General features: G+C 33.8%; 3 protein-coding genes, 1 non-coding gene and 1 pseudogene across 4 annotated transcripts; 1 reads left to right on the forward strand and 4 right to left on the reverse strand.

The window, feature by feature from the left end:
* Positions 1-18401: 18401 nt before the first annotated feature.
* TRNAT-AGU lies at positions 18402-18475 on the reverse strand. Its single transcript has one exon. It is a non-coding gene; the product is annotated as a tRNA-Thr (tRNA).
* A 4183-nt stretch (positions 18476-22658) lies between these two features.
* LOC120206992 (laccase-17-like) lies at positions 22659-24945 on the forward strand. Its single transcript, XM_039206536.1, has 6 exons — positions 22659-22813; positions 22901-23052; positions 23149-23393; positions 23479-23607; positions 23692-24663; positions 24759-24945. The coding sequence occupies exons 1-6, from the start codon at positions 22703-22705 to the stop codon at positions 24887-24889; spliced, it is 1740 nt and encodes a 579-aa protein (XP_039062467.1). The 5' UTR covers positions 22659-22702; the 3' UTR covers positions 24890-24945.
* Positions 24946-30043: 5098 nt separating this feature from the next.
* Positions 30044-33937, reverse strand: LOC120206991 (apyrase 2-like). Its single transcript, XM_039206535.1, has 9 exons — positions 33287-33937; positions 32476-32604; positions 32329-32385; positions 32150-32242; positions 31423-31628; positions 31127-31218; positions 30669-30883; positions 30393-30582; positions 30044-30291 (listed from the first exon to the last, which is right to left on the reverse strand). Exons 1-9 carry the CDS (start codon positions 33602-33604, stop codon positions 30182-30184), a joined length of 1410 nt encoding a protein of 469 aa, XP_039062466.1. The 5' UTR covers positions 33605-33937; the 3' UTR covers positions 30044-30181.
* An 8038-nt stretch (positions 33938-41975) lies between these two features.
* On the reverse strand, positions 41976-43891 carry LOC120206994 (annotated as a pseudogene).
* Positions 43892-44079: 188 nt separating this feature from the next.
* LOC120206993 (transcription factor MYB114-like) lies at positions 44080-45289 on the reverse strand. Its single transcript, XM_039206537.1, has 3 exons — positions 45142-45289; positions 44745-44874; positions 44080-44618 (listed from the first exon to the last, which is right to left on the reverse strand). Exons 1-3 carry the CDS (start codon positions 45239-45241, stop codon positions 44126-44128), a joined length of 723 nt encoding a protein of 240 aa, XP_039062468.1. The 5' UTR covers positions 45242-45289; the 3' UTR covers positions 44080-44125.
* Between the last annotated feature and the right edge of the window lie 26800 nt (positions 45290-72089).

Here is a 72089-nt window from a genome sequence, read left to right on the forward strand (position 1 = left end):
CATGAAGATTAGAAAATAGGAAGTGTATGATGAACCTGATATTTTGGAAGTCCCAAACCAGTGAGTGAGGCCACTTTAGAACACTGCACATTGTTAGAAATTTTAACATTTATATATATTGAACTTATACAGAAAGGGCACACAAAATTCTCAGATATTGAAAATTAAAGTAATTTATAACTTGAAGAATTCAATTTAAAAATTCTCACAATGAACAAAAAAGACACCCATCTCCTTAAGAAGGCATAGCAGGCTTGGACCTTTATATATATTGCAATCATAATAAGTTTGCAGTAGCCAAAAAAACATTTGTTGGACAGATTTGAAGTATGCATGCCTCTAGGTTCTTGTGAAACATTTATATGCATAAACTCATCTATATCAAAGTCATCCAGAACTTCATCTTCTTCCATACAAATTGAAAGTTTTTCATTTTCAAAATAAGAATATTAATAATACAAAAAAAGAAGAAATTAAGGATTTACCTCAAATCAAACAAATTGAGTTCTTCACAATAGATAGCAGTAGATTTAAGTGAAGATCATGCAAGACAAACCACCTTTTATCGACAACCAAAACAACACAAATAAACCAATACTTCATTTGTCTCTTAAAATCAAAATCAAAATGAAATAAGACAACAATACAAAATAAGACAACAAACAAACTAAACCACTTTCTATCATGAACCCACAATTCTCTCCCCATACATACGTTCAAGCATCTCCTCCATCAAAGCCCTATGTTGATGCAATAAAATTATAGAAAATAACGCATCCTACTAATTGAGATTGAACACTTGATTGATTTATTATTGTCTTGTTTGACATAATAATAAGGAAAATGCCTAAGAGTTAGGAAGTAATTTGCAATGGATGAGAGGGTATTGCGAGGATTTAAATTAATACTACAGTGGTTTTGTCTTTGTCCCCCATATCCCTCTACTAAAATCAAAAGAAAATTCCCAAACAATATTTCTAGGCAAAATAAAATTAACACAGAAAACTCATCGTGCAAAGTAAAGGAAAAATTAAACAATTATTTTTTTTGGTAAGAAAATGATGGAACCGACAATGGTGATGGGAATAGATGATGTGGTACATATAATAATTAGGACATTGGGTGACTAGTATGTGTCATGTCATTAATTTAACGCATGTGGAAATGTCACGTCAACATCATGCATTAATTGTTAGTCAATTAAAGGTTTCCATCCAGAAGTGGTCATTTTAACCAAAAATTAAAATGTTTAAGGACTAAGTGCTCGCAAAAAAATTATGTGTCAAAATAACCATTTGGGAAAACATTAGGGGACTAATTTTTGCATTATGCCTTTAAAACTAAGCTTACATTTGTTTTAAAAAATAAATTATGTTTAACTAAAAAAACTATATAAATTAATTCATATCAGGAATAATTATGATTCCCCAAAGAATTAATTTTCATGGATTAGAAAATTAATAAATCGCTCTTGTTGAAAGTTTAACTCAAGGCCTCTTATTTACTAAATGGGAGCTCTAACTGTTGAGTTAATCGATCGACGGAATCGGCCAAGAGGGGGGTGAATTGGCAATTAAAAAATTTCGTGGAAGCTTTTGCAGAAAAATTGAAAGTAATTGTACAATGATTTACAGTGGTTCGACTTTCTCAAACAAAGTCTACGTCCACTACCTTAGCTATCCACACTAAGGATTTTCCAACAAATTCACTAATTTGTTCTTTCTTTTGAGGCCAAAGAGATAACCTTACAAAATCCCTCAAGAGTATACCCCAACTCTTGAGAACACTCTTTTTCCCAAAGAGAAGATTACAAATTTGCAAACTTACAAGAAAACCTCAAAAGGTAAGATGTTTGCACAATTCTAGAACAAGAAAAGAACACTCAAAGATAATTACAAATGAGCACAAATGGTGTTCTTGAAAGCAAAATGAATATTGAAAGGAAAATTGGCTTGATTTGTACACACTTGGTGTTTGATGCTTTCTCTCTTGGTTCTCTATATTTTCTTATTGATCAAGGGCTTCAGAACTTGTTTAAATACACCTTCAATCACTTCTGAACGTTGGGGATAATTAATGAAGATAATATAGCCGTTTTAGTGTGAAAACAATTAATAAAACAGCTTGGAGCGTGGGGGGAATCGGTTCCTCCTCATAGGGAATCGGTTCCCTAAGTGTAAAATTCAAATATTTCGACCGTTGAACAGGGGGGAATCGGTACCCCCTATGGGGGAATCGGTTCCCTCCGAGCATTCTGGAAATCTCGGAGCGAAACCATTCAGGGGGGAATCGGTTCCCTCTGAGCAATCTGGAATTTTTGGCTTTGAAATGGTTCGAAATACTTTGAAAGATTATTTTGAAATTGTTTTAAGATTAAAACTTAATTTTACACTTAAGTAAGGATTAAAAATGATTTTTGAAATATTTTGAGTAATGTTTTGATATTCGAATAATTATATCGAATATACTTAGAAAATCATTTTGGAAAATCTTAAAATTCATTTAACTTAATTTGTTATATCGAAACATCAAAATGTTTTCAACAATCTCCCCCTTTTTGATATAACAAAACATTTTAGTAATTTTAAGATTTTGAAATCAAGTTTTGAAATTACTCCCCCTTACTTTAACACTTCTTCCATTTATCATTTTAAAAACACACTTAAAACAACACTTCTCCCACTTTTTGTTAAATAAAAAAGATTCAAATAAATGTGAAAAATATTTAGCCAATTAAGCTGCTAAGATCACAATCAAGAGAACCGTTAGCCATTAGTTCCGTAATCAATATTCATAAATAATGTGATATGGCAAAATTGGTCATATTGCTAATAATGATGTAAATGATGCAATAATAAATAAATCACACCAAACATATAAGTTCAAACCATCCAAACAAATTCACAATCCTCAAATTCAAACATCCCAAAACATCAAAATGTTAAAACAATAAGTTTGGAAAACAAATTAAAACATAGAATCAAACATCCGTAGGAGGATCAGGAGGAGGAAAACGAGCTCGCATAGCGGCCATTTCGTTAGTGAGGTCATTAATACGTGCGTTGGTTGCTTCATTATTTGCACGCATTTCCCGAAGAATTTCTAATTGTTGAGCTCCCATTGTGGATAAATGAGACTCTATAGAAATAAAACGCGAATCCATGGTCGCATATTGGTAATCAAATGTTTCCATAAAAGATTGAAAATATGGAGGCATTTGAGTCGATTGTTGTGCTTGCTCTTCGGGCTGCTCCTCGGCCTGCTCAGGTTCAGCTTCAGCTTCATCGATGTCTCGCATTAGTTGCTCAAGCTCGAGATCTTCGTCAGCTTCGGGTGGAGCTCGTGAAGAACTAGCTCCCGGAGTAGTTGCAGAAGATCGAACCCATTCCCCAGTTTCCTTATCTTTAATCCATCCCTCTTTCGTTAAGGAAAGAAGGTTAATTTGTTTCTTAAGAGGAAAAACGGCATCTAGACTGACTCTAAGCTTGGCTTTAGAAAAGAGATTACTAAGGATACAACCGTAAACTAGTGAAGAATAGAGTTTCTTATTTGGCACTAGGTTAACGGTTTCAACGATCTCAGCAAAGATAATCTCGGAAAGGTTTATTTTTATGTTGTTTTCAAAACAATGCAACCACCAAAGGTCTAAAGCTCTAAGAGTAGAATAACGACCCCCGGATGGTCGAAACCACCAAGTGATCATGAGATGAAGAAAACGCTCATGGAGATCTAGAACACTTGCACTATCATTCCGTTTATATCGTGAGCCTAAAACTTGTTTTTCGTTTGATAAACCTTCATTATCCAAGCCTAAGGCATTGGCTATGTAATCCGGATCAAGATAGAAATATTGACCTAGGAGGTAAGAACGTACTCCTATGGTTTTGGTTTTGTCACGATTTTTGATACAAACGGCATTACAGTAGAAGATACGAACAAGTTGATGATAGACAATGGGTTCAAGTTCGAAAAGTTTATCAAATTTTCATTCGTGCAAGATAGGGAGATATTTAAAGTTAATATCAACCATAGTTTGAAGAGATAGGATACGTTCTTCCCTAATCTTATACGAGTCAAAATATTGGTAAAACCAATAACGATAATCTTTAGGACCCGGTTGATTGAAACAAGAATTTTGGATAGTCAAGTTAGGATCAAGATTTGGAATAGGATTTTGAGGAATAGGAGGAGGATTTGGTTGACGACTAGAACGACTAGATGAAGACCTAGCACGTTTAGGATTGGACATTGTTTAGGAATCGGAATAGAACTAATAACCTGCAATTTTAAAAACAAATGTATGCAATTCAATTAATCTCAAAACTCAATTGAGTCCTCAATATTTCAAGGTTCTCTAAATCAATCCTAATGGGCAAAGTTTTTGAAAAACTTTTGAAAAATATGGTTTTGAGAAACAATATATGTATAGTTTTCATAACAACAACATAATTTAATCAAAACACAATAATTTGAAAATTAACATTTTTTTTTAATTTCGAAAAATTAAAAATTTTGAAAAATTCTTGTGTTTTTGAAGAAATTAGTTGTAACATCTAGTTTTTAATCACTAAACAATCAATGCCCGATCACTATTTTAACCTAGAACTAATTAAAACTAATCCTATGTTCAAAATCAATGTAATAGAGAGTTTAGAAAAATTTACCTTGAAAGATGAAGATTGAGGGGATTTTGATGTTGTTTGCATGATTTTAATGATTCCAACAGGTTTAGAAGATGATATTTGAAGCAAATTCCGATTAATATCGTTGATTTGAGGTAAAAATAGAGATTTGAGAGATTTAGAGGTGAAGAACGGCGGAAGAAGAAGAAAAAGGAGGGTTTTGGGGTTTTTTGGGTGGTTCTGCCCGATTTAACAGAACCCCAGGGGGGTATCGATTCCCTGTGGGGGGAATCGGTTCCCCTTCAAAGGGGGAATCGGTTCCCTCATGGGGGGATCGATTCCCTCTGCACCAAAATGCTAAAATCTGACTTTTAAGCACATAAAATGCTAAATTAATCTTTTCTAGTGGTATAGGCAACTCATATATTGAAAAATAATTATGTTCAAACAATTAAATTAATCTTTAAACATTATTTGAACATAAAATTAATTTTCACTAAGAATCATAAACTCCCCCTAACTAATAGCAAGAATGCAATCAAAATTTTTTATTATAAGCATTTTTCAGTATTTATTAAAAGTGCTAAATTATTTTAAACACTAAGTGAAGATAGGTTAGTTAAACCTAATTCTCTTCTAAGTGTCCAAAACCTTTCCTTGTCTAAGGGTTTTGTAAAGATATCCGCTAATTGATGCAAAGTATCAACATATTCTAAAACTATATCTTCCTTAGTGACATTGTCTCTTATGAAGTGATGTCTTATTTCAATGTGCTTAGTTCTAGAGTGTTGGATGGGATTTTTAGTGAGACAAATAGCACTAGTATTGTCACACTTGATAGGAATGGTACCTACTTCAATTCCATAATCAAAAAGTTGTTGTTTCATCCATAAAACTTGTGCACAACAACTACCGGCTGAAATGTATTCCGCTTCAGTGGTAGATAATGCAACACAATTTTGTTTCTTTGAAAACCAAGAAATCAGCATATTTCCAAGGAATTGGCAAGTACTGGAGGTGCTTTTCCTATCTATTTTGCATCCTCCATAATCCGCATCAGAAAAGGCATGCAAGCTAAAGCTAGAGTCTCTAGGATACCAAAGTCCTAAACTAGGAGTGTCCTTAAGGTATCTAAAGATTCTCTTAACAGCTAGTAAATGTGATTCTTTAGAACATGATTGAAACCTAGCACACAAGTAAACACTAAACGTAATATCCGATCTACTTGCGGTTAGATAAAGCAAAGAGCCAATCATTGACCTATATAATTTAACATCTACACATTTACCTCCTTCATCTAAGTCAAGCTTTGTTGAAGAGCTCATTGGAGTGTTATGAGGTTTCCCATTTTCCAGTCCAAACTTCTTGAGCATATCTTTGACGTACTTAGCTTGATTAATGAAGATGCCATCTTTTCTTTGCTTGATTTGGAGTCCCAAGAAAAATGAGAGCTCCCCCATCATGCTCATCTCAAACTCACTTTGCATTAGCTTAGAAAATTCTTGGTAAAGAACATCATTAGTAGAACCAAATATTATATCATCAACGTAAATTTGAACTACTAATAAATCTTTACCTTTTCTCTTTAAAAACAATGTAGTGTCAACCTTTCCTTTTAAAAAAACCTTTTTCAATTAAAAAATTTGACAATCTTTCATACCAAGCTCTAGGAGCTTGTTTTAAACCATAAAGAGCTTTTGTCAATTTTAAAACATGATCCGAAAAATTTGAATCTTCAAAACCTGGAGGTTGTTCCACGTACACTTCTTCTTTTATAAAACCATTTAAAAATGCACTTTTAACATCCATTTGATATAATTTAAATTCATTGAAACATGCAAATGCTAATAACATTCTAATTGCTTCCATCCTAGCTACGGGAGCGTATGTTTCATCATAGTCTATGTCCTCTTCTTGAGTATAGCCTTGAGCAACAAGTCTAGCCTTGTTCCTCACTATATTACCACTTTCATCAAGTTTATTTCTAAAAACCCATCTAGTACCTACAGTAGATTTATTACTAGGCCTTTCAACTAATGTCCATACTTTACTTCTCTCAAATTGATTTAATTCTTCTTGCATAGCCATAATCCAATGTTCATCTTTTAATGCTTCTTTGATGTTCTTAGGCTCTATGCATGAAATAAATGCAACATAATTACATATATTTCTAAGAGAAGATCGAGTAGTTACCCCTTTTGATGGATCACCTATAATTTCACCATCCTTGACATAGTTATACTCTCTTGGAAAAGATACTTCCATTTCTTCACTGGTTGAATTCTCGAGGGGATCATGAGTTTCCTCATCTTTTGTTTCTTCCTTTGATGATGATTCTCCAACGTCATGTCTAACGTCATTTGCTTGTACAATACCTACATCATCATTAACAGAAGAATCCTTCCTCGGAAGGGGATTATCATCGAAAACAACATGTATATAATCTTCTACAACTAAAGTTCTTTTATTAAATACACGATAAGCTTTAGAATTTAAGGAATAACCCAGAAAAATTCCTTCATCACTTTTAGCATCAAATTTGCCAAGGTTTTCTTTACCGTTGTTTAAAACAAAACATTTACATCCAAAAGGATGAAAATAGCTAATGTTAGGCTTTTTATTTTTGAGAATTTCATATGGAGTTTTCTTTAAAATTGGCCTAATCATTACTCGATTTACAACATAACAAGCGGTATTTGTGGCTTCTGCCCAAAAATATTTTGGCAAATTATTTTCACAAAGCATGGTTCTAGCCATTTCTTCTAAAGTTCGATTTTTCCTCTCAACAACTCCATTTTGTTGAGGAGTTCTAGGTCCTGAAAAATTATGGCTAATACCATTAGAATTACAAAACTCAATAAATCCAAGATTTTCAAATTCAGTTCCATGATCACTTCTAACACTAGTGATAGAGTAACCTTTTTCATTTTGGATTATTTTTGAAAATGTGATGAAATTTTCTAATGCTTCATCTTTAGTACTTAAGAATAGAACCCAAGTGTATCTAGAATAGTCATCTACCAAGACAAATGCATATTGTTTTCCTCCCAAGCTAGTATTTCTAGTTGGCCCAAAAAGATCTAAATGGATCAATTGTAATACTCTACTAGTTGATACATCATTAATAGATTTAAAAGAAACTCGCTTTTGTTTTCCTTTAGCACATGCATCACAGATTTTATCATTATCAAATTTAAGCTTAGGCAACCCTCTTACTAAGTCTCCTTGAATTAACCGTTGCAAAACACTCATACTAGCATGACCTAGTCTCCTATGCCATAACCAACTATCATGCTCATCCTTAGCAACTAGGCATAAATTAGTCATATCAATAGAATCTAAATGCACCATGTAAATGTTTCCTATTCTATGACCAACAAGCATAATCCGATTAGATGCAATGTCAATGACTTTACAACCATTAATTTCAAATAAGACATTGAATCCTTTATCGCATAATTGACTAATACTCAATAGATTATGCTTTAATCCATTCACATATAAAACATTCTTAATTTGTATAGAAGAGGTATTACCTATTGTACCAATACCTTCAATGTAACCGTTTGAATTGTCTCCAAAAGTCACTTCTCCTCCATTTTTGGCGTTAAGCTCAATGAACCGGCTTTTGTCTCCGGTCATATGTCTTGAGCATCCACTATCAAGGTACCATGAATTTGAATTTGTTTCCCGTGCCTTGTAGCAATGCTCCTTTCCCTACAAACATAGATTAATTTTTGATTTTTGGTACCCAAATTCTTTTGGGTCCATATTCATTAGTTTCCAAAATCCTAGTCCCCTTAGGTATCCATTTGTGTAGGATATTTTTATCTTTAGTAGTAATGAGTTCTTTAGGAACCCACATACTTCTAATGATTTTTTCATTAGAGGTTCTTTGGGGACCTCTATGATTGTAGTTTCTAAAACTTTTTCTAACAAAGTTGGATTTTGAATTTCCACCTTTTTCAAAATGTTTTGTTCCAAATTTATCAAAAGAAGTTTTAAGATCATCAATTTTCTTTTGATGATCATCATTGATCTTTGAAAGTAAATTTTGCAAATCTAAATTCTAGTTTGATTTGCAAATATTTGATTTTACTTTCAAGATCGTTGTTGGTTTTGGATATGAGTTTGTTTTCATTTTTCAATTTTGAAACATCATTTTTATATTTTAAAAACAATTTCTCATAATCCGAAGCCAACCCATTGTACTCCTCAAATAACTCATCATAAGATAAATCATCAAAATCGGATGAGTTAGAGGTTACCTTAGAATCTTCCCCGAATTCCATCAAGCACAAGTTTGCTACTTCTTGTTCCTCTTCATCGGAACTTTCTTCATCGCTCCATGTAGCCACATGAGCCTTGTGCTTATTCTTTGATTGACCCTTTTTCTTCAATTGTGGGTAATCATATTTGACATGCCCCGGCTTTTTGTATTCATAGCAAATGATTGGGTCCTTCTCTTTTGGTTCATTTTTTAGGCCTTCGTTTCGTTTGAATTTTCTTCCTTGGTAAGGTCTCATCATTTTTCTGAACCGTTTGGCAAACAATGCCATTTCCTCGTCATCATCATCATTATTAGAATCACTCTCATCTTTTGTGGATTTGAGAGCAACTCCAATATTTTTCTTCTTCTCCTTTTCCTTTGGTGTCTCTTCAACTTTATCAAGGTCCACCTCATCTTCAAGCATCATCTCATGAGTGAGGAGTGAACCGATAAGTTCTTCAAGAGTTAAGGACGATAGGTCCTTAGACTCGATGATTGCCGTCTTCTTTGATTGCCATGATTTTGGGAGGGAGTAGACTAACTTCCTCACATGTTTTTCATTTGAGATGATCTCTCCATATGATTTGAGACCATTGACAATCGTTGAAAATCTATCCGTCATAGCTTTGATGTCTTCATTTGGTTTCATCCTGAAATTTTCATAGCTATGCGTTAGAATACTAATTTTGATTTCTTTACCTCATCTGTACCTTCATGTGTGACTTGAAGCTTGTCCCATATTTCTTTGGCGGTTGTACACGATGAAACTCTTCCGTATTCATCTGGTCCAAGAGCACAAAAAATAATATGGATGGCTTTGGAGTTGAGCTGGAACATTCTTGTCTCTCCTTCACTCCACAACCTTGGATGAGTGAGAGGTTTGATGTATCCTTCTTCTACAGCATTCCATGCTCCCATGTCACTTGCTTGAATGAATTACATCATTCTATTCTTCCAATAGGCATAGTTAGCTCCATTGAAGAAAGGAGGCTTGTTGACGGGCATCGAATCGAGACCGGAGTCGAAGTTTGAAGCGGAGGCCATTGATGACTTTAATAATCGATATAACTCTTCTCGAATCGACTCAAGAGGCGATTAAACCTTCAAATGAGTTAGGCTCTGATACCAATTGTTGAGTTAATCGATCGACGGAATCGGCCAAGAGGGGGGTGAATTGGCAATTAAAAAAATTCGTGGAAGCTTTTGCAGAAAAATTGAAAGTAATTGCACAGCGATTTACAGTGGTTCGACTTTCTCAAACAAAGTCTACGTCCACTACCTTAGCTATCCACACTAAGGATTTTCCAACAAATTCACTAATTTGTTCTTTCTTTTGAGGCCAAAGAGATAACCTTACAAAATCCCTCAAGAGTATACCCCAACTCTTGAGAACACTCTTTTTCCCAAAGAGAAGATTACAAATTTGCAAACTTACAAGAAAACCTCACAAGGTAAGATGTTTGCACAATTCTAGAACAAGAAAAGAACACTCAAAGATAATTACAAATGAGCACAAATGGTGTTCTTGAAAGCAAAATGAATATTGAAAGGAAAATTGGCTTGATTTGCACACACTTGGTGTTTGATGCTTTCTCTCTTGTTTCTCTATATTTTCTTATTTATCAAGGGCTTCAGAGCTTGTTTAAATACACCTTCAATCACTTCTGAATGTTGGGGATAATTAATGAAGATAATATAGCCGTTTTAGTGTGAAAACAATTAATAAAACAGCTTGGAGCGTGGGGGGAATCGGTTCCTCCTCATAGGGAATCAGTTCCCTAAGTGTAAAATTCAAATATTTCGACCGTTGAACAGGGGGAATCGGTACCCCCTATGGGGGAATCGGTTCCCTCCGAGCATTCTGGAAATCTCGGAGCCAAACCATTCAAGGGGGGAATCGGTACCCCCTTGGGGGGGAATCGGTTCCCTCTGAGCAATCTGGAATTTTTGGCTTTGAAATGGTTCGAAATACTTTGAAAGATTATTTTGAAATTGTTTTAAGATTAAAACTTAATTTTACACTTAAGTAAGGATTAAAAATGATTTTTGAAATATTTTGAGTAATGTTTTGATATTCGAATAATTATATCGAATATACTTAGAAAATCATTTTGGAAAATCTTAAAATTCATTTAACTTAATTTGTTATATCGAAACATCAAAATGTTTTCAACACTAACCAACTGAGCTACAAAAGCTAATTACAATAATATAATATATCATCTTAGGTGACATATATGTTTCACGTTATCATCTTGAGTGACGTTGATCATGTCACATCTTTGTCTTAGATGATGTGGTACTTACCATAATTATGACATTGGGTGACGTAGTATATATCATGTCAACGTATAATCTCTGAGACGATCAAGTCTAAAAAATTGTAATCATACGACGAGATCCTCGAATAGGCACCTAAGAACCTGCATACAGAAACACATTCCGTAGGTCAAGCTCACTAGCTTAGTGCCACAAAAATATCACTAATATACTACGTACATTAAATATATGGGCGTGCTACAAGTATGGTTATGAACATGGGAGTCCATTCAACAGACAATAAAAGAAAGTATCATGGTGTAGTTCGGGGTTACCGTAGCATCACAATACTCAAACCCATATTTGTTACTGAAGGCACCTTAAGTGAGATATGGGTAAAAAATCGTCAGCATCTCATGTACCTTAGGCTAGGCTCGTGTCACATAGATTTAGCACCTTGCCAGGCTAGTCTAATCCTCTAGAGTACTCAAAACATGTCTTGGTCACATAGCGTCAGTACAACGTTTAACTAGCATTTAAAGTTCCCTTGCACTAGTTTAGATATATCTGGATAATCCTTACTCTACTAAACAATCGACATACAAGGTGACTCGAGTATCCTCATTATTTATCGAGCATCAACAAGGCATTAGTCTTATGGAATCTTACCTCATTAATATCTTAAGTCATCATATAATTGTTAATGTTCTCACTTGCAAGCTTTTATTAATGAAACCCCATTATCTCTAACTCTTTCTCGTTTCCCTTGACCAAACAAGGCTTATAGCCCTTGTTCTCTCATGAGCATCTATATTCATTCATGTAGTATCGATATTGGGTTTAACTAGGGTATCGATACTACTCAAGTATTGGTACCATTTGAATAATCTGGAATTTGGGATAAACTTACAGTGTCGATACTCCTAATTATGGTATTTGTACCAAAATTACATTTGATGTTGAATAAATTATCCAATATCGATACTCTTACCCAAAGTATCGATACTCTTTTTTGGGTTATCGGTACTGTCCTGAGTACCAGTACCATTTTGGTATTCTGAATCCTATAAAAGTCCTCGAGTATCGATACTGGCCCCCGAGTATCAATACCCTATGAACAATGTCGATATTATATGTCACAACCTCATTTTGAAATAAAAATCTAATTTAATGAAACTAAGGGACCAAATTGGATAATTCTAAAAATTTTTGGGCCAAGTTTGAATATCTAGAAAGTTTTGGGACTAGCCTCATAATTTGCCCATAATCTAAAAATATCAATTAACGCAAAAATAAAATAAAAGAGTGGTTGGGAGGATTGAACCCATGACCTAGGTTATAAGAGGCCATCACCCTACCATCTAGGCTAGGCCACTATAGTGTCTAATTTATTAAAAAATATATATTAAGTTATCTAGCTGAGAATGAATTTCTCCGCAGTGTTCTTCAAATAAAAAACCCAAAACCCTTAAAGCTTTCATTGTTGACCTCTCACCGTCAAGAACTCCTCGGCCGTTCATAGTGTACACCCTACCACCATCGTGACGAGCGACATTCCCCGATAAAACTACGACCGCCAACTACTCTGAATACCTCGCAGATCATCGTAAAATTATATAAAATCGTTTGAGGAAACCTATTTTTGGTCACCAATTATCGTTGGTCACTGCCATAACCACTTGTACAGTTGGGAGCACCTATCCGTCGCGACCAAAACCCCTTTGAGAGCTCATCGTAAGACCCCACAAGTTGCGGTGGAGAACCATTTGAAGCTTCACCAAAATCCTCGTTGCCATCCCTATTTTCATAATTTTCGACCGATTTGGTGGACCTTTGCTTCACTGCCCTTCCCGTCGATTTCCCAAGGCTATTCTGACAAAAACCCAACCAGGGTAGTCGTCCGTTGATGCTTCTCTGTTCGTCCACCGTGGGTAAGTTTCGATATTATATATTCGATATTTGTTATAGTTTGTGACTGATTCTCAGCTGATCGGTGTTGTAAGTGTTGATTGGGTGATTTTGGAGTACTCGACAGCCGCCCTCGTCGCTGTCCCCACATACCACCACGTGCGCGTAGGGCTCCTCCTCGGCCTCAGAACCTCCTAGAACCAATTCGAGTCGACTCGAATCGATCTGAGTCAACTCGGACCAAACTGAGTCAATCTGAATCAGCTTGAGTCAACCCAAACCGGCTTGAGTCAACCCAAACAGCTTGAGTCAACCCGAACCGGTATGACCCGTTAAATTTGACTTGACTGTTGACCTGTCCGTTGACCGTTGACTTTGACCAAAATGTTATAATTTTTTAAAAGTTATAATTTATGTTTTTCGGCGTCATGAGTCCGTATTTGTAGTCCGTTTTGCCAAATTTGAACTCGGTAAGTTGTTTTCAGCGTTTTATCTTGTGATTCGATTTGTTTTTCCCGATTAAGATCCGCTTTTTATGTAATTTATTTTGTCATGCATCTGAGACATTATATGACAATGAATTAAAGTTTGAGGATGATTAAATGGATTTTAATTGGTTAATTGATATGGATCGTAAATCGAGGTAATACATTACTACCTTATGTATGCTTTATGGAACATGTTGGTATTGGTTAAATATGTGCAGTTAATATTTCTAAACTTGATCCGAATGCGATGTAAAGTAATTAAATTGAATAAGACTCATATTACACGTATAAGATACTAGAAAATCGATAATAAATAATTTCAGGTTTAGTGATTAACTGATGAAACAATCAACCCCAGAATCTTTAAATTCTAATTATTTTGTTAAAAATTTCAATACAAATCACATGGTTAAGAAATTACGAAATTACCCCAATGAGGTAAAAATGGTCTGGACTGACCCTGATAGTAAAAGTACCCTGAGAATTCGTATTTAATCCAATAAACTATTGATGCACCTATTAAATTCATGATATGTTCGGAAAGTCACTGATAATCAAAGCTTAACATTTGAGATTGTACAAGACCTAGAATTATTGATTTAACAGTAAAAACCTAAAGGTTAAAACATCAGAATTACTATTTATGTTTGAATTATTTGAAAATTTGAATTAAATGGAAAGACTGGATTGAAGGAAATGACCAAAATACCCCTAAAATATAAAATGACCCAAAGTACATTCAAGCCCTGTAATGACTGAATACCCTCAAGCTCTGAAATGAATAAATCACCCTCGAATACCAAAATGACCTAGAATTTCTAATTCCTGAGTGAAACTCGGAGGCTAATTATCGAAAGTACTTTACACGTCTGAATTACTCGAAATGACTATATTATATGACAAAGTTGAACTGAATGGAAGTATTGTACATATCTGAATCATTGAAACGATCGAATTACTTTGGAAACTCTTAAATAACTATGATAAACTTGAATACTAAATGACCTAAGTACCCTCTATGACCTAGAATTAAGTGTATGTCTTGGATAAGTCTGGAAATGTTGATGAACTTATATGTTATACCGTCCATAAGGGTTAGAAACCTCGAATTAAGCACATTGACATTTCTTGATACCGTTGCAGTACAAAAATGAAATAAATATCATTGGATTACCTGTTCATCTCCCTAAGATCCATTCAACAATGATTCTAAAGGTGGTCAGTTCAACAAGATAATCGATATTAAGAAGTGAATAATGGTGAAGTACCTCGGTCTGAATGATTAGCAAGTATCACAGTCTTAGGATTGGATAGTTTAATTGGACTCGAAATCCTAAATAATATGAATTGTTGTTTCACTCTCATTGGGTTAAATTACTAAGAATTCTTCAAGAAACCAAAATGTCTAAAATGCCAATGATATCCTGAATAATGGAATCACTCCCGTCATATATGAAATCTCAAGTAACTTTGATGTAAAAGATTTTGAATATTGTCCTGATTACTTAGTGGCTCCAAAAAATATATGAATACTATATGATCTTGTTAAATCACTTCTCGAATGGTTGATGAATCTGTTAGCTGTCAAACCCTCTTTTTATATAGATCTTATTTATGATCAATTTACAAAAGTTTCGTGGTTCCATGCCAGATAAATACCAAGTACCTCCAGGGAATAACTGGATCCTCTAGTGAGTTCCTATGTGCTATATGATTTCTTTTATCTTTCCTGAAATGTGATTTACTAAAGTTATTGTTTTACCTAATCTTTTGACTATTCAATATTTTGATTTACTTTTTATGAACTATGGCTACCTATATGTGCTCTATGGTTACATATTTTCACTGGAAAATATAATCGTTTTTGATTTATTCATCATGGAATCTATTGCTTACTATTTGAACTATTTTATTGGGACATTATCTAGGTAGCATTTTGGAGTATGGAGGTTCAGCTCTGATCAAGCTAGTAATTCCTTATGGACCTAAGGTATTCCTTGGGTAGGCTCTAAGGCCCTAAATCACTTCTTTAGTATGGAGACTGTATTTTGGTGTACGGATGGAGGGCATTCATGTGATTTAAATTACTACATTGTCATTTTTACAACATTCTATTGGATTATGATTTTGATATTAAAGTTACTGCTTAATCTAATTTCTATTGGATATTATATGGGTAGGATTCTTGAGTATGGAGGTTCAGCTCTGATCAAGCTGGTAATTCCTTACGAACCTAATAAGACCCTTGGGTAGGCCCATAGGCCCCAAGGTACTCCTTAGGGTGGCTCCTTTATTGTGTGCTTAGGGTAAGTCCTTATAGATGCAGTTATGGGAAACTGCATATAGGTGTTCGGTTGGAGAGTATTCTTCTGGTTTTAAAATATATTTTAAACTACTAATGTTTTTAAAGGATCTGTACACATTTCTCCGTTTTGTTGGAACACACTTGACTCCCCAATTTAATCTTATAAATATGTCTCTTTGAATACTTCCTTCAGACCGTAAATCCCTGTTTGTAACTGAAGACTAATGGAATCTGAAATCATCGATAGAATCTGATGATGTCTGTCCCACTAAGGAAAGTTATGCTTTACCATATACCCAATAACCTATTGCATTCATCTGGTAGCTCTGTATTACTGAGCTTTCCAAATTTCACTATGTTAATTACCATTTCAGGTGAAAGAGGTTGATCATGTGCTTTTACCAACATCAGTAGAGAAGTTCAACCGGCGTTGCTTGCGGAGTACAATGCATGTGATTAGGGGCATGTAGGTTGTATTCTTTTTTTATATTGGAGTTTGAAACTTGTTTTATTATTGGATATTGTTGAATTTGACTTTTAATATATAAATGATATTATGAACTTGTATTTTATCTATAAATTATTTTATAGTTTTAAATGGACAAATGAAAATTTTAAATTTCCCAGGATTTTCAGTTTGGGTCGCTCTGATGACCCTAATGTGGCACCTCAGATCAGATCGGATCACTCGCATTGGTCTGAGCGTGTTACACATAAAAATCTCCCCATTTAAGCCTATTAGACAAACCATATCAATATTGTTCCTGCAGTACCGATACTCTAAACCTAGAAAGTCTTGTTTTTCACTAGTGTAAGTTCCCAAATCACTCCTAAGACCATCCCAAGGCTCCCAAATGATATTTAAAGCTTATGTAGGCCCAATGGATCATAAGAGGTTATTTCTTTATGCATGAACAACATCAATGATCCAATTTCATGCTATGATCCTAAATGCTTCATACACTCATTCAAACAACAAAATTATACATACTGATCTAGAAGTAGTATATGAGGGTTATAAGTATGTTACCTTTTAACTAGAAGTTGAATAAGCAACCTCAAGTTCACCCAAAGACCTATTTCCCATTTCCCTTTACTTTTGAGCTTTCCCCCACTTCTCTTATTGGCACACATAAAAGAATGAATCACTAAGCCATAAAGGGAACTGGGAAAGGTAGGAAACATGATTTCTAACCATTAGGGATGCTCTATAATCATTTTAAGCTCCCGAAACCTAAAACCCCTACCTTGGTCACCATAGCCAAAATATGAAAAGGTGGTTTTGAAATGGAGCTCTAAGAATGAATATTACCTTTCTTACCTTAAGGATTTCGTGCTAAGATCAATGGTCTTCTAAGGTTTCACCTTTTCTCACAACAAGAAAAGAGAATGAATGAGTTTTTTAGAAGAAGATGATGACAAAGAAGAAATGAAGAAAAAGATGAAACTCGTCATTCACTTGAGCTTTTAAAATAGTTTAGAGGAATTTGTTATGATAGTCATTTCTCATTTATCCTCCAATCAGAAGTACCCTTTTTATCCCATAATGGGCTCAATCCAAGTCCAAATCAACACTTATTTTGACAAAGGATTCTTATAAGTCTGTTGGTTTCATTTAACTCTCTTTCGAGTTAGCCCGAAACTACTAGCCTGGGAATCGGGCATTACATTTTTTATTATCCTCTAAATGCCTTACTTGATATTCTGCACAGGGATATTCACGCCCCCCACATTCGTATAAATGCTTGATGTACTAACCTTGACCTCCTTATTATCCGAAAAGTAATTATTATTCATGATATTTTTAAAAAGTTATAATTCCAAAATTATACCTCATTGTTTATATGAATGTTCATTTTGTCTACAAGTCATTTTATGGCACAACTTAGCCCTTAACATTTTGTTTTTGTCAAAATAACCCTCGGAAAGCCTTAGGTGACTAACAATCAACTCATGTTGTTGATGAGATATATCTACATGTGCTTAATTGTTGATGTGGCAAATGACACGTGATTACCTTGGTTAATGTGGCTCATGTCACGCCATCATCTTGGGTGATTTGTTACATTTCACATTATCAGCTTGGGTGATATGATACATGCATGCCACGTTATCATCTTGGGTGACATGACATGTGCCATATTATCATCTTGGGTGACATGGATCTTGTCATCTTCGGTGATGTGGCACAAATATTGTTATGACCTTGGGTGATGTGGTAAGTGTCATGTCAGTAATTTAACATATGTTGGAATGCCATATCAACAACAAGTGTTAACAGTTAGTCAACTAACGATTTCCATCAAGACATTGTCATGTTGACCAAAAAAATGTAATGTTTAAGCGCTAAAGTCCTTACCAAAAAAGAATATGTGCCAAAATGATCATTTGGGAAAATGTTGGGAGGATAATTTTTGCATTATGCCTTGAAAATTAAGAGTGTATTTGTTTTAAAAAGTAAACTATGTATAACTTTAAAAACGTAATTCAATTTATATTTTAATTAACTTATTTTTTTATTGAAAATTATTAAAGATAATATATCCAATTGCTCTTGATGAGAGTTGAACTCAAGACCTCCCACTTACTAAATGGGTGCTCTAACCAACTGAGCTACAAGAGCTAGCTATGCTAATATAGTATATTACACAAATAAGAAAACTAGTTTCAAAAATATGACTTGGTAATTTATATTTTAACAGTTTTCAAATTTGAATTTATGATAATGTATGCAAAATAATTACTTTAAATTATTATTTTTATAATTAATGATAATTTTTTTAGTATGGGATAACATACATATTAATTATTTTAAATACATAATTTACATTTCATTTTTATAAAAATATGTGTCGGGTTGCTAAATAAACTCAAGGAGTTTACTTGTTTAGGGTGATGGCAATATTGTTACTCATAATATAATACGATGCTGGTAGTCTAGCGTTTCTTGATCTAATTATTTATACAATAATAGTATTTTTTTGTGTAATTTGGTATTGCTAATCGTCGACTCATTCTTTTCTTCAATCCCCTTTTTATTTAGAAATACATGTATAAGAATGCATAGTTAGGGTAGTCAACCCAACTTTTATACAGACTTACACTATAGGTGTAACTTGTCACTCAATACTCGAACAAAAATTAAAGCACGAGAGGTTGTATTAATTGATGATACACGAAACTGAAAACAAAAGTGAAAAAGAAAAATAATTTCATCATAAACTTAGTAGTTAAAAGTAAATTAAAATTAAGTATTAAATATTTAACATTTATTTGCATGATATATGATTAAAAGAATAAAATAAAGAGATTAAACAATTATTACTCATGATATTTTTAAAAAGTTATAATTTTAAAATTATTCCGCAATATTTTTTTGCACAACTTATCCCGCAATATTTTAATTTTTTACCAAAATAATTCATGCTAGAAGGAAATTCTTAAGTGACTAACAATGAACACATACTGCTGATGAGGCATTTCCACATGTGCTTCATTGTTTATGTGGCACATGTTACATGATTACCTTGATTGAAGTGACTCATGACACGTCATCATCTTGATTGATGTATTACATGTCACCTCATTAACTTGAATGACGTGATACATACATGTCACATTATCAACTTGGGTGACATGATATGTGTCACATTATTATATTAAGTGATGTGACACATATTACGTTATGACTTTGGGTGATGCGGTATGTGTCATGTTAATAATTTAACATATATGAAAATATCAAATCAACAACATGTGTTGATAGTTAGTTAGTTAACGGTTTCCACCCAAAAGTAATCATTTTGATCAAAAATTGAAATTTTAAAGGTTAAAATGCTCCCAAAAGAATAATCTGTATCAAAATGATCATTTGAACAAACGTTAGGGGTTAATTTTTACACTATAGTGCACATTTGTTTTAAAAAATAAATTATGTTTAATTTAAAAAATATAATTCAATTTATAATTTAATTAATTCTTATTTTTATTAAAAAAATATTAAAAATAATATAAATAAATATAATTAAAAGTAATTTATCAAGTGTAAAAATTCAATTCAAGGTTAATTATGATTACTTGAAGACTTGAAAAGGATGAGAAAATTATCATAGAGCTCTTGTTGAGAGTTGAACTTATGATCTCTATGCGGGAGCTCTATCCAACTGAGCTACAAGAATTGATTATTAAATGGGTGCCTAAACCGAAAACAGCTGAAAATTGCTTCATGATACAAATATCATTAAATGATAGTTTAGTCTTTTTTTAGTCTAGAATATAAGCCATATATGCGATACAACCCTTTTGAATCAACTTCTTAGTTGTTAAGACCAAAATAACATTAGAGGTAACCCATTCACTATCCAATCATTACCATATCTAATTTGTTAAATATCTCAAATGTTTCCCTCTTGATGATACAATCAAGATTAACTCGATGTTTGATTAATCGGTATATACCCAGAATGGGATCTTACTCCTCGAAGGATAGTTCCATTAAGTCAACTAGAAAGATTTCACCTTGAAACTCTATGACGAGAAGTGGTAATAATCAACTACCACGAGAAGCTCTACGACCTCTAATACTCATATTGATCAAATAACTGAGTATCAAATATCTATAGTCATAGATTAAGTACAATCTCTAACTGAGGATCGGTATCAGAGTCTCAAAGTAAATCAAACATTTCAAAAAGAAAAAATTTCTCCCATGGTATTATTGCAAACTGTGCACGTTTAAGGTCTCAAATCAAGATTTCGAAACCAAGGTTGAGCATGGTAGACAGAGAAGACCATGAAATTCATTTTTGTAATGGGAAAGAATTCTAAGATTTAGTCGTTGAAAGTAGAAGATGAAGACAAGAGCATATATTACTTTAGGGAGCAGGATGCATTCATGATAAATGCACTGAAATCATAATGACAAATATGTACCAAAATTTGCAGTAAAGATTGTGGTTTTTTTATCCTGATGTATCAAAGAAGAAACTTATATAATATTACTATGGTGGGAGTGAGCATAGAGATTTAAGAGGCATCATGATCATATATATGAATACAACAAGAACTCAAGGCAAGTGTTGACCTTGAAAGAAAACCTTTTTCCCCTTATTATGTAATAAAGATACTGAATAGGGGTGCTTAATGAGCTAAAGCATCTAGAATTCGATTCGGTCAAAGCTTGACTCGGGTTGACTTGACTCGAGCTCGACTCGAGATCTTAAGGAGTTGAGTCGATTAAAGTATAACTCGACTCAATAAGTTCGTGAGAAACTCGTTAATGTTTTTTACAATTTTTATTTAAAAATATTTTCATTTAAAAAATTACTAATAGATAATAAAAAAGATGATAAATTACTAATATATTAATTTTCTAATAAATAATAAAAATACTAAATTATTAAGTAATAACTATTATTTTACTACACCCGAAATCAAACCCTATTTATTATTTTAATATATTTGTGAATTGTTGCTTTTGAGTTTAGACTTTAAATTGTTTCATACATTATTTTGATAATTTTTTATTATATTTATTAATTTATGTTTATATTAAACTCTATATAGTATTAGTAGATTTTACTTATAGTAAAAAACAAGGTAAAAATTTTGGTGAGTTTAATGAGCAACGAGCTTAACTAGCACGAGTCGAGCACTGTCCAACTTGCAATTGACTCGCTCGTTAAACACCCCTAATACTGAACATGAGAATAGAAGGGGCATGTTTGCACAACATAGATATTTTACATCGAAATCTATGAGTAATGACATTGATATTGGACCATTGCTTGAGAGAAAGTGATCAAAAGAGAAGTCTTCGTTTCAAAGACTAAAGATGTTTGCACGAATCAACTTACTTCAGTAGTTAAAAGAATCGTTGTTGTTCTTAGAGATCACAAGTTCGAGCACCAACGACTGTAAGAGTGATTGGGTATTCATTATCAAATGGTTGAGAATACTTAAAACAGATACTACTTTGTAATCACTAGGTCAATCAAGAGATTCTATTCAAACAAATTTCAGTGCATGTTAGAATATTATTAAATACAACTTTTAATTGCAGAAGTTTTTTCTAGTGGCTGGAGCTCTTGACCTTGCTTTAATCTTTGCCACTTTTGTGAGACAAAGTGATTGGAACGTAAAAGTTCAACTCTTCAGCTTATCTGATACAATTTAACAGTTTGCATCAAATCAATCTTCAGTTTATAATTATCCCTTTAAATAGAAGCTTATTTTTGCTGTTATATTTCTGTTTTTGCTTGTAGAACAGTTGCGTCAATGGGGGTTTCCTCCTTATTCCTCCATGACCTGTACCTTCATTAAAATGAAAAAAATAGCATGGCATCTAACTCTGAAATGACTGCTTGATGTAAACCCTGAAATTTGCTTCACCACAAAGCATATCGGTTGAGACTTCGATAATCCTACTTATCGATAATGTCAATCGGTCCGTTCCACCATTGAGACTTTCATTCAGTCATTTACAACCATAAACCCTTTGTGTCTAGATTCGAGTCTCAACATTTGCGACATGTTTTCGTTCGATACCATTTGATTCGTCCAACTATCGAAATTCAGTAGTATACATTATGAAAAATCACTTCCATTATGGAAAATAGCACCACATTCATGTATACATTTCTTTATTAACATATAGAGCTTTGGCTTATCTTTGACAGCACTCTAAAGTTGTTCTAACAACCGGATCTGCGTCATACGAAGTCTACAATATGTACACACCAAACACCCTTTTTCTTTACTATATATATTTGCTTTCGTATGCCTCGATGAATACATACATAGATACATAGTCGGAAAAGTATTTTCAAATTTCGAAACCAGACGATAAAAAATGGGAGTGTCACTTCTTTCATCACCCACAATTCTGGGTTTTTTCTCATTTTTCACTTTCTGTCTACTTGCAGACACGGTTCTTGGGGTCACCAGGCACTACAAGTTTGATGTATGTATTGTTTTGGCATGATTCTCAATCAAATATTTGTTTCATTAATGATACTTCTAAATTTGGTCTATTGTAACCATTTTGTAGATCAAGTTGCATAATGTGACACGTTTGTGCCATACGAAGAGCATTGTTTCGGTGAATGGACAATTTCCGGGGCCTCGCATCGTAGCAAGAGAGGGTGACCGGCTTCTTATAAAAGTCGTCAACCATGTACCAAACAATATTTCTATCCACTGGTATTGAAGTTTACTTTGAAAATGACATTCTGCAGAAATTGCAAGTTAAATAAATGATTTCATATGCATGTTATGGTAATGTGTTCTTCGAAACAGGCATGGCATTCGACAGATTCGAAGCGGGTGGGCAGACGGACCGGCATATGTGACTCAGTGTCCCATACAAACCGGTCAAAGCTACGTTTACAACTTTACCATTATAGGCCAAAGAGGGACCCTCTTCTGGCATGCCCACATATCATGGCAAAGAGCCACTGTTTATGGTCCCATTGTCATTCTTCCCAAGCGTGGCGTTCCGTATCCATTTGCGAAGCCTTACAAAGAAGTTCCGATCATCTTCGGTGATGAAATCATCCGCGAATCATTAACTACGAACCTGCATTTATTTTCTGAATGCAAATTAAACCCTTTTATTATGTATTGCAGGAGAATGGTTCAATGCAGATCCTGAGGCTGTTATTAGCCAGGCACTTCAGACAGGTGGAGGCCCGAATGTTTCGGATGCTTATACCATCAATGGTCTCCCTGGACCACTTTATAACTGCTCTTCGAAAGGTATAAAATAGCTAAAATTTTGTATTGAACTATATATTTCTGACAGAGCTATGGAGTTCACTTGTGGACTAATAATTTTGACAGATACGTTCAAGCTTAAGGTGAAACCAGGCAAGGCTTACCTTCTGCGTTTAATCAATGCTGTACTCAATGATGAGCTCTTCTTCAGCATAGCGAATCATACTCTCACTGTTGTTGATGTTGATGCCATTTATGTTAAACCGTTCGAAACTGAATCACTTCTCATCGCCCCCGGCCAAACCACAAATGTGATCCTCAAGACCAAACCCAGCTATCCAAATGCCACATTCTTCATGACTGCTAGACCATACGTGACAGGTCAAGGAACGTTCGATAATTCAACTGCTTCCGGTATCTTGGAATACGAGTCACCTCCCAATAGCCTTCATTCGAGCATCTCGATTAAAAATCTCCCGTTGTTTGAACCAACTCTACCTGCTTTAAACGACACTTCCTTCGCTACAAATTTCACGAGTAAACTCCGTAGCTTGGACAGTGCACAATACCCTGCCAACGTGCCCAGGAAGGTCGATAAGCATTTTTTCTTCACGGTTGGTCTCGGAACCAACCCCTGCCAACATGACCAAACCTGCCAAGGTCCTAATGGAACCAAGTTTGCTGCTTCGATCAATAATGTATCATTTGCAATGCCGACTATTGCATTGCTCCAGGCTCATTTCTTAGGCCAATCCAACGGAGTGTACACCCCAGATTTTCCGCGAAGTCCTATAATTCCATTTAACTATACAGGCACACCTCCTAACAATACTATGGTAAGAAACGGAACAAACGTAGTAGTGCTTCCTTTTAACACTTCAGTGGAGCTAGTTATGCAGGACACGAGCATTCTCGGAGCGGAAAGCCACCCTCTTCATTTACACGGCTTCAACTTCTTTGTCATCGGCCAGGGTTTCGGCAACTTTGATCCGAATAAAGACACTGCAAAGTTCAACCTGATTGATCCTATCGAAAGGAACACTGTCGGTGTGCCTTCGGGCGGTTGGATCGCAATTCGTTTTCTAGCAGACAATCCAGGTAAGTCACAAGTCGAACGATCGATAAGAATCGTCAAATGCTTGGTTTGAGTTGATGATGATGACCAAATGACAACAAGAACCAAATTGTTGCAGGGGTATGGTTCATGCATTGCCATCTAGAAGTGCACACCAGCTGGGGGTTGAAGATGGCTTGGATTGTGTTGGACGGTGAATTCCCCGATCAGAAGCTGCAGCCTCCACCAGAAGATCTTCCTAAATGTTGATCAATATGACTCATTTTGATTTGTTGACCTTTTTGTTTTCTTGTTTTGTGCTTTTGGCATTGGCCTACCAGTAGTCCAAGCATGTTTTCTTGATTCTTGTGGAGTTAAGACAGAAGGAATTTACTTTGTAATAACATCTGTGAATGACAATAAAAAAGGTCTCCAATGATGCATTGGCATCCTTTTGTTCTTTCAATCTTAGCTTTGAAGCATATCAGTACAATTTGCAACTCCATGGTATATTTATTGCATTTTCTAGGAGAAGATGGGTTTCTCGAAGCCTGCAATGAGTACACAAATTATAGGATAAAATACACAAATGTTCCTCCGACTATGGGATATCGCTTTATTGAGTCCCTTGATTATAAAAAGCTACAAAATGATCTCCGACTATAAGGTGTTACTTTGTTGAGTCCCTCAAATATTAAAAGTTACAAAATTGTCACCAAACAATTCATTATGTTTCAAACTCATTATTTCCCGTTAAAAAATTAGTAGTCATCTGAGTTGGAAGTTAACCTATTAACTTAGATATGATAGTCGTTTGAGATTATGATATCATATTTTATCATATCTCAGTCAGCAGGTTAACCTCCAACTCAGTCCGCCATCAAATTTTTAATAGAAAATGACGAGCTTGAACATAATGAATAGTCGGGTGACCGTTTTGTAACTTTTAATAGTCGAGTGACTCAATAAAGCAACACCCTGTAATCGGGGACCATTTTATAACTCTTAAGAGTCAAGGGACATGATCCCTTCTGCCACGCCATCCTGCTACACCACGAGTTGAAACATTTTGAATTGATAAGTCATATTTTATAACTTATAAATTTTAGTTGAAATATTTTTAATCGAGTTGAGTTGATTCGAGTTGTTCAAATTTCTGTTTAAATTCAATTGTCAATATTTATAATATTATATTACTATTTGATTCCAATTTAAATAATTTTCTATAATCATATACGATATACATATACATTTCTTCATATTTTTGTATATACAATATACATATATTTATATAGAATTAAGGGACTCAGCTTGAACTTGGAAAACAATCCACTGATTACTAAAAATTTTGGTTATTCAAGTTTTATTTTATAACTCAACTCAAAAAAAAATTTAGTTGAATCAATTTTTTTAACACCGAATCATTATGAAATTGCAAATCGGGTCAATTTTTGCGTCAAGTCGAAACTCACCAATCCCTAGTTAACAATATAAAAAAAATCGAAAAAAATAAAAAACAATAAAATTATTTTCTGATCTAACTCAGAAAATAATCAACCACCCATTAACCCCTTCATCAGAGCCAACTAGAATCATTTCACCGCCACAATCTAAGCTTAATTAATTATCGGTGTCTCTTAGAACATTTTCCTCATAATATGACCTTTACTCATTATTAATTATGATCGAAGGTATTTTGGTCATTTCCTTTACTCGAGGTAGTTCGATAATTTAATCGAGTGCATTTCAAGAGTCTTATGACATTCTTATAAAGTTCTATGTTTTTTTTATTCATTACTAATAAAATACATGCATTATTCGTGATTAAGGGTAATTCAATAATTTTTTTTATTTCTACTCGAATATTTGATCGAGCGTCCAAGCATGACATGTAAAGCATCATAATTATGAAGGTCATGAAACATTTTAGAGTTTGATGTGTAATAACCTTAATTTACTAATGTCGATCTCACTAGCCTCTAATTCGAGCTTCTAGCCATTTTCTCATGAAAACTAGTCGTCCAATTCACGAACACGGACCTCAAATAATTTTCCTCGATATCAAAGTAACTCATTAATTACCAAGTAATAATTTCAAGGACTTAATTGCCCAAATTGAAGACTATCGGGACCATATAAATCTAAATTTAGGGACTGAATTGAATACTTACCAAAGTATGAGGGATTGAAACTATAATATTTCATTTCATTCTTAAAAACAAGCAGATCCTGAAGCTGGACAGATTGAATTATGGATCGGGCACGGATCATATGCCAAAATTACGATAGTTTGTTTTCCTCGGGTCGCCCCCTCAAAAACGATGTGATTTTGGAGAGTTATATAAACCTTTTAATCCTTTTTTTCCTTTTTTTTCTTTCATTTTTTTCATATATTGTTTTTTCTCAAAATCTTTAAAAGTATTTACATTGTTTGCTTCACTAGTCAATCATTGATCCCATTGACTATCACGGCTACCGGTGATCTCCTGAAATCAAATTTCTCATGTAGGACCTTTCTAGTCCCCTAAGCATGAATTCGACTTTCAATCATCCAAAATCTTCATGGGTAGCTATAAACTTACGAGGAACCTTATTTTTGTTACATCGACTTAAAAGGTCTTGTAATCATCGTTGTGCGTTGTCTGATGGTACTGAGCAGGGATTTAAATAGCAGTTCGCGCGGTAGTGTCCGCGATATAACGATAGTGGTGCCCTCCGAAACCGTTATTATATGACCGTGATACCCGCAATCCTCGTAATAACGCCTGTTATGTTTGTAATGGCGACAAAAGCGACGCGACTACGACCACTACCACTATTTGAATCCCTGGTACTGACTCTAAATTATATCACTCCCGTTTATATGAGGAGCATCTCCACTGGTAGAATCTTCCAAACGACACCTAAATAGCCAAAATCAAGAACCTAAGAAAATCCTTAATGGACACATGACTTTATATTAAGGGGACTAACTTTTAAAATTTTAGAGGAGCAAAAATAAATTATCAATTAAAAATATAAAAAGTATCTAAAATATATACTAATTTAAAATTTTCAATAGGACAATCAGTCCCCTCTTCATCCACTTCGATCCATCCCTAACGGCACTGATTCCAGAATTTGATCATAGAAAAAGGGCTAAATAAGAGAAATATTATAATTTAAAAAGTTAATGAAATGACATTGGCGAGAATTTATTTAGGAATTTATTTAGTAATTATAATGATTTTAAAGAATTTGTTTCTTTAAATTTTCAGGGTGAAATGAAAAAAAAATAAGAGAAAAATACTGAAAATATTATAAATTTTATCTTAAAAAAATATGCGTGACAAATAGGGATGACAAACGGGTACAATTTCGTGGATTCCGCACCGCACCCGCTCCAATTGGGGCGGGGATGGGTATAATTTTAGTAGGTAGTGGGCGGGTGTGGATTTAGAAAGTGGTACCCGTCGCAGGTAGTGGGCGGGTAATGGGTTTGACACCTTACCCGCCCCGCATCCGCCCACCCCACATCCGCCCACCCAGCTAAATATCCATTACATTTTAGACATTATGAATTTAGGTGTAATTTTAGAGACTAATTTATAAATCATAATATTATATAAGCTATAACTTGTTATTTAACCAAATATTAGGGATAAGTTAAGTTTATGCATATTTTTTTTCCTTTCAAACCTCTCATTTTTATTACTGCGCCGATCTTCAAAGTCAGTATGGGTTCTACGTATTTCTCAATTTCATATGTAACTATCAAGTTTCTGTCGATCTTCAAATGATGTTGGATTTTGTGGTGTTTTTGGTATAAAGGATTCATTGTCTTAGGATATCGGAAGGGATTGCATAATAAAATACTCGTTTTTTAGTTAAAATGTCGAAATCTTATATCAATCTGCATGCATTGATACTGGTTGGAACAGTTCAAAACTTATCGAAACTGTGGAAACGTACTGAAATTCGGATTGGAATGGAGCTTAGACTACTTGATATCGGTTTAGGACAAAATGAGTAAGTACTAGTTTTATTTATGTGTTTGTTGCTTATGCATAACTTAAGTTTGTTGTCAAGCGGGTCTAGCCGGGTACATCTCTAGTTGGATAGTGGGTGTTGGGATAGATTTGAGAATGTACCCGCGTGGGAGGGCGTGGATTTGAAAATTTTTACCATCATGGGTGGTGGGCGGGTGGTGGATTGAAAAATATTAGATGGGTATGGGGATAGGGGAGGGGGTATCCGCACCCGACCCGCCCATTTGCCATCCCTAATGACAAATGTCAAAGACATGTTTATATAAGAACGAGCATGAGCCAAGTGACGGCGACAACGCACATGAAAGGGAGTTGTCTTCAATTATTCAATAAGTGTGTATTTAAAAAGCTATATTTAAACACTTGAAAAATCTAATATCTAAATAATATGCAAGGAATCACATGGCCAAAATTTTTTATTTTAAGTTGTAAAAGACATGTCTTGAGCTTTAATCAGATTAATATCAATATCACAGTTAAAGGAAGCTTTAGATATTCGAATCCAATGTCAATTGTTTCCTTATGAAATACTTGAGATGAGTATTCAAAACTTTCTTTAACTATCGTACTAATATGATTCAAAAAAAAAATTTATGATCTCCCTTTTAACCTCAAAATTAGCTCGCCATGAGATAATTCGAATATCGCATTGTTTAGATATTATTATTTTTATGTGTTTAAGCATGATCTTTTAAATATGCACTCATAGAGTAGCTGAAGACAATACATATAAATGTGCTCTGTCACTATCATCGTCACTCGATTAATACTCGTACAAACATGTGACTCGCGTGTTATATTTTATAACAAAAATCAAAATATTTTATCCATTTCTTTCATTTTATCCATAATCTTTTTTTCGAAAATGCTTTCTGCAAGAAACACATTCTGCCTCCGTGACAACAGTACGAGTATAGATTGGATTAAAATGAAATTAAGGGAAAAGTTCAAAAAAAAAAATACACATTCTTCTAGAAAAGAATAAACGCGTGCAATGTAGGTCGAATACACCTACTTGCACGAGCAGAAAAATCGAGCAACGATAACACGTGTATTAGTCTTATCTTCAATAATTCAATACATGTGAATGTCTAAAGATTATATTTAAACACGCACATCCAAACAATATGGATTTGAGAAATTCATAACCAAACATGTTGATTTTGAACGGTCAAAGACAAGTACTAACTTGATCATACATCAAGCTTAGTCAAAACTTAAAATTTTAGGATAGATATCAAAAGAAAAATCAAGTTAACAAACCAATTTAGCCCTTATTTAGATCCATTTGATATTCTAAATAAACATTCAGAATTCAAAATTGAAAAAAAAAATTCCCAACATAAATATTAGGGATACAATCAGATTGGTAGAATAATCTGTTTGTTCAGTTACATAAAACGAACTAGTTCAATTAAATTTCATAAAACCTAGTAATAATGCAATTACAAATGATTCATTCTCTTCCATTATTCCCTCCAAAATCCGATTTTCAGTGATTGATTAAAGCAGAGCATTACCTGAAATTTTACTTTTAAGATGAAACGGCCTCGATGGCACTGCCTAGTGGCCAAGCAGCTTCCACAAAGGAGTTGTGGTATTGCACTTTCTTTACCAATGTAATATCTTGGTAGGGATCAAGGCCTGTCCAAGAAAAGATTATGTCGAACAATGAAAATCTTAAGGATCTGTAATTCTGCAACTAAGAAATTGCGTAACGAAAAACGATGAACTATGGGTCTTACCAAATCCATCAATGAGCAGGGTGTACTGATAAACTAGATCCATGCAAAGGTACGCCAAGTTACCCTCACCTACATCTGGGAAGGTCGCTTTAGCGTCTGCGTACTTGGTTCCACAAGCACGTGTAGCGGCTTCTGCAAAAGAATGAGGCTTCACTTTTGCAACTGGATCAGAAGCTTTAATAAAACCGGCCTGTATTCATGAACAATTCAATTAGAATGGCAAACCACTTTCATCCGTAGTTTATTTCAGGCAATATGATTCTTGATCAACGATACCTCAGCAGCCCTGTCAAAGAAAAACGAAGCAATGAACAGATTTTTCTGTCCATCTCCCCCTCCACCATTCCATATACCACTAAATGTGCACTTCATATGTGTACATGTATCATTTATTTTAAGAGCCTTGAGGGTCACCCTCCTGCATTCTTCCATGCTTGTGCCTGATGAAGGAGCTGATGCTTTATATTCATTCCCTCCATACGCATAATTACCTTGTAAAGATAAAAAGGTCGTATATGTTAATTACTTAAATCGCACAAATTCTCGGTCATCCACAAAACAAAGGATGCTACAACTACAAACTACAAAACTACATTCACAGCATTTGAAAATTCAAGAATAGAGAGAGAATGCTACAGCCAATTGCCAAAGATTACATTTTCAGTGATCAAAGCATTGCAAGAACTTTTAGAAACTAAATACTTTTAATTTGCTGTTGAATAAATCTAACATACCATCAAAACCCTCCAAGATGCAAGAGTTGCCAGAATCATCAGATGCCTTCAAAATTTCTGCTCGAGCTGCCAATAGGCCATAGCGCAAATAACTGTATGCAAAAGGCCCAAAGTATATTAACTAAAAACACATAATTATGTAGAATGGTCGCATTAAAACACAGAGTTATAGAAATGACTAGATAAAAATGTCTGATAAAATTTACTGCTGTTGCAATCAGTCATAAATCTCTATTGTCCCTTTTAAATCATTAATAGAATCATAAAACCAATTTATCAAAATGAACGAGAGAAACCTGTGCACGTATAGGTAATATTTTGATCCCTTCAGATACATTTCATTTACATAATTGTCCTCTCCAGCTGGTACACTTGGAGCCTTTGAAGCAGCATCCTGGGAGATGGCATAAGCCATTTGCACAGATCCACCACCAAGATCAATGATGCCAACTGTGTCTTTGTATGTCCCTCCCAACTTCCCTAATAGGTAATTTATTGTCACCTGAAATGGAAGATGGCAATTAAGAAACTCCTAATTAGGTCACTGCCTAAACCAGTAGGATAGACCCAGATCTTTGACCTTATGTTGGTCAGTATAAATGCAGCAAAGTTTAGCTTCATTGCAAAATGTAAATACTTGCTTCTATGGGAAAAAACGCAAAATATATCCATCCATATACATTATCCAAGCTTTAAGCATATCGCCATTCATTACCACAAAGAAGACTCGAGGATCTTCCCCTTTGAATTAACCATAATCATGAAATCATCTAGAGTAAGACTGATTGTGCAGACCAGCTATATCATGAAAAAGTGGTTTCAAGGAAAAGAATCATAGGAACAATAAGAAACTTGAAGGCAGTCTAACACAAAACAAAGGGAGCCAGATCAAGCATGCAATAAAATGCATTCTAGAGAGCAGGCTTGATATGCTTTCCCTACAATCAATCTTGAGAAGGAAAATAACTTTAGGTCCATAATAGAGGCAAAATATAAGATGTGAATGAAATCAGCAAAACATACCCACTCATAAGAACCTTCTTGAGAGCCATCCAGAATTTTGACACCATTTGCCACGGACTTCAGAGTACTTCTATCTTTCAGAAGTTCCCTAACCTATACAAGTATTTAAAACAACATTAGCATGATGAAATGGAAACAAAATGTGAACATAACCAAGATGCATTCAAATGTAGAGTTACTGCTTGCAAAATTAGGTCAGCTGCATCGCCTTCTAATGCCCTCAGACCTGCAGTTGCCTAAGAAAAAAATTTGAAGTTCCAGATTTAAGCAAATTATAAAACTTATAATTCAAAATAAGCATAAACAAAGCAACTAAGTATACCAACCCCAACTCTGACAGGAGTTTTTGATCGCAACTCTACAGGCACAACACTTTCTGCCTTGTCAAGAAGAGAAAGTAATGAATTTGCTGCAGCCTGTGGATCTTTCGCATAATAGCTCAAACCAGGTTTGAGCTATTACAAAACAAATCACGTAAAATCAATTAATACATGGAGACAACCGAAAAATAAATCATGAAAAGTTTTTCCTAAAGCATACATTTTCTTCTGAAAAGCTAAAAAAGAAGACATGCAACAAAATTTATCATTTTAAAGGTACATTCTCATTGAAAGTCCAGATTTTAAAGGTACATGATTAAAGCAAAGAAAAATTACATTGCATCAGCACTTGAATCATCATTTCAAGGCTTTATATCCCTCTCAATATCCCAAATTTTAATCTTTCGGTTCTAAAATTAAACATAAAACAAGAAAAGTATAAAATCAACTCCTACTCCACAAATTCAAGAAGGAAAAAAAATCTTAAAATATTAAGATAATGCCACCACAACAACCGAAAAGAAAAGAAAGAGAAACGAAAAATCATAATAATAAATTTCCATTACAGCAATCCATATTCTAAAAGAATTAGTTTTCGTTTCTTAAAAAAGTTAACAAGAATTATTAAAGGCCATAAGTGTTGTTAAAATGAAAGAATGGTATTTCCAAAAAAAAAAGGATCTAATTCTAATGAAATCCATTAATAAAATACAACTACTAAACTAGCACTCAATTATCGTTTGGTGAACCTGCATTACAAGCAAATATATTTTTCTGCTCCAAAAAAATATCATAAAATTGTAAGATGAGAATTTACCTGTTCAAAAAGCTCTAACTCAGAGCCAATAGGAACAAGATCCAAATTATGATCAAAACAATAAACATGAACCCTACTCCCTGAACTTCCCGCATCAAAAATCACCGCATAATTCCTATTCCGTCTGGAACTCGCCCCAATTTTCCTGCTATTCAGCTCGATCTCCTCCAGCACGGTCACATCCCCCGTAGATTTCCCGGGCAAAACGTACAACACGAACATTACGAGCAAGATAGGGATGGAGATCACCAACAAAACGCCTCGATATCTGTGGATCTTATCGGAGACGAAGTCGTGTTTGGCCATCGGACGCTTCATCTTTTCAACGTGATCGGCGGTGGCGCTTCTGGTCGGGGATGTTGGGGCTCCGTTCTTAAAGGACTCCTGCAAATCCGGAGAGGATGGTGTTCTGTATCGGATCTTTCCGTTCCCGGAGGAAGGCGGTAATGACTCCAGATCTTCCAGCTTTCTAGATTTGAGAAATTTCAAATTATAGGATTTGGAGCCTCAATTTAAAAAATAAAGAATTAATCTATGAAATTAATAATTGATTTTGAAGGGATTGAGAGAGGAAGAGAAATGTATATTCATATTGGGAAATGAGAAAGAGAAGAAAAGGGAATGAGGAAATGTAGTGATACTGATTTTGGAAGGAAAGGGAAGGCGATGGTTTAGGGAGGGAGAAATTAAATGTAAAGGTGGAGGATTATTTGTTTCTTAAGCTTCATCTAATCAAGAATTTCATCCTCTATTTCACCAAAAATAATTAGTTAATTTACAATTTCATCCTTCATTGAGGTGTTTTTTTTTAAAAGAGAGAGTTTTGTATGGATTTATTAACTCGAAACAATATAAAACCAGACAGAAACATGTGCTTTATTAAAAGTTTAGGGATCAATATAGAATGAGAGCCATAGTTTGGGGATGAATTTGGTATGTTCAAAAGTTTAGGGACTAATTTTGAATGAAAGCATAGTTTAAGGATGAAATTAGAATGTTGAAAACTTTAGAGGCCAATTTGAAATGAATATCATAGTTTAAGTACATATGATGCAATTAACTCTCCTTCAATTTATCGAATTAATAAACTGTACGTAATTACACTAAATTGTTATTATTATGATTTTTTAAATATGTAAAGTATAAAAATTATTAATGTGTGTTGGGTGCATTTTTTTATGTTTTTCTAATAATATTAGTAAAAGAATCATTTTTAATTTATTTTTAATAAGATGTATCATATATCATTTAACTTTAGATAATGTATCGTTTATACTACTAAAGTTTTAATCACTTCGATTCTAAATTTAAATTTCGATTTTGATTCCAATTGTAATATTGGGTCATTCAAATCATAATGATATGATAACATGGACAAAACTATATCATTTTGATGTGGATATTGAGGGTTAAAATGATGTCGTTTTTGTCACACCTCAATTTAAGGGTCAAATTATAAGTTTATGAAACTTATAGTTAATTTTAGAATGTGCAAAAAATTTAGGGACCCAATACTGAATTTACCTATTTTTGTTAAATGTTGAAAAATAAAACCTTCCCCCGAGTAATCTGGTTTTTCTCCAGAAGCTTACCCCGATTTCCTTCCTCGTCAAACCCCTTTTATCGCCCCGATTCTCTATCGTTCGGCTACCGTTCGTCACTCCGACACCACCAATAGACTCACCATCGAACAGTGAACAAAACTCGACCTCTATCCCATCGTAAATCGACGTCGTTTACTGTAACATCCTAAAATACGGGTTAGTGACTAAATTGTAAAACTTCAAAATTTGGTGATTAAAGTAGAATAATTAGATAATTCAATGATTTATCTGGAAGGATTGTTAGTAATTATTAAAAGAATTAAAGGGCAAAATGGTCATTTAACCATTAAATGATTAAATTGTATTATGTTGAGGATATATACGGAGGAAAGGGATAAGAAGAATATCTCTTCTTCTCCTCTTTGTTCTTCCATACGAGAGAAAGCCACAGCAAAGGTGAGTTTTCTATTTTCTTGGTTATTTGTTGTTTTAAAAGTTGGGTTATGATCACTAGATGATAATTAAGCTTAAGGAAAACTTAATTTGTTCTAAAACAAAAAGATGAAGAAGTTATAAGAGATTTAAGAAAATGAGTTTTTATATGAAATCATGGAAAAGAGTTGATAAGTTGAATTTGAAGTTAAATTTGACTTGTCATCATGCTAATTAAGGAATATGAAGTGTTAGAATGGTAATTAGAACATATTGAAATTTGAGTATGATTCTTGAATTACATATGAAGGATAGGATTTTGAAGTTATAGATGATTTTCATGGATATAAGTTGTTTTAAGTAATGGTAGTTGAGTTTAATGACATGATAGGGGTTTAAAATAGAAGAATTAAGTGAAGAATTGATGATTTTCGGGGTTAAAATACAATTTCTGGATAGAGGGAACCGATACCCTATGAAGGGAATCGATTCCCCCTCTTGGACAAAAATTCCAGTATGTGCAGGGGGAACAGATTCCCCCCTGGGGGAGTATCGATTCCCCGGGAACAGATTCCCCCTAAATGAAAAATGGAATTTGATTCATTAAACCGGTTTAAGTTATTAACATCAAGTTTAAAGTTTAGGCTTCTGATAGTTGTTTTGAAATGATATATTTATGTAGATATTGAGCCTAAACAAGTTCCGGAATAATCAAAAGATTATAATCGAATCAAAGCAAAGCTAAGGTGAGTGCAATTTTAATTGTACTTATATTATTGAACGAACATTGGCTTGCGATGAGCCAATGATGGAGTTATTATGGTAAGAAGTGACTCCTAAAGTGTTATTTGATATGTGATTCTTATATGTACATGAATACATGATATGCATAAACATAAGAGCATGAAACATAAGATATATGATATGATATACATGATTATATGCATATGTGATATATGCTATGAGATATGACCAATGTGAAATGAAATAAGCTATGTGAATATATGAAATGACATATGAATATGCAATATGTGATATGATATGATATGAAATATATGGTTACACATTCATGTGGTATGTGACAGAAGAGAAAGAACAAGTGATGAGAAATATATTCATAATAAATGCCCATAGTATATGATACGAGAGTTATAGGTATAGTTGGCATGCCAAGAGTCGAGGGTATTGTAGTCCTTCGGGACGTAGTCCTTCGGGACGTAGTGGTCCTTCGGGACGTAGTGGTCCTACGGGACATATATAGCAGTCCTTTGGGACGAATACTGAACAAATGTTCAGTGCCCCATGAGGGAATTTATACGAGCTGTGGTGACAGTATTGGTGCACAACCTCAATGAACTCACATACCTCTATTCTCAATAATATACATGGGCAACAACAACAACAATTGAAATATAAATTAAAGTGAAAGTGATGCACAAAGGTAAGTTTCATGTGTGCATGACTTGATTATTTATGTCATAGGAAATATATCCATGCATATTGAAATATCATGATCAAATGGTAAGAATGCATTTTCATGAATCTACTGTTACATGTTTATTTATTGCCTCACTAAGTCTATGACTTAGCGTGTAAGTGATTTACACGTAGGTACCAAGAAACGTGAAGAGCAAGAATAGAAGTGGCAAGGACAGTATTATTACTAGAAGATCATATCAGAAGTAATCGACAAAGTATGTATTTTGTTGTGTATAGAGTGTTGGCATGTAATAAGTCGTTAATTATGAGTACTCTGATCAAGTTTGTATTTTGCGGTCTCTTTTATGTAAATTAAAGTATTTTGTTTTAAACAAGTTTTAAATTTCCCGGGGTTTTTCTTTAAGTGTCAAGGTTTGAAAAGTCAATGTGACACCTCAGACTCGTATTCGGGTCGGGTACGGGTTGGGGTGTTACATTTAATGGCATCAGATCCAGGTTTAGTCGATTCTCGGTATAAACTGGAGTCTTGAGTGTTTTATAAGGTATACATGCCAACAAAATAGTGAAAACTTCTGATCTGATGGAATAGTAAGTATATTGTTGTGCTAATAGAACTATATGGTTGTATTTTTATAGATGTCCGGACAAGGTAGTTCAAGAAATGAAGTGGTAGATGATATACCCGCTGAAAGTAGTAATTCACCTTCCTTGGCCAGGCAGAGTGAAGAACAGACACCCTCTGGAGTGCATGTGAATGATCAAGATGTATTCTTTAGAACTTTAGACACATTATTGATGCATTTTTAACCTCCTGTTACTTCAACTCCAAAAATGAATGTTGCGAAAGAGTTGAAGGGATTAGGAGCTCCAGAGTTTAGAAGGGAAGCCGATGAAGGTCCTGTTACTGCGGACCTTTGGCTTAATGACGTGAAGGTCATGCTTACGGGACTTCATTATTCCGATGTTGAGAAGCTAGATGGAGTAATTTCCTTGTTGAGAGGACAAGCAAGGATCTGGTGGACCAATGTTACATTAAGGATGACTAACGCCCAAGTAACTTGGTCATTGTTTTTAGAAGAATTCAAACATAAGTACATCGGAGATCAATTTGTTCGTCAAATGAAGCAAGAGTTCATGAATCTGAAGCAATGGAATCACACTGTATATGAGTACGAGTGTGAATTCAACAAGTGATGAGAAATATATTCATAATAAATGCCCATAGTATATGATACGAGAGCTATAGGTATAGTTGGCATGCCAAGAGTCGAGGGTATTGTAGTCCTTCGGGACGTAGTGGTCCTACGGGACATATATAGCAGTCATTCGGGACAAATACTGAACAAATGTTCGGTGCCCCATGAGGGAATTTATACGAGCTATGGTGACAACATTGGTGCACAACCTCAATGTACTCACATACCTCTATTCTCAATAATATACATGGGCAACAACAACAACAATTGAAATATAAATTAAAGTCAAAGTGATGCAAAAAGGTAAGTTTCATGTGTGCATGACTTGATTATATATGTCATAGGAAATATATCCATGCATATTGAAATATCATGATCAAATGGTAAGAATGCATTTTCATGAATCTACTGTTACATGTTTATTTATTGCCTCACTAAGTCTATGACTTAGCGTGTAAATGATTTACACGTAGGTACCAAGAAACGTGAAGAGCAAGAATAGGAGTGGCAAGGACAGTATTATTACTAGAAGATCAGATCAGAAGTAATCGACAAAGTATGTATTTTGTTGTGTATAGAGTGTTGGCATGTAATAAGTCGTTAATTATGAGTACTCTGATCAAGTTTGTATTTTGTGGTATCTTTTATGTAAATTAAAGTATTTTGTTTTAAACAAGTTTTAAATTCCCAGGGGTTTTTCTTTAAGTGTCAAGGTTTGAAAAGTCAATGTGACACCTCAGACTCGTATTCGGGTCGGGTACGGGTTGGGGTGTTACATTTACCGTAAAACTCAACCGTAAACTTCATCGGTTTTAACTCGATCGTCGTTTGTTCTTCGTCGATTCCGGTCGATCCGTCCACCCGTTCATCACACCGCCTACACCATCGGACTCACCGTCACCGTATGCTCAAAACCTGACCAAAATCGTTGCATCGTTGTTTTTTCAACATCGTCACTCGCCAACCACTGTTAGAGAAGTTGGTATGTTTTAAAATTTTGCAATCTGTTATTTTTCGTTGAAAAATAACATTTGCACAAGAATCCCGAGGTACCGATCTAGCAATCTGGAAAATTTCACTTCGAACCGACGATCAAAGTCGCCGCACGCGCCACCCCCTGCGCGTGGCCTTCGTCTAGCAGCTTGGGGACCGATCTAAACTGAGCTGAATGAGCCAACTGATCGAGCCGTGTGAACCGAGTCGACCGAGTTGTCTGACCGAGACGATCGAGCTGACCGAGCCGAGTTGATTAGTGTTAATCGTTAACCGTCGTTGACTTTTTTTGGGTACACCTATTTTGATGTTTTTGACGTCCTGAGCCCGTTTTTTAGGTCCATTTCGCCAAATTCGAACCCGATAAGTTATTTTTCACTGATTAACTACCCGATTCGATCCATTATTCGCAATTAAGCTCCGATTATGATGAAATTTATGTTGTTATATATTTGAGTAATTATTGGAAGTTGATTACAAGTTCGAGAGTGATCGAATGGAGATTAATTGGTCGATCGATATGGCACAAAAACTATGGTAATACATTACTACCTTTTTATGCTTCATGGAACATGTTGGTATTGGTAAATGCATGAATGAAAATGTTTGGTATCATATGGGTAGTTAAATAATTCCTACACTCGATCTGAATTCTGTAAAAAGTCGGTAATTGAATAAAATTTTGATGGCTTGTACAAGAAATTAGAAGTTTGATATGGAATAATTTTGAGTTCAGAGATTATTCGGAAAAACAATTAACCCTAGGATCTTTAAATTCTATTTATCCTTGTTCAGAGTTCTAATACCGAAATTACTTGGTTAAGAAAATACAAAAATGCCCTTGAGAGATAAAAATAGTCCGAGTTGACCCTGAATGCAAAAGTAACCTGAGAATTCATACCTAACCCGATAAATTACTAATTTAATTGTTAAGATTCTACTTCGGTATAGAAAATTTATGATAATCTGTCCGTAATATTTGAGAAGGCAATTGACATGAAAATCTCTGAGTTATGAGTAAATACCTGAAGAATAATTTATCGAGGGTGGTCTTTTGTCAAAATCGTTCGAAAGGACTGAAATAGATTATAAGTTTGAATTAAATAATAAGACCGGATAGAATGAAAGGATTGAAATATTATGGATCTATAAAATGACCAAAATACCCTTAGAATACAAATGACCCAAGAATATCACCAAGCCTAGGAATGATTGAATACCCTAGAAGAGCAATGAATTGACCAATCAACAAGTATTAGTTATGTGAGTTGTTCAGATCGAGTTATTCGATAATCCGATCGATCGACATAGATGGTAAATGTTCTGAATCTTCGTTCTCCCTTATCAGCTCAAATCACTCTGGTCATATCTGAAAACACAAGTAACTTAGATGCAAAGGATTTCTGAATACACTTCTGATTACTTAGTTCCTCTGAAAAACGTCTGAATCCTATATGATCCTGATAAATCACATTATGAGTAACTGATGATTCCATCAACTAATGAACTCTTCTGATAGTATTCTAACTTCCGATATTCTATCGGTATATTGAAGATCCATATTTCTCAGTATGATAAGATTATCCAAAAACTCTAAACCATATCTAAAACCTCTAGTAAGTTCCCTGATCACATAAATGTTTTCTCTGATTTCTATTTTGATCTATGATATCTCTGTTTACTTAATGAAAATGTTTTATTTGGGATACTTTGGGAGCTGGTATGAAGACTCTAACAGGTTCAATTTTAGGCACTGAACTTTACAGATGTATCAATTTTGTCATTGAACTTTTACATTGATCACTTTGGACATTCAACTTTTTGGCCACTTTGATAGTGAATCATCGACCTTCACAACAAAATTGATATTAAAATGTTGCTTTCATTCCTCTTTCTTCACCTAGAATTGGGTTTTCATTTTAAATTTGAGTAAACTCTAACGCAATGAATAATTGCCCCATTACCTCTCGTATGAGGTAGATGTTTGGCATGTCATACATGCTTAGTCTTTGCTTTATATTTTTGTTGCCTCACCTTGCGGGTTAAGTTTCAAAAAGAAATGATTTTTTTTGGTACACGAAAATTCAAAAAGTCTAGATTAATATTAATTCCATTCGTAATGTTTATAACATTTTACGATTTATGAGTTTTAAAAAATATGATTATTTTAATGAAATCAAATTTTATTTTTATTTACTTTATAGATTTTAATATAAAAATATTTTATATTTTAAATAGTAAAAATAAAAACATTATACTATCATTATTAAGGGTAAAGTACATAGATGATCCTCGACTACAGGTTGATGTTTTGTTGAGTCATTGATGATTAAAAGTTATAAAATGGTTCATTGACTATAGGATGTTGTTTTGTTGAGTCTCTCAACTATTAAAAGTTACAAAATGGTTACATGACTATTCATGTGTTCCAAACTCATCATTTTCGTTAAAAAATTAACAGTCGACTAAATTAGACATTAACATATTGGCTAAGAGATGATAAAATAATATTTTAATAATGCTCATTGATAGTCCGACATCACAGTTGCTTTCAAGAGCTAGCTCGACTATATAATCTTTCAAGCATGGCTCGTCAGTATAATGTAAACAAATAGTTGATCCATAAAAAATACTTCTCAAGCAGTTCTAGGATCAGATTTATTATACCCAATCAACAAGTTAATTTCCAACTCAGAAGAACACCAATTTTTTTAATAAAAAAGAACGGGTTTAGAACACATGAATAGTTAGATGACCATTTTGTAACTTCAATAGTCAAAAGATTTAACAAAACAATGTCCTATAATCAAGGGACCATTTCGTAACTTTTAATAGTCGAAAGACTCAATAAAGTAGAGTCTTAAAACTATATATAAGATGTAACAAACTATAGAACAAATTTGTCAAAATAAAATCCAAAAAGTCCAAACTAAATTTAACATGAAAAATTGAAAACCGAATCAAATTAAATTAGCAAAATAATTTTAAAAAATTCTAAAAAATGGAATCAAACTGTGATCGTCTTTTTTCTTGGAACTGATTGAACATCCATTTGACTTATAGTGATATGAGCTGTACAGTTTCTAATACAAAAGATTGTAACTGAACTGTGTTGAATTACTTGCGAAACAATCTATCGTAGCTTCCTAATCGGCAGTGCATTTCCGAAGAGTTTCTCAACTTCACTCGCTTCCATTTTCAGCTCGTTCAACAGCTCCATCTCTTCTTCACTTAACCCTTTTAAGAAGTTTTCTTCATCTCGATGCAGCTCTTTAAAACCTTCAAACAACCTCTGGAACAACGTCCGTTCCGTATTCCCGACCTTCTCCACCTCCTCTTCTATCAATTCGACTTCTCTAATCAGTGTCTGCTCTCCTTCCTCTACTTTCTTTTCGAGTCTTTCAATGAGGGGAGGCTCTGGGCCACAAGTATTATCGGTTTTGAAGAATTTGTTTAAGTTTCTGCCAACGTTTTGAGCTGCCCTTTCGAGTTCAGGTACAATGGTTTCCGGCAAAACGGCACTTCTCGTGTATACAACGGCACCACCATATCCATCCCATGCATTAATTGTTTCTTCCCCGATAATATACGAATACATAATAATCCGGTTTCTTTTCTATTTTGGATGATATAATGTACCTGCATACCATAATCAGAGGTTTCAAAACTCGAACAATTTGCCTTATAGTAGCATCAGATTATAAATTTTAAGCACACATATGTGAACTGCTTCCCTCAAATGTGATTGAATACTTAATGTTCAGCAAATATATGGAAACGGATGTTACCAGTCATCTTGATAATGAAGGTACTCATTCTCATGATTGTAAAGAATCCCGGGGTTCAGTTGATCGAGTGAAAAAACCACCATCCGGTGTTCGTATTCTCCAAGAAATATTGCCTACAATTTGCCACCTTCTGTATGGAATTCATGTAGTTGGCAGTCAGAAGTGTCAAAGGTAGGATTTAAACCACTACTGATGAACCATTTCCCAGTAAAATCTGCAATGTGGAAGTTTTCAACTAGAACAGCCGGCTCCGGGACAGGGAATTAGCCTAGATCGGATTTATGGGGCACACACTTCTTGCGTAAGACGGCACACTCGTTAAATTCGTCTACAACGCTGTTCTCACAGAGGTCACCACATTTGATCTGCAGAAGTGCTGATATAAATAAGTCTATGAAAAGCATAATATGTATCTCTCAGGCATAAACTCCCCTATCAATAGACATAAATCATCTGCAAGAACCATTCAGAACTAACCTGGCATTCGGTCTCGTCCAGTCTATATCATTACAGGTCTGGAGGCAACCAACATTTGCGGCACACGAAGGGTTGGCGATGCACTTAGCAAGCTCTACCCTGACAAGAACAATATTTTGCATCGAGTTAGATGACAATGGAAACTTTACCTCCATGGACTTGGAACGCAATCTAAAGTTAAAAACTTAAAACAAGTGCACGTTTTTAGAGCATCAACAGCTGCAGCTGATGGAATCACCAAGTATGCACATGCAAGCAATCCAACCATTTTCGCAATCTGTGACTGGCTCCTTTGTTCTATGAAACTGGATACGGTAGACATCGAAAATGAAAATGCCTCTTCTTCCTTAAAGAAGAATAAATGTAAACAGAAAGATACAAACACCAACTTAGGAAGGAATGTTGTTATTTAGTAAGAAACGCATCTAGAAGCCAATACTACCTTAGGTGTTCTTCCATTGCTGCTACATGAAGAGAAGTTCCTCTCTGTTCTTCTTGAAAGCTGATTTGAACATCTCGAGTTCTTGACATCGACGCAGCACTCATATTAGACTTCATTAAACGAGAGTACCTAGAGTTTCTGCAACTAGATTGAATTTTCAGTAGCACTATGCCGAACTATAAGCCTCCAGCGAACCCCTTCGTTACGAGTAAATCCCGATGTTCTACGTGGAAATTTAACACTTTTACGGTTTTACCATGGGAAAAGCATATTAGACGAGCAGCTTGTGCCATATCTCAGCTTCTCGTCTAATATGCCGAAGCACTTGCATCATTGTATCTGTGAAATTATTTTTTCTGGCTGTATATCAAATATTAATTCAAAATTTATACTATATATAAAATGTCTTTCTTATATTGATGCAGCTAAGTCCTACAAACCCAATTAACATCCAATATATATATATATTAGTGCACTCTACTAAGAATTTAAAATGGTCTGATTATTGCCACTTATGAAAATCACATTCACAATGAATCAGTCCATAAATCCATGTCTAACATCAAGTCATCCCAATCCCATTTGCTGCATCCTTCATCAGCCCTACTCAATACATTAACTTCATCAAACTGACCAAACCGATGATCTTCCGTCGTCAAATCGCCGATAAATAATCCGCCAGCAGGCTCCTGCACTCTTATATCCCTTTCTTCTTTCACGAGCTGATCATGGCCTTGTTGATCGACTCCGAAGAAGTTGAAAGGCATCGACATGCTACTTTCTTTGATCGCCGGCAGGCTGTTCGGAGCAACATGATAATCTTGGGTTCTTTGTTTGGTCGATCCCGTCATCGAAATGCTACGAGCCGGATGCGGTGTTATCGTTTCGACGTTCATGGCGCTTTGATTACATTCCTCTTCGGTTTCTCGAGCACAGAGCTTCTTGCTCAGGTGACAATTCCAAAAATTCTTAACGTCATTTGCTGTTCTTCCAGGGAGTCTCCCAGCAATCAGTGACCACCTGAGATCAGTAACATATAAGTCGACAACGAATTATTCAACTTGTAAATTAATCAGTTTATCAAATATTAATTACTCTTTCATAAGCTTTTCGAATCGAAATAATTAATATACTAAAAGATCTTACTTGTTCCCCAAGAGCTTGTGGAGCTTAATGATGAGCTGAACTTCATCTTCTGCAAAACTTCCTCTTTTGATGTTTGGGCGTAAGTAATTTAGCCATCTCAGTCGACAGCTCTTACGACACCTGTTTAGACCTAAACAACACCAAATTAAAGGACATGGACAAAGGTATTTGCATAGATCTACATGTATTTGCATGCATGTAAAAACACTTGATTTGGGGTCAGAAAGTGACAGTACTCTTAAAGTTAACTGACAAACAAAAAAACACTGATCAATAACCCTGAAACATGCATGTGGCAATCTGCAACTATTGCAGAATTTTGCAGAGACGAACCCTAATTTATAAGATGAAAAAGACCCTAATTTATAAACATAAATTTCAGATTTGTGATTGTTACCAGCCAAAAGAGGTACACGATGCCACTTCCCTTCACCATACCGCTCTATACATTTCTTGAGCAACTGATCTTCTTCTTCAGTCCAAGCAACGCCTCCCATTCTTTTTTTTTTCTCAACCTGTTGATCATACAATCATTGCTTCCACTTATATCCTCATAATCGTATTTAAAGTATTATATATTTTTAATATTTATTTTATGAGAACTTTTATGTTTGTTTTACAATCATACTATAAGATATTATATTCAGTAACGTATCTACGTGTATCTAAAGATGGATACGTGTCTACTTAAAATTCAAATTTTATATAGTTAGTTGTCTATTTTATTAATGATACATACTTTAAAATTTTAATTGTATCCACCCCATTTAAAAATTTTATGTTATTAACCTATATATATTTACCATGAAAATATTTCTAAATCTACATCGATTATAATTACCGGATTTAGACAATATTCAATTATTACCGGCCAAAAAATATTTGGAAAAGGGTCCCTTCCCCTTTCTAACGTTGTCCTATTGTTTCTTTATGTTTAGGATGAAACATCATGATTATATGTTTGGGCTCTAAATTCATAAATTATTATTATCATTTTCAGTTTTTCTTTGTTTCTTGACACTAAAAAGTTGGGTAAATTATAAATTTGATAATTTGATTTTATTTTCTCTCCTATTTAATTCATTGTACTTTAAATTTTTTCAATTTACTTACTGAACTTAATACATTGGATTTTCTTGGTCACTCAGTTGTTTTCTCACTAACGACGTTATAAATGAGTTGTTATATAGATACAAAACGACGTCGTTTTGATAAAATTTTTGTTCTTTTAAAACCGCATTGTTCTAATGCCATTAACTATTTAACGATAGAATAATAAAAAAACTTAATGTATCTTTTATCTAATAATCGACTATGTGTTTTCTTTATTTTTCTTTTATCTTTTAGTATTGTATCTTTACTTTTTAAATTTTAATAACTCTATTATTATGACATGCTTTTTTATGCCTTTATGACACGTTTTCTTCTATTTTTTTACATGTTTTCAGTTTTCTTTATTGATCGTTTAGAACTTTTTAATGTTTAATTTCATGGTTAGATTTGATGACGCCTTGGTTGATCAAGATGGAGTTTTTTTTTGTTATTTTATTGATTTTTCCTACTTTGAACTCTCGGATTAGATTTCGATACGTGATTTACGTTGGAGATGGTTTTCTCACGACGCTCGGCTCTTATTTGCGATTATCAATGGTCTTTCAATAGTTTAATCTCTTGTTGTGGTTTGTTTACAAATGCAATCAATATCTATATTTTGTTCGAATTTTTAAATGAATTTTTAACGTTTTTCTTGTATGATTCATGTATGATCCTTGTATCGGGTACTAAATGTGTAGTTTACCCTGAATTGTTTTTACACGATATAAAATAAGGAATTGTAAGTATCGGGTTTTGAACATGAAACTTGTTGGAACATTTTTAAAACATATATAATATTCTAATGAATTACAAGTGAAAGTTTGTAACTAAACTTAAAAATTATAAGTGAAAAAAATATAAAATTTTAATTATTAAAAATTGTATCTCTTGACCAGTGAAGAGTCATGATTATTCAATTAGATTTATATTTGAAATAATTGTGATTAATACTAAGCTGTGATTTGGATAGTTGTGTGTATATGAATAGAATGAAAATTCCTAAAATTAGGAATCAAATTCATTTAGAATGACTCTAATTTTAGTTTTTTTTTTCTTGTGCCGCAACTAGTCTTTGTCTTCTTCTTTATTTTTATAATCGATAATGACACCAATCATAATGTTAACGGTAGATCTTCAGTATTCATTATTTTCATTTCATTTTATTATATTATATTTCTTATTTTTCTTATTTTTTAATTTTTAACAACTATGTCTTTATAGTCTGTTTTCTTTGCTTTTATGATACAATGCCTTTTATCTTTTGGCACGTTTTTTGTCGTTTAGTCGTTATTTTCGTTTATCTTTTTTCTTAAGGTTAGATTTGACATCATCACGACTGATCAAAATGGCGCTTATTTGTTATAATGTAGATCTTTTCTTCTTTGAACCCTCAAATTAGATTTGGATACACGATTTACGTTCGTGGATAGTTTTTTTACGTCATTTATTTCTGATTTGTGGTTTGTTGGTAGCCTTTCAATAACTTGGTCTCTTTTTATGATTTGTTTATCGATGTGGTCAAATATGTTTCTATCTACTTTTTATTTGAGTTTATTTGATTATGTTTTTTTAACTTTTTCCTTGTATGGTCCTTGTTTTATCTCAAGTGACTAGTTTCTTGTGTTAATGATTATAGGAAAATATCTTTATTATATGTTTAGCTTACAATTGTGGTTATAAACCTTCATTGTAATTTGGATATTTTTTATTTTTAATAAAACTAGCGGTTTCTATCTTGTCAAAAAAGAATGACATATCAAGATATATAAAAAACACGATGAAAATTTTACCAACAACCAGTTTGTCTAGTGTGATGAAACATTAAATTCTTTAAGTAAAATCAGGATTTCGAATTCAGATAATTACAAATAAAGTAACCTGAATTGAAAGAATTGTTTCCATAATAGGCCCCTGTAAAATTTGATAATCAATAATAGATTAAAAATAAGTAGTTAATTTAAAAAATATATACGTTAACTTTTTTTTTTTAAAATATCATTACATTACCTTTTATTTTCAGATATTCATAAATTGTTCCATTGAAAATTACTGCAAAAGTATTTTACAAAAATTGATGTGCTCGTTACCCAACTACTTAATGCTTGGTGAAATGTTTTCGTCGGTGCAAAACGCCGACAATTTTAGGGTTTTATTCTCACACCTTCATGAGAGATTTATTATTATTATTATTATTAATCTAAAAGTGATTACAAATTAGTATATATTTTAAGTACTCTCAATTAATTGACAATGAACGTTTAATCATTCCTGTAGTCGCTAGTGCTTGAGTTCATGATCTCTAGAAACAATAACGATTCCTTTATGAGAGATTAAAAAATGTGATTAGAGATCATTAATTAATCGAATTATCAATAATACTTATGTTATTTTATTTTGTGTGAATATGACTTATAATATTTGTTTTAAAAATAAAATATCTTTTTAGCTAATCGAAAAAGAAAGGAAACATAATTATTCGCCTCATATATATTTCCATTCCATGTATTACAAACCAAGGATCAATGGATTTTTCATTAAATTACAAGCATAGTGTAAGACTGGTTATCAACAAACGGGGTTGCATTGAGGTCAATGATTTCGTTAGTTTTGATGATTTAGGAGAAACCTTTTCAGCGAGATAAGGTATACCAAATTTAAAGAATGGGTTCGTACATTTGGTGAAATTGTGTTGTTGAAAAAAAAAAATCATGTTATTTGACTATGTATTTCCATTAAGTTTTAGGGTAAAGTATACAAATGGTCCCCCACTATAGGATATTACTGTGTTGAGTTTTTAGACTATTAAAAATTACAAAAAGGTCCATTAATTATAAAGAGTTATTTTGTTGAGCCCATCAACTATTATAAGTTATAAAATGGTCATCTCACTATTCATTATGTTCCAAACTCGTCATTTTCCGTTAAAAAATTAACGGTCATCTGAGCTTAATGTTAACATGCAGACTGAGATATTATAGTTTTCGAGATTGTGAGATCTAGTTTTATCATATCTCAGTCACCAGATTAACGTCCAACTCAAACTATTGTGAATTTTTTAACAGAAAAAGACGTGTTATGAACATAATGAATATTCAAGTGACCTTTTTGTAACTTTTAATAATAAGGGACTCAACAAAAGAATTCTCTATAGTTGGAGAATATTTTATAGCTTTTAGTGGTCGATGACTTAATAAAGTAATATTCTACAGTCGATGGATCAATTATGTACTTTACCCTAAGTTTTAATGTCTTGTATTGACTATGAATTTATAAAATTATGAATATATTTACGATAACTATCTGACTACGTCAAATCTTAAAACCCTAAATACATATATATATATATATATATATATATATAGGTGTACATACACATTAATTTTACTTGAATAAAATTGTATTAATATCAACCCAAGAATCCACACTTTCACCATAAATTCTTATATTTTTTGTCACCTATTTTACTTTTTACCAAGTAGATTTCACCACGAACTTTTTGTGTTGAACCATAAAGTCTAACAAAAGTTAGAAATACAACTATCATAATTGCAAATTATAAATATTAGAATAATTATAAAAAAACTAAAACACAAGCTATTGGAACTTAAATCAAAATAAAATATAAATAAAAACTCACACATATTACATGTACATAGTGCAACTCAAACCTAGAACTTCAAGATTCTTAGGATTCAATCTTCCCATTAACCAGTACCTTCCAAGTGAAAAAGTTAAATATAAAAATGAAATATTTCGACATTTTAACAAAAACAATATAATATATTTTAAAAATAAGTATTTGATAATATAAATATATGTACATAGTGCAAATAATAACTTTAAACAATAATTTCATTTTAAACAAGATGATATAAAAGTGAAATATTTCAACTTTTTAACAAAAAAAAAAAGATAATATATTTTCAAATTATACCGGGAAGCATTTTAGTTTCTAACGTTTCATTTTGAAGTAAAATTTGATTAGATGAATATCGTTAGTTGATTAACGATCAATATTTCATGCGGACGTGACAAGTCCATGTATGATGTCATGCAGACAAAAAACTATTTTTAAAGTAAACTATAATTGTAACTAATTACATATACTCTTATAAAAAAATATTTAAAAAAAATTTTATTATGACATGATATCACACATAGACCTGCCATGTCAATAAAAAGCATTGATCGTTAGTCAACTAATAATTTTCATCTAATCAAAGAGAATTTTACTCTAAAATAAAACGTTAAAAACTAAAATATTTTATATAAAAAATAAAATGTCTATTTGCATAAACGTTAGAAATAATTTTGTTATTGCAAATCCACAGACACGTTACGACTTACGATAAGAGACAATCTTAAATAATAAGATGGCATTCTTTAATTGGTTGCTTGCTCAGATTGAAACCTGCGGTCCTGATGATTAATAGAGACATCTCACGCCCTCGTCGGCACCGCACGTTATTTATATTCATAAGATGTATAATAATTCTTCATATTTATGAGTGATGTGCTAATATTATTATTATATCATTCTATATATTGTTATTCAATTAAACAACGACGTAGATTTTCTTTTTTAGATCTCGAATTCTAACAGTTACATCTGCAAAGAGTATATGTGTTGTCAATAGTTAAGAAAGATTATGAAAAGATATTATATTCTAATCATCTAAGACTATTCAAAAAAATTATATAATATTAAAAATAAATAAAGTAAATTTAATTTTATATTAATATAATATTTGAAAAATTATATTTGTTTGTCATATTTTATTATTTTTCAAAGTTAAATATTATATAAAGATTTTTATATAAAATATAAAATATAATATTAATAAAGATTTTTATATTTGAAAAACTTTTTTAACTTTGACTCATTATTATTTAAATTTATCATCGATAAAAATATAAAAAAAATATATTTTAAAAATCTTAAATCAAATAGTTTTTAAATATATATTTTATAAATTTAATTATTTAAAATAATTATGGTCAGAATTTAAAAAATTTAAATTTTTTAAAAATCAGTAATGTACACATTTAATAGGATAGATAGAGTATTATCAATATTAAATATTATCCCTAATATTTTTATAATATCAATGCATACAATATTATCATTAATTATTTTGTATATTATCATTTTATTAAATTTTAGATTTAATTCTTTTATTATTTTTAATAGCTTCCTTAAATATTAACTTTTTATATATATCTGGAGTAAATACAAGGTAGTATTTAGTCAAAGACTCTCAATAATCATACCTTTGTCGGTGTTCGCACACGTAACGTCTAGGGAGAATAATGAGTCTCTTACCCTTTTTTCTTTTATTTATTTTTTTAATTTAGCTAAAGGTTACTACAAAAGTATTATATGTTCTAAGTACTCTCAACCATTTGACAATGAACAATCAATCACCCTTTAGGTCGCCGATGCTCGAATCCGTGACCTCTAAGAACAATAACGATTCATTTAACCACTGAGGTAAGTTAGTTCGTGCGAGTCTATTACCCACTTTTCTTTTTGAAAGAAAACAAGCCTCATTAAAAAATCCTCTAAGCCTAATAGGGGAAAAGAGTAGACAACCATATAGTAACTTAAATCAATATCAATTAATACAATAGTAGAAATCATCTCGGGACAAACCGAGTCAAAATACAACGAATTACCAGAACGAAGAGCCTAGGAGGCCAGTTCATGAGCTACAAAATTACAATCACGAAGAACAAATCTAAGACCATAATATCTATTACTAGCCAAAATCCTACAAGCCTTCTGAAGATGAAAGCTTAAAGTGGAAAGATCATTCCCATAACGGGAAACCTTATTGACCAAAAGTGTCAAATTAGTCTCAAAACCACCCAGGACCAAGAATGTTATTGCGCAAGCCGAAGACCAGCAATTAAAGCATGAATCTCAGCAAGACTTGCCTCACCACAACCTGGAGAAGCCACTGCATCGTCAACATTGATCTTGACAATACCTTAGTCAGGAGACCGCCACTGCATCGTCATGCTGGGTGGAAGAGGAACCTGGTCAATGGAAGACATGGACCTAAAACTAGAGCCAATAAATTGTTAGATCCACCCTTTTAATAAATTGTTTAGAATTTGAATAAAATTAAGATATTAAATATTTTATTTTTGAAAAGACTAGTTCCAAATCCTAAAAATCAGTTCAAAAGTAAAAATGTACACGAATCATGTAAAATTTTAAATTCGATACATAATAAAAAATGAACTTAATACATCATATTGAATCATTCGAGCGATTGAAATTGTAAATGCTCATTTTGTCTGAGTTTCAATCGAGTTTCGTTTGGGTTATATATATATTATTTATATATGGTCATATTATTATTATTATTAATTATATGGGTTAATAATTTATATTAGTTATTTGGGGTTGTATATATATATTATGGGTGTATGTGATTATTATATGTATGAATATATATTAAATAAGTAAATTGATTATATATATATATATATATATAAGGTATTAAATTATTTCCTTTTTCTGTTACATGCCCAAAACCGAAAACCTAATTAACATCCCAAAACCAGAAACCAATTAACAATCCAAAATAGGAGGCCCATGTTCAGTAGCCCGATCTGCTATTTAGAGGAAACCCTAGCTTTCCCCCCTTGCCCAACGATGTAAGCTCACAATCGTGAGATTTGGACACTACCAACGATCCAGATCAGGAGCCGATCTAGGGTTATCTCACCCTAATGTTGCTTCAATTGTCGTCAGTACATCCGAATCGTTGGATCTCATCAACGATCCAATGTTTCACATACAGCCCGTGGAGATCAATCGGCTGAATTTGTGCGTGTGCCACACGCACATCTTTCCTGATACCTCGCGCGCCCATGTTCGGTCCCCGTTTCATGTCGTCCAACCATGTTAAGGCAAGATTTCAAGATATCTGGGGGATTAAATGCCCCGACCAACCGACTTTACCAGTGTCTAACTTGTCGACGCCTGTCACCTGCAACGACCATTTGTCTCCCCTTCCTCTGACATGACAAATTGCCAAAAGTTGCAATCTTTTCTCATTTTTCTCGCATGTAGACCGAAAACACAAAAAATAATCAGAAAAGAGTAAAGATAGCCTCCCCACAATAAAGATCAAACAAGAAAGAGCAAGAAAGAGAAAAAAAATCCTCCATTTTTGGTGATATATAGCAACACAGCAACAAAACTCGAGGATTTTTTTGAAAAAAAAGAGAACCGAGAGCCAAAAATCCAGAAGATTTTTCAAAGAAAAACCGAAAGGAAAAAGAAAGAGAATAATGAAGGAATTGGGAGGCTTATCGTTCTTATCGTCGGATAGTCCAAACGTCAACGAGATTTTTTGATTTTAGAAGGTAAATGTTTAGATCTAGGACGAGTAGTGGGTATTTAGGCTTAGGGGTGTTTGGATTCAGGTATAGAGAAGAGAGAGGGTCGTTTAGGGCTGGTTCTCTTGAGCTCTGACCACTGTGTGTTGTGGCGAAGTGCTCCAGAGAGTGTGGTCGGAGACTTTCAGCCTTTCACGGCAAGGAGTAGAGAAGAGAGAGGGAAGAGAAAAGGGTTTTTCTCTTTAGGGAAAAAACAAAAATGAGGTAAATGAGGATTTAGGCCATTTTTTGCCATGGTTTTGGGGTTATATACCCCATGTTATACGATGTCGTTTTAGGGAGGGAAGAGTGAGCGCCTAACGCGTGGGTAAACCCCTTCTCGGGTCCTCCTAGCTTTGTAAATTTCTGATTTAATCAATAAATAGAGTTCTATTTCTCTTTATTTCAAACATGTTAATTTATCCATATTTTATTTTGGTCCCTTTCCATTTGTTATTTCATTTTTATGCTTATTTTATATTGAGTGTCCTATTTTAATGAGTTCCATTTTAGTCCTGAATATTGATGATGATTTTATTACGTTTCTAGTGCTTAGTTTATATGATATTTACTATGATTGCCCTAGTCCATTTTGGTTTTGCTGCTTGATCTTTAAAGTTGTCACCTTTTTATTTTGGTCACTTATTTGTTATGTCTTTTAGTTTATGTACTTTGTACTCCGACTTCCCATGTATTTACGCCTTACTCCATAATAACTTGTGTCATATGTGTAAGTAACATGTTTTACATACGCTTATATTAAGAATTTAATCAAATGTTATATATGTATGCTATGCAAGTATTTTATATGTCATTTTGGATCAAATATTATATTCAAATTATATAATTATTATCCTTAAATATGTTTGGGTTAGATTAATATATGTATATTAGTATTTTTTTAAATATTAGTAAATATTATTTTATGTGAATAATTTATGGAGATTCGCCTTAACTACAAGGAGTGTGTCTAAGCGAAATTGTTCCTACAAAATGGTATATTCTTACTCGAGTAAGTATTAAATATATGGCAATGTCATTTCGTAAGAGGAATTATGGAAACACACCTTAATTAGCAAGGAGTGTGTTTCTGAGGATTGTTCGCACGAAATGACATCCTTTTATTACTCAAATATTTTTCTAACATGTCAAATAAATATATAATTTATTACAAATATCAAAGCAATGGTCTTTTATATGGGGAATCAATGGAAACACGCCTTAACTGCCAAGAAGGGTGTTTCCAAGGATTGTTCGTATAAAAGAACATCATTTTAAAAAATACTTAAAGGAGAGGATCATAATTTAAATACCATTTCGATTTTATAATTTTCAATATCTAGATGATGTATAATCACTTAGGTACCGATTTCGAGCGTTGTAGGGGTGCTCATCCTTCCCCATGCGTATTCGACTCCTGAACCATTTTTAAAATGAGTTTTTGGTTAAACGCGTGTCATTTTTTTATCTTTTAAAATTATTTTTCTTAAATTTATTATAAAGGGTGTTTTTTGGTACTCGGCCTACCTAATCCAAAGGTCGAATGCGAATCTAAATTTATTTATTTATTATTCATTTTTTATTTTAAAAGTCAATATTTTCTAAAATTAAGTTGGATTGTTTCCCCGATTAGCCCCAAAAAGCTTGAGGATCGTTCGGACAGCTTGGCGACTCCGCTGAGGACTTAAAGAGTTAGGTCGTAATCGATTAATGTCATCCTTTTAGTTGAAAATGGTAAATATGAATGATATTTAAATTTTTGACCCTTACATTTTGTTTTTTTCACATCGCATCATACATCATTTATTTATTTGTTGTACTAATGTGTGATTTACGTGTTTATGGTTTTTGACCTTTTTAGTATGATTTTTTGGATTGAGGCAAAGGATTATGAGTTTCCCCCCTCTCACGCTATAACCATTTGAGTATTTAGAGCCTTCTAACTATGCTTTGTCCCATTAGGTAGGGGTGAACACTACGTTTATGTGAGAAAAAATATTTTTCTCCGCATGGGATTTAGCAAGTAACCTCTAGGGTGTATATGTCTCGTGTTTACAAGTGAAACATTGAGTTTCCTCGTATGGATAGGGGAAATGCATCCTATCGAATTGAACTCGACTTGTTTAAGCCTATAATAATTGAGGATCGAGGGTTTGGCAGGCCTAAGGGGGCAACAGTAGAGGATAATTCGAGGACCCTTTTTAGTAGTACCGAAACTCTTCCCATTTTGTGTTGAAATTCTATCCATGGTTCTTCAAAAGTCACAAAGGGGAGACTCACTCTAAGCTTTCTTCAGATTTTTATTTATTTATTTATTTTGAAAAAAAAACATAAGAACTAGAAGAGTATACGGTTAGGTTTTATTCGAAGACTATGAACTAGAAAAAATGTAGTTAGGGTTTATTTGCCAAATAAAAGCATGAGGGTAAATATTATGTCTGGGTATGATTCACCATATCATGTTGGGTAGATTAAATGTGGGTAAGATTTACGATATATTTTCTTGTTATTTGATCATTCACTTTATATACTGACATAGTTCTATTTTTGTTTTTGTATTGTTTCATTGCATGATCATGTCATTAAAAAATATGTTGGTTCACAAAGTGGTCATCAGAGTAGAAGGATATCATAAAATGGACAAGAGTTTTCATAACAAGGAAATAAAGAATGCATAAGTGAGGTCATGGTCTGAAGAAACTCAGAGGAAGAAGGGGGATAGTTTGACTGAAGAATACATATAAGTACTACCAGAGATCGCTCCAGTAAGTCTTAAGCAAAATGATCTGCAAGGGCAACATGAAATCTGGAAGAGTTGGAAACTTGTTATGAAGCATGCATTTTGGCAGAAGTATGACGACATAGCTCTCTTATTGTACGTAAAGGTAAACAAGTCATTGATCAAGGCCTTAATCCAGTTTTGGAATCCAACATATAATTGTTTCACTTTATACAAGGAGGACATGGCTCACACTCTAAAAGAGTACACCTTGTTGTATCATTTCGAAAGGATACACTTGGATAGAATATATTCAAGGGTGATAAGAGTACAACCCTTCAAAATCAAGCTCGCAAAGATTACTAGAATGAGAGAGAAATGGGTAACTAATTGTATTCAAAAGAAAAGGGAGCCCGACTATTTTCCTTGCCATGTATTAAAGAATTGATTGTTAAACACAGTGATATAGAGAAAAAAATGGAAATGTTCGGTTTGGGAATTTATGGCTTAGTGATTTCCCCAAAATATTTTTCCATATAGACTCTGCTGTGGTTGATCTATTTGAGAGATTGGAAAGGAAGGTAAATCATGTTCCTACAGTCTTACCTGAGACATTCATGTCTCTTAACAGTTGTAAAAGAGTATAGAGTATCCACTTTACTGGATGTGTTCAATTGCTTATTGTGTGGATTCGTAACCACTTCTGAAAGATGGAACAACAGTACAATCATCGATTCTCAAGTGCTTACTCACCATTAAAGGATTTCCTCACCAAAGAATGGCTAGAGCATCTGACGAGAAAAGACCGGGTTTGATTTTTTAGGAATTTACAAGACCACGATATAGTGTGACACGTCCCCTGGTTAGCCTATGTTGATGTATTGTACAAGTGTAGGGATTCTAATTGGATAACTCTGATAGGGTTATGGGGAGGAGTAGGTTATGCCCACTAATGGTGTTAAGGCAATATGAGGCACGCCAGTTCGTCCCAGCCACCTTTGGCCTAAGTAAATCTGAATTTGTATACCATGGAGATCATTACAAGAAAATAATTCGTTTAATGTCAGATGCTTGGAAGTTAACCTTTCAAATTGATGTGGTAGCATCCAATGTCATGTTAACACCAGACTATGTGGTTTGGAGAGATTCCATGAAGAATGAAATTATTCCCTTATCTGACCGTGATCGAGCTATTCATTTAAAGGAAGAATTCAAATATGTGCAATATGAGTTGGAAATACTGAGTAGTGAATGTGAAGCCAAAATTACCAAAAAAGAAAAATATTATGAAGATCGTAGACGAGAAAATTTCATGTTAGACCCCAAAGTTGGGTTCTATAGTAAAAAATTTGAGCTCATGCGAAAGAGAAAAGATGAAGTTGAGGATGATTTGACAGACCTGCAAAAAGATTATCGAAAGGTTAATCGGCTTGGGAAATTACTAAACTAGGAAATACTTCACAACTGTGGAAGTTGGAACTAAAGGCTGAAAAATAACGTCAAATTAAGAATGTTAGAACTAAAAGAGAATGCAAGGTTGGAAAGCTAGAGCTAGAGAATAAGAAAAGAGATCAAGAGTTCGAAGTAGAGAAAAAGTCCTGGACTCGTGCACTGATTAGGGAAAGAAAAGATGCCAAATAATTGAGACAAAGTCACACCTTGAGCAAGAAGCGGGAATAGTAGCTCATTTTTGAAGTACAAGGGTTGCAAGCTAAGATTAAGGAGCTCAAAGCTGAAAATCAAAGAAGATTAAGTGAGCTAGAAGAGGAAAAGAAAAAAAGTCAAAAAGTTAGAAGATGAGAAAAGTAATATGTTCAAAGGGTTCAAGATGGAGATGAATAATATGCTGAGTGAGCTCAAAATTAGAGGACAAAGAATATATGAACTTGAAGCTAAAAAGAGGCGAAATAGTGAGAAGTTGAAATTGGAAAGGTAGTATCAAGTTCATGTGTTTTGAGGCAAGCATGATGAGGTATTCCTTTGGATACAATGATATAGAATGAAGAATGAGCGAATAGAAGTCCTCACTCAAGAGATGGAAGCAAGGCACGAGGAAGAGTTAACTCAAATTCAAGCTAATAATGAAGAGTATAGTGCTTATATTTTGTATCTTGAAAATTCCCTATTTTTGGAGAATGCTTAGCGTGGGTCGACAGATTTAAGGGCCAGCCTCGAAGAGAATGCCACTTTGTGAAGAAAGGTTTGTGACTTAGAGGATGCTCTACGAAGTTGTCATATAATACCCCGAATGTTGGGTCAGTGACTATATTAAAATGATTTAAAATTTGGAGGATTAAATTGAATAAGTGGTAAAGTATAAGAAATGATTTAGGAAATTGTGTTTAAGACACATTTAGTAAGAATGGAAGAATGAAAGGGCATTTTGGTCCTTTAGGGGAAATAGATTTAAAATTATTTTAATTAGGGTATTTAAAATGAGAAAAAGGGGAAAGTTGAAAAGAAGCTAAGTCGTCATCTATTCTCTTTTTTCCCGTGTTCCCGTTCTTTCCATAGCCGTAGGTGAGTTTCTTTCAAGTTGGTTTTTTCTTTAGTTTAATGGATGGTTTTGAAACCTTGAGTGTTATAGAGGTTTAAGGAAGGTTCAAGGATGATTAAAACTAAGTAAATACTTAGTGTGTGTTGATTTCACGCTTAAATAAGAGCCAAGACTAGCTGAGTAAGGAGTGTAACAACTATCATCAATCTAAGGTTGACTCATCAGTAACAGTAGGACAATTTTGTCTATTTTGATAATTATTTGGCATGTATTTGAACTTAAGAAAAATGCTATGGAATGTACTAAAGTGATAATTTTTGTAATATGTTACAAAGAATGTTTTATTATTATATTAAAATGATTTGTTTTATTTTCGAAGCAAAATTTTATGGGTTTTACAAATAACGTAAATGTTTTTAAAAGACATGTGAAACCCGTGACTTATATACGGGAACATATACAGGAAATGAGTGTTACATTTATTTGCATCAGAGCTACATGTTTAGCTGATTCTCGGCCGAAATCGGGTTTATTTGACTTTAAAAAGGGTTGCATGCCACTAAGATTATCCTGGTTACTGATATGGTGTCATTAGAGTGTGATTGATGTCACTCCTTACTAACTTTAGTGTTATTATTATGTATGGCCTAGTAGATGTCGGAATCTTCAAACTCGCGAAGAGCGACCGAACGAGAAAATAGAGAAGGATTAGGTGGCGAAAGCTATGAGGCGAATAGTGAGCATCCGATTCCATCCGAGAACGCTAGCGCATCGATACATCAGGGTATGCCCGTGCCAGAGTTTGGAGCATTTATGCAAGCTCTCGATGCCATCATGATAAGGCTCGACGTGATTTGTTCATTGAAGGTTTGAGGTCAAAGTTAAAAGAGATGATGTAGGCTTTGAACTTGCCTAGCTTGCAAGAAGTTATGAACATAGCTAAGATGATTGAAAGAGCTCAAGAGGAGACTCTAGCAGCGAAGCAGAGTATACAGACTGGGAAAAGAGTTGGAACATCTTCAATTCCCCATCATGCTAAGAGAGGCAAGGGCTCGAGTTCCCGATAAACGGATAAAGATGGTTCTGCTGCAACTTCGCAGAAAACTAAACAATTCCAGTCTTTTACTGCTAGTTTGTGTAGAGCATTTGGAGAGAGAACTCCAAGTTAGACATGTGGCAAATTTCACCGTGGAGTATGCATATTTCTCAGTGGAGCTTGTTTCTAGTGTGGTGAGATTGATCACTTTGCCCGAAACTGCCCTAAGAAATCATGGGATAATTCAGCACAATCTGAGAGATCTGTTGCAGCTTCTAATAGAAGCAGAGGAAGGGGTAGATCTAGGGGACAATCATAATCAATGCAGCACCAAGAGACTTGGAGAGTCGCCAGAATTTACAATATTAAGACCAATGAGGATCGGGATGACCCGAAGATCTCAATAAGTACATTCCATCTTTTTGATGAACCTGTATTTGTTTTAGTTGACCTTGGTTCTACACACTCATATATTAGTACAAAGTTGGTTAGAGCTAGAGGAATTCCTTTAGAACCAATCTTTAGTGAAATGATAGCGATAAACCCTATAGTCACAATACGAGGGTAACGCGGGTATGTAGAAAATGCCCAATAAAGATTCAAGGGGTTATGTTCCCAGAAAACTTGATGGAGTTGCCCTTTGATGAGTTTGAAATAATTTTGGGCATGGATTGGTTGTCTCCACATCATGGATGGGTTGATTGTTGCAAGAAACGATTATTTTTTAAGGATGCTGAAGGCTTAGAAATCGTAGTGATCGACAAAAAAGTGAAATCACCATCCTGTAAGGAAAATGATATCAAAAGGGTGTATAGATTTCCTAGCTAACGTGATAGACACTCAAGTACTGAAAGCGAGATTAAATGATATTCCAACAATTAAGGAGTTTACATAGGTTTTTTTTGAAAGAATTACCGGGTTTACCTCTAGATCGTGAAGTAGAATTCAAGATTGAGGTTTACCCGGGTACTGAACCTATTTCTATGGCTCCATATCGAATGGATCCAATGGAGTTAAGAGAATTAAAAGCCCAATTGCAAGAGCTACTTGATAAGGGATTTGTTAGACCCAGTGTTTCTCCTTGGACAACATATGTGATTTTTTTTGAAAAAGAAGGACGGGTCTCTGCGATTATGCATCGACTACCTTCAGTTAAATAAAGTAACCATAAAGAATAAGTATCTTCTTCTGAGGATTGATTATCTATTCAATCAATTGAAAGGCATAACAGTGTTCTCTTAGATAGACCTGAGGTCGAGATACCACCAATTAAAGATCAAAGATGATGACATTTCAAAAATAGCTTTTCAGAATCGGTATGGACACAACGAATTTGTGGTGATGCCATTTGGATTGACTAATGCTCATGCAGTATTTATGGACTAGATGAACCGAGTATTCCAACCTTACTTGGATCATTTCATGGTGGTATTTATAGATGATATTTTGGTGTATTCCAAGTCAAGAGAAAAACATGATCCTCATCTTCTAATGGTTCTTCAGACCCTTTGAGAAAAGAAGTTGTATGCCAAATTATCCAAGTGCGAATTTTGGTTAGTTGAGATTGCTTTCCTTGGTCTTATAGTCTCCGCAAAAGACATAAGAGTAGATCCCAAAAAGATTCAAGTTATAGTGGAATGGTAACCCCCAAAGAATGCTCCTGAAGTTTGGAGTTTCTTGGGGCTTGCTGGTTATTATAGATGGTTCGTGTAGAACTTATCAATGTTAACTTCACCGTTAACTAAGTTGTTACGAAAAAAATATATGCCTTTTGTTTGGTCAGAGAAATGCCAAAAAAGTTTTGAAATGCTAAAAAGAATTGTAACAGAAGCCCCAGTGCTTGTACAACCTGAGTCAGGTAAAGACTATGTAGTCTTTAGTTATACATCTAATAATGGGTTAGGATGTGTGCTTATGAAAGATGGAAAAGTTGTGGCTTATGCCTCAAGAAAGTTGAAAACTCATGAGAGAAATTACCCGACGCATGACTTGGAATTGGCAGGGGTCATGTTTGCTTTGAAAATTTGGCGTCATTATCTGTACGGTGAGCGGTGCCATATTTATACGGATAACAAGAGTCTAAAATACTTGCTGACTCAAAACGAACTAAACTTGAGATAGAGAAGATGAATCGAGCTTTTAAAAGATTATGATTTGATCATCGATTATCATTCCGAAAAGGATAATGTGGTAGCAGATGCACTTAGTCGAAAAACTTTTTCCGCTCTACGGGCTTTGGATGTGCATATATCTTTTCAGGAATATGGTGCCTTGATTGCTGAGCTCAAATTAAAACTGATGCTTTTGGATCACGTAAACGAGCTGCAAGGATAAGATGAAGCATGTTTGATTAGAATTGCGCAAGTAGAAAAAGGTGAGACTAAAGACTTCGAAATGAAGGCTGATGGATGTTTATATTATGGTGGAAAACTTTGCATTCATGATGAACTGAAGAAAGGTATTCTTTCCGAGGCACATTATAATCCTTTGACGATGCATCCAGGCGGGAATAAGATGTATCAGGATTTAAAGAGTCGTTATTGGTGGCCTGGTATGAAAAGAGTTGTATCATAGTTTGTTGCGAGATGCCTGACATGCCAACAAGTGAAAGATGAACATCAAGTGCCATCCAGATTGCTACAACCGATATCCATTCCTGAGTGAAAGTGGGAAGAGTTACAATGGATTTTGTTTCGAGGCTACCTTTGTCACCAGGTAAAAAGGACTTGATATGGGTAATTGTAGTCAGATTGACCAAGATAGCTCACTTTATTCCAGTTCGGGTAGATTAATCGATGGATAAATATGCAAAATTATATGTAAAGGAGATAGTTAGACTGCATGGAGTGCCCATATCGATAATATCTGATCGAGACCCAAGGTTTACTTCAAGATTTTGGAAGTCCTTGCATGAGACATTGGGTACTCGATTGAATTTCAACACAACATTTCATCTGTAGACAGATGGACAGTCAGAATGAATTATTCAGGTATTGGAAGATATCCTGAGGGCATGTGTAATTTAGTTCAAAGCATCATGGGAAAGGTATTTTCCTTTAGCAGAATTTTCTTATAACAACAATTACCAATCGAGTATTAAAATGACTCCGTATGAAGCTTTGTATGGAAGGAAGTGCCAAACACCATTAAATTGGTTGGAACTTAAAGATCGAGACCTAGTTGGCCCAGATTTAATGAAAGAAATGGAGGAAAATGTGAAAATTACCCAAAATAATCTGAAAATAGCCTTTGATCGACAAAAATCTTATGCTGATTTGAAAATAAAAGAAATTGAATTTCATGTGGGAGACAAGGTATTTCTGAAAGTGTCGCATTTGAAGAAATATTGCAATTTGGGCGAAAATGAAAGCTAAGTCCGAGATTCATTGGACCTTATGAGAGTTTGAAAAAGGTCGGTCAGTAGCATAATAATTAGCTTTTCCTCCGGATATGGACAAGATTCACAATGTTTTTCACATGTCGATACTCAAAAAGTACCGATCAGATCCATCACATATCATCACACCTGAGGAAACAGAGATCCGACCAGATTTAACTTACGAGAAAGAACCAGTGCAGATCTTGGCTAGAAAAAACAAGGAACTGCGTAGCAAGAAGATTCCTTTAGTTAAAGTGCTTTGGTAAAACCACAAAGTAGAAGAAGTTACTTGGGAAATAGATGAGGACATGAGGAAGCAACTTTCACAGCTCTTCGTATCATGTACTTCTTTAAATTCGAGGACGAATTTTCTTAAGGGGAGAATTGTAATACCCCGAATGTTGGGTCGGTGACTTTATTGAAATGATTTAAAATTTAGAGGATTAAATTGAATAAATGGTAAAGTATAAGAAATGATTTAGGAAATTGTGTTTAAGACACATTTAGTAAGAATGGAAGAATGAAAGGGAATTTTGGTCCTTTAGGGGGAATGGATTTAAAATTATTTTAATTAGGGTATTTAAGATGACGAAAAAGGGGAAGTTGAAAAGAAGCTAAGTCATCTTCTCTTCTCCTTCTTCCCGTGTTCCCGTTCTCTCCATAGCCAAAGGTGAGTTTTCTCAAAGTTGGTTTTTCATTTAGTTTAATGGATGGTTTTGAAACCTTAAGTGCTATAGAGGTTTAAGGAAGGTTCAAGGTGATTAAAACTAATAAATACTTAGCATGTGTTGATTTCACACATAGGTAAGAGCCAAGACTAGCTGAGTAAGGAGTGCAACAGAGATCATCAATCCAATGTTGACTCATCAGTAACAGTAGAACAATTATGTATATTTTGATAATTAGCTGGCATGTATTTGAACTTAAGGAAAATGCTCTGGAATGTACTAAAGTGATAATTTTTGTATTATATTACAAAGAATGTTTTATTATTATATTAAAATGTTTTGTTTTTATTTTTGAAGCCAAATTTTATGGGTTTTACAAATAACGTAAATGTTTTTAAAAGACATGTGACACATGTGACTTGTGTACGGGAACATATACAGGAAATAGGTGTTACATGTCAAGTGCATATAACTGGTCTTGAGCACACTATCCGAAGCACTAAATAATAATGGTAGAACATGAACGATTACTATGAGGACTGGAAAGCAAATGTAAATCATGGAATAATCGAAACCATAAATCAATTGAGTGGCATCGCAAGAAAACTAGGGGAGATAGATATCCAAACAAGAGTCATCTAGAGCTACACAAATCCAACGTCAGATTTAGAAAGAAGGGTCACTTGGCTTGTCAACGATAAAATAGAGTTGAATACTAGAGCTAGGCCTTTTCTGTAATGGATTCGTCTTGTAATGATGATACTTTTGTCCTTAAAAAAAGTTGTTCTAAGACTGATAACTTGTTATGAATCAATACCTTTCTACATGTATTTGCACTTTATTTACCTTACAAGTTTTATTTTCTGCATTTTATTTGTACTTTTACATTTATTTGTGTTTAGCATTTCATTTCCGTACAATTTATATTCATCATGAAACCATCAAAATTAATAATAAAGGGTATACTACATAATACTTGAAACTTCCAAGCACCCGTACAATACCAGGAAAAGGCAATGGATGAAAGAATAACCCAAGTTGAGAGAACCCAACTAGAAGTACAGGAGAATATGAGAAAAGCTCAAGAAGAGATTCGTGAAGAAATATTGAAATTCCAAAAATGATATGATGAAGAAACTTGCAAGAATAGGGAAGAAGTACAGATCGAGAAGAGACTCTAGTTGTCTTTACTACTGCTGAAGAACCTTTGTATCCCCCTGGTTTCACACCAGGAGCTGATCATGGAAAGGCTCTAATTGTTGGTGTTACTATTGAAGAACCCCTATACCCTACGGGCTTCACACTACCTCATGTTGGAGTACAGCAAGGAACAACTGTTTAGCTAGGAATAATCCACAAACTTACTTGGCACCTCCATAAACCCAATATTTTGACGAAGAGGGCAGAAAAGAGTCGAGCAAACAATTAGAAGAAAAATAGAAATAATTAGAAGAGGAAATTAGGGCCATGAATGAAGAAACTAACATGTATTGGATTGACACTAAGGAGATGAGTCTAGCTCTTGATTTGGTGTTACCTCCTAAGTTCAAAGTTCTAGATTTTGAAAAATTCGATTGCACGAGATGCCCCTCTGCTCACACCACTATGTTCTGCAGAAAAATGAATGACTATGTAGGGGATGATCAACTGTTGATTCAATGCTTCCAAGAGAACTTTGTAGGTTTCACATTCGATGGTACAACCAGTTGAGCAGGGCTCACATTAGGTCATGGAAAGATTTTGTTAAAGGTTTTCTAGAACAATATAAACACGTAAAGGATGTGAGGCCTAATTGAATCATGTTGTAAAGGATGGAGAAAAGATCTAATGAGAGCTTCAGACAGTATGTTCATAGGTGGAGGGATATGGTTGTACAAGTTCATCCACCATTGGAGGAAGGGGAAACCAACATGATTTCCTCCTGATTGTAAGTATTCGCATTGTAAGTTCATCTTTGCAGTTTTTCAAGGAACCCGTTGTAAGTATTCGTATCCTTTCCTCTCGATTTCGGTTTTATGTACTTGGATCGTTGGTGAGATCGTCGAGTTTTGTTTCCGCTACGCCGTGGGATGCGCTGACGGTCCCAACAGTGGTGTCAAAGCCACTTGTACGATCTGTATTCGGGTTAAATTCTTGGTTGATGTGATATGTATGAGATTCATGTTCTTGTTTTCGGCAAATATGCATGATATCATTATTCGAATTGATAACCGCAACGATTAATATGTTAATTTTTTAATATATTTTTCAATCTATTTTTTGCTACAAGGATTTCACGAAATCCATATGTCAATTGTTGACATGGTGATCCGTGAAAGTGCGATAGCAGATCGCGTTTGGCAGTGGAACAATGGTTGTTCTGATGCAAAAAACCTTCGGGATTGAAAATCCCAAAAGCACGATTATGTTGATAAGTGTTATCAAATCGTGAGATTTTTCTATAGAAACAAAAGTACTGTTTTTCAAAAAAATTGAAAAGCCCATTGACCCTTCATCAGCAGTACAAATTGAAGGCCCATATTAACATTTTTAACAAAGGCGTAACAACGTGTGTGTGTGTGTGTATATATATATATGATTTGTTTTTTTTGCAATGTGTTTGACAAGCATGGTTATAGCCCTTGTTCAATTTACAATGGTTTAATTTGAAATACAATCTGCGAGCTGTGCCTTTCTATATCTCAGTTGTATTTTTCTTCTCATCTTACTCCCTCATATGTAAAATGAGTTTCTTTTAAAATTGTAATCCTTTGAAGAATCACAAGGAGAAGAAGAATGGCGAGAAGATACCTAGAGAGCAGTAATAGGTTTTAGGGTTTTTTTTCTCCCATTGGCTTGGGATGGGCCACCTTAGTCATTATTTTTGGGCTATAACCATTGCATCTTATTTATTTCTATATCTGTTATGTATGCAATGCATCAAATGATAAAATAAGAATGAATATTGATGAGATCAATAAGGGTCTAATATTAAAATGAACAATGATGAGATAATTACACAAATCCCTCTTTATAATCTATGTTAACTTAACCTTCCAATATTAACCCTCGTTAAGGCTTCGATCGATATTGTGTGGGCTTTGTCAAAGCATTGGTACATAAATCTATCTTGGTTAAACGTGAAAAATAAGCAAGTGATATTCACCAGTTGAGATATTGGTAATAACTTATCTAGGTTATTCTAATAGGATTAGAAACCTAGAGGTTAAATATTTGGATAAGTCATGAGATGACTTAAACAAGAGTTGTTCACCAAAAGGAGGAGTTACATGAGATGTAACTAGTAAAGTGTTACTTACCTAAATAATCATTATCCTAAAAGAAAAGCCAAAGCTGATTTAGAAAATTGATGTATTATGGATCCTCACCCAATAGAAAAATTTTCGTTGAATTTTTCTGAAATTAAAACAGAGAGAGTTTTTAATTTTGAATAAAATAGTGGGAGTAATTTGTAAATAAATAACTATTTATAAATTTTAATTCGGTAAATTTACTTACTTTAATATTTCCATTGTTGTAGATTTAATGGAAAACAACACTTTATCACTACGATCACTCCTTGAGAAGGATAAGCTTAATGACATAAACTTCCTTGACTGGTTTCGTAATTTGAGAATTGTTCTCAAACAGGAAAGGAAGGAATATGTCATTGAAGAAACTGTTCCTGATGAACCGACAGCTAATGCTTCAAGAACTGACAAAGACAAATTCAAGAAACATATGCTTGATATGTTAGATGTTGGATGTCTAATGCTTGCTACTATGACTCTTGAGCTTCAGAAGCATCAAGAGGACATGGTTGTATATGAGATGATTCAAAATCTCAAAGAAATATATGAAGGCCTAGCACATCAAGATATATATATGAGACCTCTAAAGCTCTATTTCAATGCAAAATAGAAGAGGGAACTCCTGTAGGAGCTCATGTCATCAAGATGGGCTATATCCAAACGTTGGAAAAGTTGGGATTTCCACTCAAAGATAAATTGGCTACCGATGTTATCCTACAATCGTTGCCAGATAGCTTTATCCAATTTGTCCTTAATTTCAACATGAATGAAATTAACAAGACTTTTCCAAAATTACTTGGCATGTTACGAACTACTGAAAGTAACATGAAAAAGGTTGGACCTAAGCTCATTCTGATGGTCCACAAGGACAAAGGAAAGGGAAATAAAAAGGTAGCGACAAAGTCTAAGGGTAATGGTAAGACCAAACCGAAAGGGAAAAATGCATTGAAACCCAAAGGGGGAGTTAGCAAGGAAGGAAAATGTTTCCATTACGATAAGACTGAACACTAGAAGAGAAGGCAAAAACAAACGGAATGTTTGTTTCAGGTATTTATGTTATTGATGTTAATTTGTAAACATCTACTTCTTGGGTATTAGACACTGGTTGTGGTTCTCATATTTGTACTTCCATAGAAGGACTGCAAAAGAGAAGGATTCTGGCTAAAGGAGACGTAGACCTACGAGTGGGAAATGGAGGAAGAGTTGTTGCATTAGCTATAGGGACATATGTTTTATATTTGCCTAGTTGACTTAATTTAAATTTAAAGGATTGTTATTTTGTGCCTAGTTTGACTAAGAACATTATTTCTATTTCTTGTTTAGACAAGATTGGTTTTGAGATTATTATTAAGAATAATTGTTGTTATTTTTATCTCGATAATGATTTTATGGTTTGAAACAATTGGTTAATGGTCTATATATTTTGGATCAAGAAAACACCATTTATAACATAAATACTAAGAGATCAAAAACAAATGACTCAAATTAAACTTATCTTTGGCATTGTCATTTAGGCCATATAAGTGAGAAATGTATATCAAAACTACATAAATATGGATTCTTAGATTCATTTGTTTTCAAACAATATGATATATATGAATCTTGCTTGTTAGGAAAAATGACAAAAGCTCCTTTTAATAGTAAAGGTGAGCGAGCAAGTGATTTATTGGGGTTAATACATAGTGATGTAGTGGACCGATGAATACACAAGCCAGAGGTGAATTCCATTACTTCATTACTTTCACCGATGACTTCAGTCGGTATAGGTATATTTATCTTATGCGCCATAAATCTGAAGCCCTTGAAAAGTTTAAGGAATTTAAAAATGTACAAAATCAACTAGGCAAGAGTATTAAGGCACTTCGATCAGATCGAGGTGGAGAATACTTAAGCATAGAGTTTGATGAACTCCTAAAACAATGTGGGATTGTCTCACAGCTTACACCACCTGGTACACCACAATTGAATGGAGTTTCTGAAAGAAGGAATCGAACACTATTAGACATGGTTAGATCTATGAGGAGTCATAGTGATATTTTGACTTCTTTTTGGGGACATACACTTGAAACAATTGCTTTCACACTAAATTGTGTTCCATCTAAATCGATTCAAAAGACACCATACGATATATGAAATGGGAAGCATCCTAGTATGTCTTTTATTAAGATTTGGGATTGTGAAGCTTATGTAAAACATTAGATGTCTACAAAGCTCGAACCTAAATCTCATAAGTGTATATTTGTTGGATATCCTAAAGAAACTAAGGGATATTATTTCTTCAACCCTAACGAGAACAAAGTGTTTGTTCCTCGAACATGAGTTTTTCTCGAAAGAGAATTTCTCTAAAAGAAAGGGAAGGATAGAAATATTGAACTTGGAGAAGTTCAAGAATAAAAGATCAATGAACCTGAAGTTGAGCATGTTTCACAAGTTGTTGAGGCACATTTAATAGATTTAGAAACACAACCACTGCTCATATCCACAAGATAACGCCATGCACCTGAGAGATTTGGATTTCTCATTACTACACATGGAGATGTTCTTCTTATGGATCAAGATGAGCCCATGACCTATCAAGAGGCAATGTCTAGCCCAGACTCTGAGAAATGGCTTGAAGCCATGAGATCTTAGATGGATTTCATGTCATTAAACCAAGTATGGACTTTGGTTAAACCACCTGAAGGGGTCAAACCTATAGGTTGTAAATGGGTTTTCAAGAAGAAACCTAACATGGATGGTAATGTACAAAGATACAAGGGGTGATTAGTTGCTAAAGGTTTTTGACAAGTTCATGGTGTAGACTATGATAAAACATTCTCCGCTGTAGCTATGTTTAAGTCCATCCAAATCTTGCTCGCAATAGTTACATTCCATGATTATGAAATCTGGCAAATGGATGTCAAAATTGCTTTCCTTAATGGAAAACATGAAAAGGATGTGTATATGACACAATAAGAAGATTTTGTCATTCCAAGAAATGCTGGAAAGGTTTGTAAGCTACAGAACTCAATTTATATACTAAACCAAGCTTCTCGAAGCTGGAGTCTTCATTTCAATTATGCAATCAAAGAGTTTGGTTTCATCAGAAAAGAGTTTGGTTTCATCATAAATGAAGATGAGCCTTTTGTTTATAATAAGGCTAGTGGGAGTATTATTTCTTTCCTAATCTTGTATGTAGACGACATACTCATCATAGGAAATGGTATACCTACTTTATAGTCTGTTAAGAATTGGTTAAGTAGTTATTTTTCTATGAAATATTTGGGTGATGCAGCTTATATCTTAGGAGTTAAGATATATAGAGATAGATCAAGACGACATCTAGGTATGAGTCAAAATACATATATAGGCAAAGTGCTGAAAAGGTTCAGTATGGAAGAATCCAAGAAAGGATTTTTGCCTATGAGACATGACATTTCTCTTTCGAAGGAAATGTGTCCTTCAACTCCACAAGAAAGAGAACGGATGAAAAAGATTCCATATGCTTCAGCTATTGGTTCTATCATGTATGCCATGATATGTACTCAACCAAATGTATCATATGTTTTAAGCATGACAAGGCGATATCAAGCAAACTTTGGTGGAAATCACTGGGTTGCGGTTAAAAACATCCTTAAGTACTTAAGAAGAACTAAGGATAAATTTCTTATATATGGAGAGGAGGAAGAGCTTAGTATAAAAGGTTATACTGATGCCAGCTTCCAAACTGAAAAAGATGACTCACGATTGTAATCAGGTTTTGTGTTTTATCTTAACGAAGGTGTTGTGAGCTGGAAAAGTTCAAAGCAAGACACAGTAGCTGATTCCACAACAGAGGCTGAATACATTGCATCTAGTGAATCAACAAAAGAGATTGTTTGGATCAAAAAGTTCATATTGGAATTAGGGGTTGTTCCCAGCATATCAGATGTTGTAGAACTCCGTTGTGACAATAATGGAGCTATTACATAAGCAAAGGAACCCATATCTCATCAATGATCCAAACATATTCTTAGGCACTTTCATCTTATTCGAGAGATCATAGATCAAGAAGATCTGGAAATATGCAGAGTACACACGGATGACAACATTGTTGATCCATTGACAAAACCTCTTACACAGCAGAGGCATGATCGTCACACTGAGTCAATCGGTATTAGATATACGAGTGATTGGTCTTAGTTCTAGTAGGAGATTTTTAGAGTATGCCCAAAGACCAATCATATGATGATTGTAATAATACATTTATTTATCGATTTTATTGAATAAAGGCATTGCCACTATTATTTTTAGTTATATGTATATGTTTAACATAAACTTAAAGATAATAAAGTCCATATAATAACATTATTAAAAGATCCATAGTTAAGTATTATTATTGGCATGAACAATAATAATACGCTTAAGACTGACATGTTATTAATTGATGATAAGGAGTTGTCATTGACATATAGGTGTCAGAATTGATACATGATTATATTGTTAGAGAACAATGTATTTGATTGACCCATCATGAGCATATGTCTTGGATTATTATGTAACGGTCATAACATTGCTCATGGTGATGACTATATATATGATCCTGAGACTTGAGATCAATGTCATCCCAACATTTATTGTTGTATGTTTTGATACAGTTAAACATGCTCCGTAACTGGTTGCACTATAAAGACTGTTATTGAATATATCTCAATATATGTAGTGGGGTGTATTATTAAGATATGATTTGTCCTTCCTATATAATATGAAATATATCACAGGCCACTTGATTGAGCGAGACTAGAAATGCATGGCCATGCTTGAATAAGTTGATAAGTGATATCACAAATTATTTGTTAATTACAGTCTACTCTAGATATCAAGAAACAATTGATGGGTTATACAAGTGTGAATATTCTAAGACTTGTGCCTATTCTAGATATAAAGGACAAATTGATGTAATATATAAAAGAGTTAATCATGAAGATGATATGTTGAATCATAATTTCTTGTAACTTAGGTGATAATGATATATTTCTAGATGTCACTTATTGTATGTAATATTAGAATTGTTCTAATAATTACTACTAACGTTACAAGAACCTACAGGGTCACACCCTAGGATAAAAATGAGCAAAGATGTACAATTTGTTGTATGTTACTAAAATAAATCTGGAGTTAATATATGTATATTTAATATTCATATGATTTTAATTATCCTGAATATAGTAAGTAAATATTAAAATAATGTAATTTTGATTACAATTCTTTTAATTGATATTTAATTCGGAATAATTGATAACTCCGTAAA

This window comes from Hibiscus syriacus, unplaced genomic scaffold, assembly GCF_006381635.1.
Source record: "Hibiscus syriacus cultivar Baekdansim isolate YM2019G1 unplaced genomic scaffold, ASM638163v2 tig00014213_pilon, whole genome shotgun sequence".
NCBI classification, from domain to species: Eukaryota; Viridiplantae; Streptophyta; class Magnoliopsida; order Malvales; family Malvaceae; genus Hibiscus; species Hibiscus syriacus.

Coding starts and splice junctions, on each gene's coding strand:
- LOC120206992 (XM_039206536.1), top strand. CDS start 22,703: ATGGGAGTGTCACTTCTTTCATCACCCACAATTCTGGGTTTTTTCTCA. Junction 23,053..23,148: donor AACAATATTTCTATCCACTG/GTATTGAAGTTT, acceptor TCTTCGAAACAG/GCATGGCATTCGACAGATTC. Junction 23,394..23,478: donor AGAAGTTCCGATCATCTTCG/GTGATGAAATCA, acceptor TATGTATTGCAG/GAGAATGGTTCAATGCAGAT.
- LOC120206991 (XM_039206535.1), bottom strand. CDS start 33,604: ATGAAGCGTCCGATGGCCAAACACGACTTCGTCTCCGATAAGATCCAC. Junction 32,243..32,328: donor CTGACCTAATTTTGCAAGCA/GTAACTCTACAT, acceptor ATACTTGTATAG/GTTAGGGAACTTCTGAAAGA. Junction 31,629..32,149: donor AAGAAGGTTCTTATGAGTGG/GTATGTTTTGCT, acceptor CTTCCATTTCAG/GTGACAATAAATTACCTATT.
- LOC120206993 (XM_039206537.1), bottom strand. CDS start 45,241: ATGGGAGGCGTTGCTTGGACTGAAGAAGAAGATCAGTTGCTCAAGAAA. Junction 44,875..45,141: donor TCGTGTACCTCTTTTGGCTG/GTAACAATCACA, acceptor GGTGTTGTTTAG/GTCTAAACAGGTGTCGTAAG. Junction 44,619..44,744: donor CACAAGCTCTTGGGGAACAA/GTAAGATCTTTT, acceptor TACTGATCTCAG/GTGGTCACTGATTGCTGGGA.